The sequence below is a fragment of the Hibiscus syriacus genome, unplaced genomic scaffold (genome assembly GCF_006381635.1).
Source record: "Hibiscus syriacus cultivar Baekdansim isolate YM2019G1 unplaced genomic scaffold, ASM638163v2 tig00113724_pilon, whole genome shotgun sequence".
Lineage (NCBI taxonomy): Eukaryota > Viridiplantae > Streptophyta > Magnoliopsida > Malvales > Malvaceae > Hibiscus > Hibiscus syriacus.
Genome location: NW_024063470.1, coordinates 311,762 through 372,709, shown reverse-complemented (window position 1 = coordinate 372,709; position 60,948 = coordinate 311,762). Strand labels below are relative to the sequence as shown.

Sequence of the window (60,948 nt, the reverse complement as noted above, 5' to 3'; positions counted from 1 at the left end):
GTGATACATAGTGGTTTTGAATGTGTATTTCGAAAGCGTATATATATGAATGTGTTAATGATGAGTGGAACAAAATTACTATCAATGGATGAGTGAACAACTTTTTGTCCGTATAAGGTTGATTATGACAACCATTTCCGATAAGTGTTTTAAAGGGTATTTTGAAAGTGTATATGTGGGGAATATCTACATCATTTGATAACCACTCTATTGTACTTGGATTAAATGACTATTTGTTCTTAATGGGACCTTTGGATATGAAAGACATGCCTAGGAAAAAGTACTCTATGGTGTCGAAACGGTTTTTTCCCGGGTGAGATTTTGGAAACCACACCAATTTTTAATTATTCTCTTCAGATTAAATTTAAATTAAAAGTGAATGTGATTAAAAAAACCTCTCGTTTCGAAAATTTGGAAATTCCTTTATGATAAAAATACTGTTCGAGGAGTCGCCACCAATCTTTAATTAAGGTGTGATTGGGCACCCAAAAACGTTTTGTCATTTTAAATAAAAATTAATTTTAATTAAAACAACAAATTTAGGTTTGCGTTACCAGAAAATGAGTTCGAGAGTCTGTTACACGTGGGGAAGGATTAGCACCCCCACAGTGCCCTAAATCGGTACCTAGTCGATTAATTAATTGTCTTTGCAATAAAATGTACAAGTTCAAAATTAATTTGATTTATGATCCCCTAAAATAATATTTTTTGAAATTTTGGATGAAAGAATAATAATATTTAATTATTTCTTATCGAGAAGAAATGATCTATCATACCTTGAAGCAATCGATTCTTACTCCAATCGAAATAAAAAAAATATTAAAATTTCATTTTAAATTTCAAAATAATAACACCCAAAATAATTTTTAGAGATAAAATAATAATATTTAATTATTTATGATTGAACATTATTATTTTGAAAACCCTTAAAAACACATGCAAAAGTAAAAAAAAACCTATCAAACAATTGATTAATTTTTTATTTTTACCAATATTTAATGAGAACAAGGATATTCAATTAATTAAATATCAAGAGACGAGACCATAGATTCGATCTAACTGTCTTTTCTCGATAAATTTAATTAAAAGAATACGATCTTTTTCTCAATCCCCAAATTTTATAAGATGGATTCAATTTAATTGGTATCACTTGATGGGATAGACTTTCATTTTAAAATTATCAAAAGTAACTTTCTTATCCGTTAAGACAGTCACTTTACGACAATATTAAAATGCTAGAATATTACCCTTAGTCAATTTATGTAATAATATCGAGTTATGCACGTGAGGATATTATGCAAATTGTAACACTACTAATTAATAAAATGATACAAATAATGTCAAAGAAAATGTAAATATATAAAATAATGTTAACAAAATAAAAATAATCCACTTTGAGGTTAAATAAAAATATATTATAATAATATAACAAAAAAAATTAATGTTCACGGCGTTAACTTATTAAAACAAATGAAAACAAGATTTATATTTCTTAATTAATTTATATATATATATACAACAAAATAATTAACAAATTTACTTAATATAAATATAATTTACTAAAACTATTATGGAACCATTTAATTCATTTTTAAACTTTGTAATATCACCTTTACACCTAGATTGTCATAAAAATTAAAAAGAAACATAAGGGTTGAAAATAAATGGGCAGATAAACCACTACAACAAATCTTACCTACTTTATCACTATCATCAATCACAAATAAATCAACCATAACACGAGGAGAAATATTTGGTGAAGCTTAAAAATTAAAATCATAGATTAGATACAAATCAAGTTATAAAACATAAACTATCACATTCCATGTACTTAAATTGAAATAAACCTCTAAACATATATAAGACTTAAAAGAAACATGCAAAAATGTAAAGGTCAAATGTCTAAATTCAGCAAAAATTAAATACACTAACTTGGGACCAAAATTAAACGAGTATAAACTAAAGAGACAAAATTATAAACATGCAAACACTGATTTGATGACTTAAATGAATTATAAATAAATATACTATTACCCTAATATCAAATAACCCTGAAAATTATAACTAAAATGTAAATTTGGAAAATAACTAAATCAAGACAAATACCAATAGATAAATTCGAAATAAGCCCTTTCGAGTGACTAAAGTGCAAATTCGCGCTAAAACTTAAAGGATTAAAAAACTAATTTACCCTAAAGTTGCTATATATCTCTTAATTTAAAAAACCTAATACTAAACTTATTCTAAACTAAACCCATATCAGCCGCACAACCCCCTTTCTTATCCACTCTCTCCCTCATTTTTCTTGTTAACCAGAAACTTCAAACAACAATTATGGTGACTACCATGGCTACACCCCACGCCAAGCCTATCAAATGCATACAAACCCCAATTCCTATGAAGGTAAACATTCTAGTTTTTAGTTTTGCCTTTTAATCTCTCTTTATTTCATACTTGTTTTCATTTTAAAATAATAAAAAATGTCTAATATACCTTTGAGATGTTGAGTTCTTTTTTATGGTTTTCGAATGAGAATAAAAAAAATAAAATTCTTTCTCTTGATCTATGTATGGAACAAAAATAGGATGAAAATGTTTCTCTATTGATTTTGAGTGGAGGGGTAAATCCCTTACATTGCTTCTCTGTTTGTTTCCCTTGTTCGAATGGTCACCCCCTGTTTGAATCCTGTGAATTGCTTCTCTGTTTTCTTTCTCCCTCTCTCTCCCTCTTTGAAAAAAATCGAGCCCTCTGTCTTTATGCTTCCTCCCGGTGGTTATTCCACTGAGGTTTCTTTAATGGACGATTAGGTTTTAATTTTTTATTGTTTGTGGGATTTGGGTATATTTTATCTGATCTTATGAAGATGTTGCTGTTGACATATGCAGTGACGATCCATGGTGACTTTGGATGGCTTTACCCGTTGCTGGTGCTTCTCATGGGGGCTGGTGGAGATAATGCTTGTAGTGGAGCATGGTGGAAAAATGAGGTGTCTACAACTGCCCCTCTTTGCTCATTCTTGTGTCAACAAGAATAGGGCAAAGACGAAGAGACAATGCATTTTTCTCCCTGTCAACTTAATGGTTTGAAATATGATGATGGATCTGTTCCACTGCCACTCAGGGAATATCACATATGGGGATGTTGATCCGTTGAATCGAAGCAGACTTTTCCACTTACTTTAAAGGGAATATCAAATCTTGGAGAAGTTGATCCATTGAATCGAAGCAGACTTGTTCCACTTACTCTGAATGGAATATCAAATCTTGGAGAAATTGATCAATTGAATCGAAGCAGACTTGTTCCACTTACTCTGAAGGGAATATCAAATCTTGGAGAAGTTGGTCCATTGAATCGAAGCAGACTTGTTCCACTTACTCTGAAGGGAATATCAAATCTTGGAGAAGTTGATCCATTGAATCGAAGCAGACTTGTTCCACTTACTCTGAAGGGAATATCAAATCTTGGAGAAGTTGATCCATTGAATCGAAGCATACTTGTTCCACTTACTCTGAAGGGAATATCAAATCTTGGAGAAGTTGATCCATTGAATCGAAGTAGACTTGTTCCACTTACTCTGAAGGGAATATCAAATCTTGGAGAAGTTGATCCATTGAATCGAAGCAGACTTGTTCCACTTACTCTGAAGGGAATATCAAATCTTGGAGAAGTTGATCCATTGAATCGAAGCAGACTTGTTCCACTTACTCTGAAGGGAATATCAAATCTTGGAGAAGTTGATCCATTGAATCGAAGCAGACTTGTTCCACTTACTCTGAAGGGAATATCAAATCTTGGAGAAGTTGATCCATTGAATCGAAGCAGACTTGTTCCACTTACTTTGAAGGGAATATCAAATCTTGGAGAAGTTGATCCATTGAATTGAAGCAGACTTATTCCACTTACTCTGAAGGGAATATCAAATCTTGGAGAAGTTGATCCATTGAATCGAAGCAGACTTGTTCCACTTACTCTGAAGGGAATATCAAATCTTGGAGAAGTTGATTCATTGAATCGAAGCAGACTTGTTCCACTTACTCTGAAGGGAATATCAAATCTTGGAGAAGTTGATCCATTGAATTGGGATCGAACCTGAAAATTAAACATTAACATTTGTTAGTATGTGTTTAAGGATTCAAAAACATCATACCTGAAAGTCTTGGGATGATAATTTTTTTTTGAAAAGATTTTTCTTGTGGAAGCTTGTCTTGCCACGACAAAACATGAAAATTTGAATTGGTTATTTCTATGTTGGGTCTTTACATCTTTGTCTTTTTTAAGAGAACCTGCAAACACACATCATTATGCATTTTATGTCATGGTCCTATTTATGCCTAAAATGTGTGCAATGATGCATTTATTTTTAAGGTATTTTCTTTTCAAACGAGAATTTTATTTTGTTAACGGCCTTGTCCTTCAGTTTGATTTGGGCACGAAAAATCAATCAACATTCCATCTCAATCAATAACCCTGATTAGACACTCTTTGGTTGAGCTTGACTCTGATTCTCTTTACTCTTTGAACCCATGTGCTTCTCATGATCCGCTATTTAATCAGTGACAAAACCTCTTGGGTTATCCCACATTGTTGAGTATTCAAGTATATCCCAAGGCTTTAACTTCTTGTGGTATGACATTGCATAAGCCTTATGCTAAAACTATTTTCGGCTTCAGAATATCTGTATTTTCCAAAACTTTTTGTACAATAATGCACAATGACCTCATGTTTCCCGAGTTAATCTACATGTTTTTATTTTCAATAAGTATGCTTGCAACGTGGTTAAAAACATATTTTTATTTATAAATAAAGAGTTTTTGGATGAATACATGGCAAACTTTAACTGGAATAATAAAAAACACAGTAGGCGTCCTCAGACATCAATAATACGAATGCTTTTGAACTGGCACGCCGTAAAAAGATCTGAGTGTAGCTTCTGTCAAGGGGATATTGAGGATTGTGGTAATGCGTAAGGGTATGAAGTTCCCCCTGTACTGCCAAATTCCCTACTGTTGGATATCATAAGCCAGCGTTTGAGTCTTGTTTACTTTCTTGTTATCCAAGCTTTTAAATTTCCAACCCTAACCCATGACTATCATATCAAGCCTTCAAAACTAATTCAGAACCTCCACCATGCACGAATTCTGAATTTACACAATTCTCAAGCCAACCTTTACGGGTTTTCAACATGAAACCTTTTCTGGTTTCAAGACGCCCTTTACAGGTTTTCATCTTGAACCCTTCTTTTATTTTTCTTTTCTTTTTTCCTTATTTTTTCTTTCCTTTTTCCTTTTTTTCATTCATTTTTTCAGGCGAAATACTTCTTGACTGCATCAGTATTCACAGGGTTAGGTAAATCTGGTTCATCCATCTCGGTGAGGATCAAAGCTCCTCCAGAAAAGGTCTTCTTTACCACATAAGGTCCTTCCCAATTTGGCATCCATTTTCCTCGAAAGTCTTTCTAAATTGACAAAATCTTTCTTAGCACCAAGTCTCCTTCTTGAAACTCTCGTGAACGAACCTTTTTATTATGTGCCCTTATCATACGTTTCTGGTACATTTTCCCATGACAGATAGCTTTTAATCTTTTTTCCTCAATCAGGTTCAATTGATCATACCTAGCTTGCACCCATTCTGCTTCATCTAACTTAACCTCTGACAGCACTCGTAGTGACGGAATCTCAACCTCGATGGGTAACATAACCTCCATACCATAAACTAAAGAAAATGGAGTTGCCCCAGTAGACGTCCTCATTGAACTTCGATAGGCAAACAGAGCGAATGGTAACTTCTCATGCCAATCTCTATAAGTCTCAGTCATTTTCTGTATGAGCCTCTTGATGTTCTTATTGGCTGCCTCTACCGCTCCATTCATCTTTGGGCGATAAGTGATGGAATTATGATGTTTAATTTGGAATTGTTTACATACTGACTCCATCATCTTATTATTTAAATTCAAGGCATTGTCAGTGACAATCCTTTCTGGTAGCCCATACCGAAAAATAATTTCTCTCTTTAAGAACTTGTAAACTGTTGACTGAGTGACATTTGCATAGGATGCCGCTTCTACCCACTTAGTGAAATAGTCTATTGCCACAAATATGAAACGATGGCCATTAGAAGCTTTGGGTGAAATTTTCCCAATGACATCCATGCCCCACATAGAGAATGGCCACGGAGCAGTCATTACATGTAATGGATGAGGAGGGGTGTGGAGCTTATCTCCATAAATCTGGCATTTGTGACATTTTCTGGAGAAATTGATACAATCAGTTTCCAGAGTTGACCAATAATATCCAAATCTCATTATTTGTTTAGCCATTACATGTCCATTAGCATGGTTACCACATACTCCTTCATGCACCTCTTCAATGATTGTTCTGGCTTCTTTGGCATCCACACACCGTAACAAGACTTGATCATGACTTTTCTTGTACAAGACCTCACCATCAAGCACATATCCTGCTGCCATTCTTCGAATAGTTCTTTTGTCATTCTCAATGGCATGCTTAGGGTAGCTTTGATTTTTAATATATTGCAGGATATTGTAATACCAGGGATTTCCATCCTCTTCCTCTTCTATGCTATAGCAATGGGCTGGATACCCGTAAGCTTCCATCGTAATAGGCATCATGCTTGAATATTCATTGACTTTGAAAGCTACTGCCAAAGTGGCCAGAGCATCCGCCATTTGATTCTCTTCTCTGGGGAGATAATGAAATGTCACCCTCTCGAATTCTTTAATGAGCTCTAAGACCAACTTTCGGTATTCCACCAACTTCGTATCTTTTGTTTCCCATTCACCTCTGAGTTGATAAATTACCAGGGCTGAATCTCTGTATACTTCGAGTATTTTCACTTTACGCTCAATGGCAGCTTTCAGACCCAGAATACATGCTTCATATTCGGCCATGTTATTTGTGCAATCAAAATTCAATCGGCTGGTGAAAGGATACTGTTTTCCACAAGGTGAGACGAGAATTGCCCCAATCCCATGCCCTAAAGCATTAGAGGCACCATCAAAATTCATCTTCCACTGTTCATTAGTAAAGGAAACTGCATTCTCTGTTGAAATAACCATTAAATTTTCGTCTGGAAAATCGAAGTTCAGTGGTTCATACTCTTCAGAAACCCTACTTGCAATGAAATCGGCCACAACACTTCCTTTAACTGCTTTTTGGCTTACATATTGGATATCAAATTCCGACAATAAGATTTTCCAACAAGCCAATCTTCCAGATAAAGCAGGTACATCCATTAGATATTTCAGAGGATCAAGTTTAGATATGAGCCAAGTAGAGTGATACAACATATATTGTCTGAGCCTTCAGGTAGTCCAAACTAAAGCACAACACAACTTTTCTATTGGTGAGTACCTTGTCTCGGAATCAGTAAACTTTTTCCTGAGGTAGTAAATTGCTCTTTCTCTTTTCTCAGTTTGATCATGCTGCCCTAATACGCACCCCATTGAATTCTCAAAGATTGATAAGTAGAGGATTAATGGTTTGCCGGATATTGGTGGCATTAATATTGGAGCATTCGACAAATATCCTTTTATTGCTTTAAAAGCTCCCTGGCAATCATCATTCCATACCCCTGGGTTATTTTTACGGAGAAGGCGAAAAATGGGATCGCACTTCTCAGTTAATTGCGAAATAAATCGGGCAATGTAGTTTAATCTTCCCAGAAATTCTCGAACTTCTTTTTGTGTTTTTGGGGGTGGTAAATTCTGAATAGCTTTGACCTTGTCAGGATCTACTTCAATCTCTTTTTTGCTTACTACAAACCCCAAGAGTTTTCCCGATGTTACCCCGAAGGTACACTTGCTTGGATTGAGTTTTAACTGGCAGCTCCTTAATCTTTGGAAGAGTTTCCTCAGATTCTTGATGTGTTCTTCCTCCGTTTTAGCTTTAACAATCATATCATCGACATAGACCTCTATTTCCTTGTGCATCATGTCATGGAATAGTGTTACCATGGCCCTTTGATAAGTTGACCCTGTATTCTTTAGTCCGAACGACATCACCTTGTAATAGAACATACCCCACATGGTGACAAATATAGTTTTTTCCATATCATCTGGATGCATATTTATTTGATTGTAACCTGAAAACCCATCCATAAATGAAAATAGAAAGTTTCCAGCTGTATTGTCCATCAGGGTGTCTATGTGTGGCAGAGGGAAATTATCTTTTGGACTGGCCCGATTAAGATCTCTGTAGTCGACACACATACGAACTTTTCCATCTTTTTTTGGTACTGGAACAACATTCGCTACCCATTCCGGATACTTGGCTACTTTTAGGAACCCAGCATCAAATTGTTTCTTTACTTCTTCTTTAATTTTAAGTAACATTTCGGGTCGCATCCTTCTGAGCTTTTGTTGTACCGGTTTACATTCAGGCTTTATTGGAAATTTATGTACCACTAATTCAGTATCTAACCCTGGCATGTCCTCATACGACCAAGCGAACACATCTCTGTACTCTCGAAGTAACTGAATCAGACTTTGTCGTCCCTCAGCAGATATGATGATGCCAATCTTTATCTCCTTTTTATCCTCATCTGATCCTAGATTCAAGATCTCAATGGGCTCTTCATGAGGCAAAATTTGTTTATCTTCTCTTTCTACCATTTTTAATAGTTCAGAAGATATATGGCTTCCCTCATCACTATCATAACCTTCAATTTCCCCTTGACATATGGGCAACTCGAAATCTATCTTCAGGTCAGACTTATCAGCATTCATACTATTGATATCGGAGGTCCTGAAAGAATAACGAACGAGAGGATATATACATATACAAATACAGGAGAATCTATCCCATATCAAAATAGAATGAACTAATAATATATAAAAAATAAATAAATAAATAAATAAATAAAAGAATGGAAATGATGATATTTGCCATTTCGTGAATTAAGAGGAATGCATCATTTATTTAAAAAAAAAAACAGATAGATTAACCCCTTACAAGAGATCACCTATTGCCTCATGGTTTAAACAATAGGGAAAGTTTTTGTGCATTACTCTGAAATAGTTTTGTAAACTACAGGTAATTCTTCTGCAGTCCAGTTGTTTAGCACAAAGCCTGGTGGTGCGGGATAGATGCCTATAGCCCTTCCGTCTTCGATTCCTTCCTCTGATATCACATTTATGCCCAAATCCTTCAGGGTATTTTCAATAACAGACTTTTTTGATGATCGACTCCCCTGAAACATATGGCCCCCAGTTATGAAGGTGTCACGCAACAATGGGAAATTCATGGGTTCCCACTTAATATCTTCCCCGACTAACCTGGCTTTCCTCCTTTCCTGGCTCTTTTGAACATTTTTCAACTTTTCCTTTAAGGTCGGGTGATATCCCAGACCAAAACGGTATCGCTTAATAACAGGAAAAACTGGACTAATATTTCCCTGTAGGCGGCTTCCCAGCCCTCTTCCAACCTTGGCTCCTCTTCCCATAGTCATCTTCAGTTCCATTTTGGTACAATTGGATAGCCTAGCCTTCAGAATTTTCTTTCTTTCGGCAGCAAAGGTGGCATTAATGAATTCCAAGGCTCTGAAAGAGCACTCGACCGCATCTTCATCTATTTCGACATATGAAGCAGTAGTAGATATGGAAGCAATGATATCTTCCTCAGCATTAAGGCATACCAATCTCCCCTCAATTACAAATTTGAGTTTCTGATGCAAAGTGGATGGCACAACTCCTACCTGATGGATCCAAGGCCTTCCTAACAAGCAGTTATAGGAAGGCATTATATCCATTACAAGGAATTCGACCTCATAGGTTGATGGGCCAATGGTTAAAGGAATATCGATCTTCCCCAGCACCTCCTTCTTTGTTCCGTCAAAAGCTCGAATGATGCTTTGGCAATTTCTCATGTATGTACTATCAACCGACAGTTTTTTCAATGTCACTAATGGCATCACATTCAGGGCAGAGCCATTGTCGATTAGTACTCGCGATAACACATGTCCCTTGCACCTGATGGTAATGTGCAAGGCTTTAGGATTGCCCATCATTCCGGATGGGATCTCGTCATCAGAGAAAGAGATGAAATTATCCGCCTGAATATTTGCAACCAGTCGATCTATCTTTTCCTCTGGCACATCTTTCGGTACGAAAGTATGATTCAAAACTTTCAGCAATGCATTTCGATGTGCCTCAGAGCTTAATAGTAGAGACATGATCGAGATACGAGCTGTCAACTTGTGTAGTTGCTCGACGATGCTGTACTCACTATGCTTCAAAAATTTTAAAAACTCTACATCATCGTTCTCTGTTACTGGCTCATTGATTGTTGAGTCATCATCTTTCATCATTATCTCGACCCTTTTTCCTTTATCAGGGGCCACTCTTTTCTCAGGTTCACTGATTTGGTTAGGAGAATAACATCTTCCACTTCTGGTGAAGTGGCCTACCTCATCCACCTCTTTCTTAGCATCTTCTGAACTCTCAACATTCTCTATTTGGAATCCATACCTCCAAGGGACCTGCTTGTTGTCTTTATAAGGAAAAGACGACGGAGGCGTGATCATCACTTTTGGGATTAACCTTTCTATAGTCCGAGCTTTTGGTGTCATGACTAAAGGGTAGTTAGTATTGTAAACTCCCTTGGATGTGTCTTCAGAAGCGCAAATATCATTCTCTTTCTCTTTCGTAACCTCATGGTAAAATTCCATGTCATTACTATCCATCAACCTTTGAACCAAGGCCTTGAATTCGTCACAGTTTTGAATGGCATGATAATTACAACGGTGATAGGGGAAAGCATACTTATTCTCGTTAGCATTAAAGGTCAACCATCCTACTTTGACCATTTGCCCCCATACCCAATGCATGGGTGACTTCACTTTATTGACTTTGGTTATGACTTTATTCCCTTTTTCTTCAATAACAACATTAACCCCTGTTCCTGCATGGTTCGGTAGTGGGTTCTGAGCCACATTAGGCTGCTCACTATCACCGAAGTTGATAACATTTCTTTGTTTTAATCTATGCACCAACTTTTTGAAGGCTAGGCAGTTTTCAATTGAATGCCCTGATGCCCCCGCATGATACTCACATTGAGCACTGATGTCAAACCATTTTGGGTAAGGAGGTTGTATTGAAGAAGTGTGGTAAGGTGACACCACATGTTTTTCATACAAGATCTGGAATAATTCTTTATAGGTCATGGGGATAGGGTCAAATTGAACCCTTTCCCTTTCCTGTCTTGGTTCTTTCACTCCTTGTTGGACAGGATTTGATGCTGACGACACAGTGGCCGGTGGTCGAGATACTGTAATGTTATTCGAATCATATTTCTTCACATTACTAACCTCATTATCTTTTCTTCTCACTGGAGGGTTTTGGCTAGATTCTCCCCCGTCTAGCTTCCCGCTTTTGATCGCCATCTCGATCATTTCTCATGCATTAACTATGTCAGCAAAATTCTTGGACGGATTTTCAATGAGATGTCCAAATAATGGGACCCTCAGAGTATTTATAAAAAACATATTGGTTTCTTCCTCCTCTAATGGTGGATGAATTTGCACAGCCACATCTCTTCACCTTTGGGCATATTGCCTGAAGCTCTCGTTAGATCTTTTTTCCATACTCTGTAACAAAATTCGGTTCGGCCTCACATCTTTTACATGCTTATATTGCTCTAGAAAAGCCTTAGCCAAATCCTTCCAAGATTTAATTTGAGCTCGGCTTAGCTGATTGTACTAACGGATTACTGAGCCTGTCAGGCTCTCTTGAAAACAATGAATTAATAGCTGATCATTTCCCACATAGCCTGTCATTTTTCTGCAAAACATGGTAATGTGTGCAGAAGGACAACTGGTGCCATCAAATTTCTCGAAGTCTGGAACTTTGAACTTCGGTGGTAATACTAAATCAGGGACCAGACTTAGATCTCTGGCGTCAATTCCATATAAGCTAGCATCTTCTTTCATAGCTCGGAATTCATGCTTCATTTGTTCCCATTCTTTCTTAATCTCCTTATCATGTTCTTTTTTGTCTTCCTCAGCCATGTGATCTTTGGGTGCAAATCTCTCCACTATTCTCGGAGTTTCTTCAGGATGCCATTCCTTAACTGTGTTATAATTTACTTGATCATGAAACCACCTTTGTCCATAATGAAAACCTTTTAATGTGATGACCACTCATAAATCAACACCTTGATTATGTCATGAACACGCGATGCAAGCAAAAAGGAAAAACAACATATAAACTAGTTAGTACGAAAAATGACAATAAGATGACAAGAATTATTATATAAGCAAATAGATTAATAAGCTAATGCAAAATGAGAATGCGAATGTAAATGCAAATGCACAAGGCATTAATTCCAAAAGTGACCACTATAGAACAACCTTCATTTAGAGAACAAGATTTCATTACACCATGTAGTCAAAATACAATTGTGATTTTTCATTTCTTCATCTTCTTTGAGTTGTACTTTTCATAGAATATAACATTACATCCCAAAGTTGTCAGCGTATTTTATCACCTTTGATGACGTCGAATGTCCTTAAATTGAATCTTGAAATCTCCATTCTTACTTCCAATACGAAATGGTCTTTGTGTCTTTATGAAGGGTCTTCTCATCCTTGGTATTACTGCATCTATCTCCTGAGGGAACATCTTCGGCCTCCGCTCCTTTGAAAAAAAGTCTTCGATCAACTTCAAGCTTCATTCATCAGATGCCTTTCTTCATGGATCGGTCTTCAATCAGTTTCAGATTTCTTCATTCATCAGATGTCCATCTTCATGAATCACTTGAATGTTTCTGGATATCCCAATTTTTAGTACATGGTTAAGAATTTCTTGCCTCATTATGACCAGCCTTCTTATTAGTCAATCACTTACGAATTAACACCTCAGATGATATGAAGATGCAAATGCAATAAAATCACAATAAAATAGACACATGAAAAAATAGGCTAGTCCACATAAGATAAATAACAAAATAATAAGTATCGAAATTATTAAATAAAATCTACACTCACATGCTGACTACTCAATCGTGCTTAGTAGATCCTACCCAAACAGGATTTCTACCCACAAGCTTTGTTATAAAAAAAATCCTAATCGCATGATATCTAATTCGCATGCTGGTTTGAAAAATAAACCTAACCGCATGATTTCTAGTTCACATGCATTTATTCAAAAAATAAATGGCTCAAAAAACTTTTCCTTGTGTACTCTCCTCACAAGATCATATGATCTAGGTAAGGTTGTATATGGGTTCTAAGTTTACTACATGTTGGGTTCGGTTCTAAAGTAAGGGGTCCTCGAATTGTCCTTTACCGGTGCCCCCTTGGGCTACCGAACCCTCAATCCTGGCCCATCATAGGCTTTCGGATCGAGTTCAATTCGAGGGGACACACTTCCTTATGTCATTGCGGAGGTGAAAACCTCACGAGGATCATAAGGCGTGAGCCCAAAGAGCGTTTCACTATCCCACACGGAGGTGAAAACCACATGAGGGAGTAGTTACTTACTCTTACTTAAATAGGACGGAGCGGGGTTTTAGCTCATGTTATACAAATGCAGATGTGCAGTGTGTGAGGAAAAGTAAAAACAACACATAATCACAAGATACTCAAAAATAAATCCTCTTTAGACACATAATTAATCTGAAACCATTAACAAACAGATCAGTACAACTATTTATTGGTTAATCAAATTCTGAATAAACAATATTAAAACCAAATAGAGATCAAAAACCAAATTAGAACAAACTTTATTTTTTATTTGCAAAGACAATTAATTAATCAATTATCGGCCTGACTCTAAAAAAAAATCCCCAACGGAGTCGCCAAGCTGTCGAAACGGTTTTTTCCCGGGTGAGATTTTGGAAACCACACCAATTTTTAATTATTCTCTTCAGATTAAATTTAAATTAAAAGTGAATGTGATTAAAAAAACCTCTCGTTTCAAAAATTTGGAAATTCCTTTATGATAAAAATACTGTTCGAGGAGTCGCCACCAATCTTTAATTAAGGTGTGATTGGGCACCCAAAAACGTTGTCATTTTAAATAAAAATTAATTTTAATTAAAACAACAAATTTAGGTTTGCGTTACCAGAAAATGAGTTCGGGAGTCTGTTACACGTGGGGAAGGATTAGCACCCCCACAGTGCCCTAAATCGGTACCTAGTCGATTAATTAATTGTCTTTGCAATAAAATGTACAAGTTCAAAATTAATTTGATTTATGATCCCCTAAAATAATATTTTTCGAAATTTTGGATGAAAGAATAATAATATTTAATTATTTCTTATCGAGAAGAAATGATCTATCATACCTTGAAACAATCGATTCTTACTCCAATCGAAATAAAATAAATATTAAAATTTCATTTTAAATTTCAAAATAATAACACCCAAAATAATTTTTAGAGATAAAATAATAATATTTAATTATTTATGATTGAACATTATTATTTTGAAAACCCTTAAAAAAACATGCAAAAGTAAAAAAAAAACCTATCAAACAATTGATTAATTATTTATTTTTACCAATATTTAATGAGAACAAGGATATTCAATTAATTAAATATCAAGAGACGAGACCATAGATTCGATCTAACTGTCTTTTCTCGATGAATTTAATTAAAAGAATACGATCTTTTCCTTAATCCCCAAATTTTATAAGATGGATTCAATTTAATTGGTATCACTTGATGGGATAGACTTTCATTTTAAAATTATCAAAAGTAACTTTCTTATCCGTTAAGACAGACACTTTACGACAATATTAAAATGCTAGAATATTACCCTTAGTCAACTTATATAATAATATCGAGTTATGCGCGTGAGGATATCATGCAAATTGTAACACTACTAATTAATAAAATGATACAAATAATGTCAAAGAAAATGTAAATATATAAAATAATGTTAACAAAATAAAAATAATCCACTTTGAGGTTAAATAAAAATCTATTACAAAAATATAACAAAAAAAATTAATGTTCACGACGTTAACTTATTAAAACAAATGAAAACAAGATTTATATTTCTTAATTAATTTATATATATATACAACAAAATAATTAACAAATTTACTTAATATAAATATAATTTACTAAAACTATTATGGAACCATTTAATTCATTTTTAAACTTTGTAATATCACCTTTACACCTAGATTTTCATAAAAAATAAAAAGAAACATAAGGGTTGAAAATAAATGGGTAGATAAACCACTACAACAAATCTTACCTACTTTATCACTATCATCAATCACAAATAAATCAACCATAACACGAGGAGAAAGATTTGGTGAAGCTTAAAAATTAAATTCATAGATTAGATACAAATCAAGTTATAAAACATAAACTATCACATTCCATGTACTTAAATTGAAATAAACCTCTAAACATATATAAGACTTAAAAGAAACATGCAAAAATGTAAAGGTCAAATGTCTAAATTCAGCAAAAATTAAATACACTAACTTGGGACCAAAATTAAACGAGTATAAACTAAAGAGACAAAATTATAAACATGCAAACATTGATTTGATGACTTAAATGAATTATAAATAAATATATTATTACCCTAATATCAAATAACCCTGAAAATTATAACTAAAATATAAATTTGGAAAATAACTAAATCAAGACAAATACCAATAGATAAATTCGAAATAAGCCCTTTCGAGTGACTAAAGTGCAAATTCGCGCTAAAACTTAGAGGATTAAAAAACTAATTTACCCTAAAGTTGCTATATATTTCTTAATTTAAAAAAACCTAATACTAAACTTATTCTAAACTAAACCTATATCAGCCGCACAACCCCCTTTCTTATCCACTCTCTCCCTCATTTTTCTTGTTAACCAGAAACTTCAAACAACAATTATGGTGACTACCATGGCTACACCCCACGCCAAGCCTATCAAAAGCATGCAAGCCCCAATTCCTACGAAGGTAAACACTCTAGTTTTTAGTTTTGCCTTTTAATCTCTCTTTATTTCATACTTGTTTTCATTTTAAAATAATAAAAAATGTCTAATATACCTTTGAGATGTTGAGTTCTTTTTTATGGTTTTCGAATGAGAATAAAAAAAATAAAATGCTTTCTCTTGATCTATGTATGGAACAAAAATAGGATGAAAATGTTTCTCTATTGATTTTGAATGGAGGGGTAAATCCCTTACATTGCTTCTCTGTTTGTTTCCCTTGTTCGAATGGTCACCCCCTGTTTGAATCCTGTGAATTGCTTCTCTGTTTTCTTTCTCCCTCTTTGAAAAAAATCGAGCCCTCTGTCTTTATGCTTCCTCCCGGTGGTTATTCCACTGAGGTTTCTTTAATGGACGATTAGGTTTTTATTTTTTATTGTTTGTGGGATTTGGGTATATTTTGTCTGATCTTATGAAGATGTTGCTGTTGACATATGCAGTGATGATCCATGGTGACTTTGGATGGCTTTACCCGTTGCTGGTGCTTCTCATGGGGGCTGGTGGAGATAATGCTTGTAGTGGAGCATGGTGGAAAAATGAGGTGTCTACATATGGTTTTCTATATATATATGTGAACAAAGGATTATACAGGGTAAGGTTGGTGCATTAAGTAATGCTTCGAGAATATTAAGGGTAAGGTTGCTTTGTTGAGTTTACTCTGAAAGTTGTGGTTTTATACCTAAGTGATTCCATAAATAAAAGGGAGTTGTATGAAGTTTGTTTATCCAATGAGTGAGTTGTGTTTTGAACAAAATGTCATTTACCTTAAATAGAAACTATGCGTAATGTGTGATTTGCCGAAAAGGTAATTGTGCATGTGTTCATGTGATTTGTTGCAAGATATATGATGAAAAACATGTGTATAATTTGGATTTCATGTGCATTTATGGTGCATTAAATAAGCATTGAGTTATGACATGATGACATGATTATCGTGGTAAAAGAAAATGAGGAGCGAATGCATATAGGAGCTTTCCTCTAGCTTTAAAGCAAGCATCTCTTAGATTTCTAGTTATTCACTGGGATTTTAGCTCATACATGTTGTTTAATACTTTTTAAAAGGATTAGTAGCAGAGTCGGAGGCGAGGGGCAAGCATTCGATGTGATTGAGCAAGGTAATATTAAATAAAGTGTACATGGTTTCATTTTATAAAATGGTTTTGCGAGAACCATTGGGGATTTAGATGAATTTTGAATTTTTAAACTTGTAATAAATGTGAAATGTTAACTGGATTCTTATAATTTGAGGAAGCATGATGTTGGATTGATTTTGTGTTTGAAAATGTTGAATTCACATGAATGTGTAGTTTGAATGTCAAGTTGGTCAAATGTTGAATCATGCCTTAAGGAAGTGTTTGGTGTGCTTAGATAAGTGCCATTAAGTGTACTAAATATGTTAGACTCATAGGATGCATGAAATTACCCAAAATACATAATTGGACAAGGTGACTTGTGCCAAAAGTGAACTTTTATGCAATATTTGACTTTTGATGCTAGATCCTTGTATGATGTTTTGACTTGTGTTATAAAGCATGCTACAAGAGTATTCTGTCATGTATGATGTGGTATGAAGGTGTCCAAGCCTATATCTTGTCCCTAGGATTGATTATAAGAAATTTTGATGGCTTATTTATGCATGTTCTTGACAATTATGCACTTTTCCAGAAAAAGGACCGATTCTTTAGGGGAAATGATCGATCCTTTTCCAAAATGGATCGATCACTTGCTCAAATAGATCGATCCCAAACCTACTATTTTGCAAAGGATCGATCGTCCATGAAAAAGTATCCATCCCTTTATCGTTTGTTCAATGAAAAATGGCAAAAATTCATTCATTAAAGGTCTTAAATGTCTCTAAGTCTTAGTTTGACCCTATAAAGTTTATATATGTTTAAAATGGTCCAAAAAGTGAATATCTAATTAATATGGAAATGTATGTTCAACTAGGCCTCATTTTGGTACTCGGTTAATATGAAAATTTGCATGCCACTTACTAATGACTAATAATGAATATTGGTAAACTTAATTGGCATTTCTAGTTTGAATTAGTTGATGATGTGAAAAGATTGATTTACCCCTATTTAGTTAATTGTATTAAATTTGTAATTCATTGATTGTTGTGTGCCATTGAATTTAATATTTATTATTTGCTACCATGTGTAGCATGAAGTATGTTTAAATTTTAAATGCTTCTGCATAATATGCATGTTTAGAGTTTTTGTTTTGTCCAACAAGTTTGAAATCTAATGTACGCTCTGGTATCTGGGTTATTCTGCGTGACCGAGTATTGGGTGTTACATTAATAGTGATAGGTGTAATATCATTTTTATATCAAATAAAAATGTTGTCATAAATTAAAAAATATGACCATAAATTAAAATTTTTAACTTTATAATTCACATTAGTGGTGATAAGAATTGTATTTATTTTATGTACCGTTTCAAAATAGTGGTGGTAAAAATTGTGTTCACTTCATATATCATTTCATATTAAAAATGATAGGTGAAAGGTAAATTTCCTACCAATTAAAGTTGTAGTCATGAATTAAAGAAAAAGTTATGAGCATAAATTAAAGTTATGATAATAATTGTATTCATTTCATATATCGTTTCAAATTAATGATGGTAACAATTGTATTCACTTTCTATATCATTTCATATTAATGGTGATAATAATTGTATTTATTTCATATATCATTTCAAATTAATGATGGTAACAATTGTATTCACTTTATATATCATTTCACATTAATAGTGATAGGTGAAAGGTTGATTTCCTACCAATTAAAGTTGTGGTCATAAATTAAAGAAATAATTATGACCATAAATTAAAGTTATGAGTGATTTTTTTAAGTTTATAATTTCCTTTAATAGTAATAAGTATTGTATTCACTTCATATATCATTTCACATTAATTATGGTAAGTGTAATGTCACTTTCCTATCAATTAAAGTTGTGATAGTAAATTAAAAAAAAGTTATGACCATAAATTAAAGTTATGAGTGAATTTTATTTAACTTTATGATTCACATTAATGGTGATGAGAATTATATTCACTTCATATATCATTTCACATTAATGGTGATAGGTGTAATGTCATTTTCCTGCCATTAAAGTTGTTGTCATAAATTAAAAAAAAAGTTATGAACATAAATTAAAATTATGGGTGAATTTTCTTTATGATTCACATTAATGATGTTAAGAATTGTATTCATTTCATATATCATTTCAAATTAATAGTTGTAATAAGTGTGCTCACTTCATATATTATTTCATGTTAAAAGTGATAGGTGAAATGTTGATTTCCTAACAATTAAATTTGTAATCATAAATTAAAGAAAAAAGTAATGACCATAAATTAAAGTTATGAGTGATGTGATCACCATTTTTCAACCATCCCTATTACTACAATTATTATTGTTGCTATTGTTATTATTATTACAATTAACAAACCCAAATCCAAAAACAATTAAATCAATCTATTTTACAAAGCCCAAGTTTAGAGGTCGAACAACCAAAGAAACCCTAGTCATCTCTAAGCCATATGGCCCGCTAGTCCTCAACCATTAGATCTAACACTTGATCTAACGATATGAATCAATTCGTGATTAGGGTAACAAACCCTAGTTGCCTATTACTACCATTATTATTGTTGTTGTTATTATTATTACAATTAACAAACCCAAGTCCAAAAACAATTAAATCAATATATTTTACAAATCCCAAGTTTAGAGGTCCAACAACCAATGAAACCATAGTCTATCTCTAAGCCATACACGTCGTCAGTCCTCAACCGTTAGATCTAACACTTAATCTAACGGTATGGATCAATTTGTGATTAGGGTAACAAACCCTAGTTGCCTCAGTCGCCACACACCCAATCGTTGGATCTGTTTAGATCTAATGACTTAGATTTAAAGATGTTTAGGGTTTCACCCTAATGCCTTGAATCTCATGTCGTCTCTTTGCTCATAGTCATTGGATCAAATCTGATCTAATAGTTCTGGATGCACCACCCATGACTATTCACTTCACAAGGTTTACTACCATTATCGCTGTTAGATTTGTCGTCGGTCGCCATGAAAGCAAACAAGAAAAACCTCAAGGTAAAATATTTACCTCGTCATTGTGATGATGTCACCACCACTCGATTCAGGCCTTATTCATGGTGTTGTCCCCCTCGGTCAGAGAACCAAAACAAAAAAAGAAAAACAAGCAAAATTTAGACATGCAATCCAAAAACACATCAAAGAGGAAACTTTGTTCTATTTAAAAGAGAAAGGGAGAGAAAACGAAAAAAAAAGAAAAAAAAACCATATTCGTGGATGTTACCAAAAGAAACTAAAAAACAGAGAAAAAAAATAACAAAAACACAACCAACAAAATAAAAAAATAGAAATAAAATATATAAGAGAGAGAGGAAAGTGACTTGTCATCGTTTAATTTTCACTAGAGAGAAGAAGGGTCACTAGAAATCAAAGAAACCAAAATGATTTCCTTAGTTTCACAGCGTCTAAGGCACTTGTAGGCCAATCGGAGCTTGGATCAACACTGAGGGTGAGAAAACGCTTCGAACGGTGATTGTCTCTCATTTCTCTGATATCGACGGATGACAAATGATGTCAATCACTGGCGAACAACGATCGGTGTCGATCAGTAGCTGACATGGCGAGGACACACCGGAGTATGGAGAATAAGAAAACCAGTGAGGATTTAGGTTTTCAGAGAACTCTCGAGTTTTTTTTTGTGGTGCCAATGATAGAAAATGAAGTTTAGGGTTTCATAACCCATAAAGAGGCTTATATACCTTCATCAAAATGCTACCGTTTTGGCACTATAGAGACTTGTATGTTTTTTAGGAGTGGGTAATATAACTTATAGTCCTCCCTTATTTGTAAATCTCTTGATTAGTCACTAAATGAATAGTTTAATTTCTGACTTCGAGCCTTTGTTTGTTCCTCATTTTATTTTAGTTTGTTTACTACTTTTTATTTTGGTTAAATATCTAATATGGGTTGTTAATTTAAGATTTGTTATATTTTAGTCCTACTTGTTTGTCACATGTTCAAAGTTTCTCTATTTATGTTTTAAAATCCTTTTAACTTAGTTTCATAATTGTTTTAGTCCTTGTCTTATTTAACCTGACTTTTTGGTCCTTGTACTTATATATATATATGTGTATGTATGTATGTATGTATGTATGTATATATATATATGTATGTATGTATGTATGTATGTATGGTTTCTTTATTGATTTATTTGTTTCATTTCTAGCCTTTATTTTTAATATATGTATATATTTATTTTATAAATTTTGACTCTTATATTTTTATATACATATTTTATATTTTTTAGAATTAATATTTTTAAAAATTATTATAAAAATACTCATTTTATTTGATAATAATATATTTATGTTTTACTCGTATAAATTGTCAAGAACATATTTTGTAGAATGGGAATGAAAAGTGCAACCTGTTACATGTAGTACGATTCAATACGACATTTGAACAAAAATCAAACTTGAAATAATTTGGTATATTTTGATGAAAAAAGAATGAAATAATATTTAAATCATTAGTTCATTATTTTATGATAATGTATTTGTTTGTTTTAGCATGTTGTTTAATTGAATTTAAATTTATATTTGATTCATTGTTTAATATGACATTATAATAATAAAGGGTCTCGTATTGAGAAGAGATATATGGGAAAACCTTCCTATTGGAGGACAAGCAAATCATGTGATTTCTTCTTAGAAAGAAGAATGTCACTTTAACAAATAAACTCGAAATAAATTTGTCAATGTTTGATAAAAAGATCACATTTTAAATTTCAACTTGAGTCTAACAAATTCCACTGTTACGACAATGTATAAGCGATCATGTACCAATTTTGGGCGTTGTGGGGGTGCTAATCATTCGCTACACGTAACCGACTCACGTGCCCTTAAAAATGAATCTTTGGTTAACGCATACTAGTTTTTGTCTTTATAAATATTTCTCTTAAAATTATTTTAAAAGAGGCTTTTAGGTTTTCAACCTACCTAACCCAAATATTGATGGCGACTCCCATCATCATTTCATAAAATTCGATACTAAATTTTCTATCTTGTTATAAAAAATGGTGTTGACAACTTGGTGACCCCCTGGGGATAAATTAGAGAGTTAGGCCATTAGTCGCTTATACGTTGCTTTAGTGGTGGAATTGTGGATTCGAGTCCAAAATTATTTTATGATCGTTTTCATTGAATATTGGTTGATTTATTTTTCATTTTTTATGTAAATAGTTATATTGATGTTTGACTTCATAGTTGTAGCTTCATTGATTTTTCATATCGAAAGTGCTTTCATCTTTATTTTGTCCGTGTTAAAGGTGTGAGTTCCTGCTCACACACATCATTTGTTTGCAAGACATAAGCTCTATACTCGAGCTCCATCTTAATTAAGTAAGGTGAACATTATACTTTTGTGGTGAATTTATTTCCCGTATGAGCTATAATTACTAACCTCTAAGATACACATCTTGTACCTCTGTGGGAATTTATTTCCTCGTATGGGTATAAGGAGGTGTATCTCCTCAAATTGAACTCGTTTCGTTTGAAGCCTGTAATAGGTGAGGATCGAGAGTTTAGCATCCCAAGGAGGAACCAACATCAAGGATAATTCGAGTACCCTTTCCCTGTAGAGCCGAAACAATGCATATAATGAACCATAGATTGGTCACCCTAGGCAAAGCCCTACTGAACCTCTGTTCATCAGTAGGTACCGAAATAGTTGTTCACAAAGGAGGAACGGTTCTAAACCTTTAAACTTTGCTTTAAATTCATAGAACAAATTTATTTTTGAATGAAAGCATGTGATGTAACAACCCGAAAATTTTAAAATAATATTTAATTGGGAATTGAGGTTTTAATTGTGAAAATTGGTAAATTTTTGGAGACTAAATTGAAAGATTTTAAAACTTGTAGCTTGTTTTATAGTTAAAGAAAATTCAAGGACCAAGCCCTGAATTTGCCCAAGAAAAGTAGGTAAGTTTGGTGTATATTATGGGAGTTGGTTTCTGGAAATCAGAAACCAATTCCTCCCAAATTCCCTCTTCCAACCTCAACTTCCGACGACGATCCCGATGCCGTCCGAATTCCGATCGCCGTTTTGAAAGTACCATCGTGTTTGTTATCGAGTCAGGAACAATCCCCTTAAATTAATTGAAGCGAAACGCTGCCAAACGCTGTGAATTTCAAGTCAAAGCATCGACGTTTTTTTAGCTCAATCGCCTAGAAAATCATAAATTCATCGCCGATCGTTGCTCCGTTTACGACACATCCCGCACCATCGTGTTCCTTGTGCCGTTCCGAGTCCGCCAGTGTCATCCTCTGTCTCCGTCGACGGCGGCGCGTGGGGAGGTGAAGCGGTTAAAGTTTCCGATATGATGAAATTGAGCTCTCCGCCGTTCAAAAATTTGAAACGATCTTTTTAAGTATCTCGAAATCGCTCAAAATAATTTTTAGAAATTTTTCCGTGATTTTTAGAGCCTCGGTAGAGGTCCCACGCGCCACACTCGCCTTCGCAGGGCGAGTGCATAACTGGAAAACCGGTTTAACCGGTTTTGAACAGTTTGACCGGTTCGAACCAGTCTGAACCGGTCCGACCCGACCCAACCGTTGACAGGTGATATTCTGGGAATTAATTCGATTTTGGTGCTATTCTAGGAATTAATTTGAAATGGGTGCTATTTTGGTTATTTTTTTTGAAAAGGGTGCTATTTTGGTTATTATTTTAAAAATGGTGCTATTTATGTAAAATGTTTGACAGCTTGTTGACCTCCTTTGACCAGAACTTTGACCGGCTTTGATCGGCTATTAAACGATCGTTAATCTTTTCTGAAAATACCTATCCTGACAGTTTTCGACGTCCTGAATCTGTTTTTGGGGTCCGTTTCACCAAATTCGAACCCGAAAGTCTCCAAATCGTCAGTCAAACCCGTTGACTTTGATTTTGACCAAGAATTCGAAATTTCGAAAGACCATACTTTATGTTTTTCGACGTCCTGAATTTGATTCCGAAGTTCGTTTTGCCAAATTTTGACCCAAAATTCCCAAATCGAGTATGTGAACCCAAAAAGGCTAAGTATCTTAATATTTTGATTATTTTTAAGAGTTTTGGTTAAGGAATTGATTCAATAAAATATTTTATGAAGGTACTCGTGTTTCACCTGAGCAATGATCAGTTAGGTCCGGTGTTGTTCGTTCGTCAGATCAGTCCGAACCGCGTATTGCAAGAATTACCCGTAGGTTTCCGTATATTTTTAAATAAAGATTAAGATTATTTATAGTAGAATTCCAATATGGATTTTTCTAATTCGTAGGATCTAGCACTGGAGCAGAGCGTGATCGACAGACCCAGTAATAGGCTTCCCTATCTGATTTCTCATACTGTTACAGGTGTGTTTCCTGACGGTGTTATTTTACTGTTTTAAACTATCATATAAATAGTTTACCTGATTGTTGACCTGGATTCAAATATGATACTTGACATGGATTCTGATTTGTTACCTGACCTGAATTATGTTTTAATTTTTGAAAATATATATATATATCCGTTATGAGCGAAACATGATTTATTTTGGGGGTAATATTGGAGGAAGTATACCTAAAGGCTCCTCTGCTGTGTGCTCAGGACCTTATTTACCGCCTCCTCTGCTGTGTGCTCAGGGCCTTACTGGACTTGTTGGCGGGTGTATGGTTCTGGGGAACCTACACATTTTGGACTTGTTGGATGGGGGTAGTGTTCATATTTTTTAAAAAAATGTTTGATAACTGATTTTTACTAGAATATTTTACTCGTATATTTTATACACTGTTTGGAGCACACTGAGCTTTTTAGCTCATTCTATAGTTTTTACCATTTTTCAGATAACAACAGACCGTGAACTAGCAGATTTGGCATCAGGGGAAATCTAGTACTTATTTTGTACGAACATATATTTCTATATGTTTTTTAGTTATGTTTGGTGACATGTATTTGATATCGTTTTGGACATATCTGTATTATTAATATTTTGTTCTGTACTATATTTAATGTTCTATAAGTTATATAAAAAAAAACCTCTGAATGGGATATGTGACCACTTAGGTTTGAGTCTAACTTACAGACCGGGTCTGGGGGGTTACATTTGGTGGTATCAAAGCTTTTGGTTTTAAACACTCGGACTGTATATGGGTCTTAAACTTTAGATTTAAAAAAAACGTGTCACCTTATGTTATGATTTAAAGTTTTCTCGAGATCCCTGATGCTAATTTGACATATGTTTCAAATTCTTCTTGTAGAGCCTTATAGATCCAACGATGAGTGCTGCTAGAGGTCGTAGGACAGGACGTGGACGTGGTCGAGGGCGAGTCACTCGACCTTCTGTTACGATTGATGATCCGATGTCTCCATGTGATCCTCCTATTCCACAAGTAGATCCGACTCTTTCTCATGATGATCAGTTTACTCCTGTGAGAGACCCTCCTGTCACTGAAGATGAGGATTCTGAGATGAATGAAGACGCCATTAATAGAGCTATCTTCCGCATGTTTCAGAGAACTGCTAAAGCCCCTAGTAACATGACTGAAGTGGAGATTTCAAATTCTTTGGTCGCTGCTGGTGTAATTCCATTCGAGGGTATTACTGGTAGACCTCCGACAGACGCTGAGTATTGGCTGGAGGACACATAGATGATTATGGATAAGATGGATCTGAGGCCAGAGCAGAAGCTGAAAGGAGCCCTAACTATGTTAAAGAAAGAGAGCTTCAGGTGGTGGCAATCAATTTCTGGTAGTATTATGAGAAACCAGTTAACATGGGATCTTTTCAAGACACGTTTTCAGAGTCGCTATATCGGAGAGAGATATCTGTAGGAACGACACCATGAGTTTCAGAATCTTGAGCAGGGTAATATGACTGTCATGGACTACGAGCTTGAGTTCATCCGATTGAGTCGCTATGCCCCTGGACTTGTTAACACTGAGGCAGATCGATGCTTGAGGTTCGAGAATGGACTCAGGTATGAGATCAGGAGTCGAGATAGCCAAGACTGCTGAGGAAATAGAGCGATTGGGTATGGAGCACAAGAGAGATAGTGATCGAGCCCAAAATCGATTCAAGAGGCCTTCTGGTTCTGTTGATTCTTCTGCACATCCTAACAAGAGAGGCATGGGTGATTTCTTTCAGAGAGGCGGTGCAAGTGTCAGACCAGTTGCTTCTGGTTCTTCAATTGTACATTCTTCTAGACATGGTGGATCATCTGGGTTACAACCTTTGAAGATATGTGATTACTGTGGAAAACATCATATTGGAGAACACAGAATGAAATTGGGCACATGTTATAAGTGTGGTTCTGGTGACCATTTTTTGAGGGACGTTTCAGAGCGAGATCGTTCATTTCAGACACCATCTCGTACTCCCGCTAGTTCTCATAGTACAGTTCAGACTCCAGCACGGGGTCGTACTCAGGAGAGAGCACATGGATCGGCTAGTAGAGGCCGAGCATCTCAGAGTAGGGGTCCAATCAGATCTGAGGCCAGACAACCTGCATTGGTTTACACTGCTAGACTTCGACAAGATCATGATGGGCCTAATGTGACTACAGGTACTGTTACTATTCATTCAGTTCCATACTTTGCATTGTTTGATAGTGGCTCTACAAATTCTTATGTATCGTATTCCGTTTCTGAGGGTCTAAATATTCATGTTGAGTATACTGAGCAATCAGTGATAGTTCAAAGTCCCTTAGGCAAATCCATCGTGTTGGATCGTATTTTTAGAGAGTGCCCTATAGAGAGTAATGAGGAGATTTTTCTGGCTGACCTGATGGAGTTACCCTTTAAAGAGTTCGATTTGATTCTCCTCGTAGATTAGTTGGATAAACATCGAGTAAATATTGATTTTGAGACTAAGAGAGCTGTTCTGAAGACCCCAGATAATCGAAAGATTATAATGATCGGGGAACGACATGGATTTCTGACGAATGTTGTGTCTGCCTTGGTAGCGGAGAAGATGATCAGGAAGGGTTCCGAGGCGTTTCTTGCTTATATTTTAGACACTAGGAGATCTCAATCAGATATTGAAGGCATCCGAATTGTCAAGGATTTTCCCGATGTGTTTCCCGAGGAGTTGCCTAGATTACCTCCAGATAGAGAAGCCGAGTTTGAGATTGAAGTCTATTATGGTTCCACCCCGATTTCAATGGCTCCTTATCGTATGGCCCCAAAGGAGCTTAAGGAACTAAAAGTTCAACTTCAGGAGTTGTTGGACAGGGGATTTATCCGACCCAGTGTATCACCGTGGGGAGCCCCAATTCTCTTTGTCAAGAAGAAAGATGGGACATTGAGACTCTGTATTGATTATAAGAAAATGAACAAGCTCACAGTTAAAAACAAATATCCTCTGCCCAGAATCGATGATCTATTTCACCAATTTCGAGGGGCTTCTATCTTTTCAAAGATAGACTTGAGATCTGGTTATTATCAACTCAAAGTGAAAGATTCGGATATTTTGAAGACTACTTTCCGTACTCGATATGAGCACTATGAGTTTTTAGTGATGTCATTTGGGTTAACTAATGCCCCTGCTGTTTTTATGGATCTGATGCATAGGGTGTTTCGACCTTATTTGGTCCAGTTTGTAGTTGTATTCATTGATGATATACTGGTGTATTCTAGAAGTGGAGCAGAACATGAGGAGCATTTAAGGATTATTCTATAGACTCTAAGGGAGAATAAGCTATACGCTAAGTTGAGCAAGTGTGAGTTCTAGCTCAGCGAAGTGATTTTTCTTGGACATATCGTCTCTACTGATAACATTCAGGTGGATCCGAGCAAAGTGGAGGCTATTCTGAACTGAAAGCAACCTAGGAACGTCTTTGAGATCCGTAGTTTCTTGGGCTTTGCTGGGTACTACCGTCGTTTCGTTGAGGGGTTCTCCCTTATTGCAGCTCCTCTGATGAAACTATTGAGGAAAGATGTTCCATTGGTCTGGTCTGAGGACCAACAAGCTAACTTTGAGAAAATGAAGACTGTTCTAACTCAAGCCCCAGTGTTGATTCAGCCTGAATCTGGGAGTGATGCTTCTTATTCTGGATTAGGATATGTTTTGATGCAAGATAGGAAAGTTGTTGCTTATGCGTCACGTTAGTTAAGGCCGTATAAGTGTAACTATCCTACTCACGATCTAGAATTAGCTGCTGTGGTTTTTGCTTTAAAGATCTGGAGACACTACCTCTATGGAGAAAAATGTTATATCTATACTGATCATAAGAGTATGAAGTATCTGCTTACTCAGAAAGAATTGAATTTGAGACAGCGTCGCTGGTTGGAGCTTTTAAAGGACTATGATTTTGAGATAGAATATCATCCAGGGAAGGCTAATGTAGTGGCAGACGCCTTGAGCCGTAAGGCAATATCAGATCTCAGAGCCTTATTTGCCAACCTGAGCTTATTTGATGATAATAGTCTGTTAGCAGAGTTACAAGTTAAACCTACTTTGGCCGAGGAGATTAAGGCCAAACAGCTCCTTGATAGCTCGTTGCTTCCCATTATTGAATTAGTTAAGCAAGGATCGAGTTAAGAGTATATTGTGGATCAGGATGGTATTTTATGTTTTCACGGTCGTTACTGCGTCCCTAAAGATGATGAGTTGAGACGGATTATTCTTCAGGAGGCTCATAATAGTCCTTATGCTATGCATCCTGGTGGGGACAAAATGTACAATAATCTCAAAGAGCGCTACTTTTGGACTGGTATGAAGAAGAATATTTCAGATTTTGTGGCGAGGTGTTTGACTTGTCAGCAGGTTAAGGCAGAGCACCAGCATCCATCTGGATTGTTAAAGTCAATTAAGATTCCTGAGTGGAAATGGGAGCGTATTACGATAGACTTCGTTACTGGTCTTCCTCTAACTCATTCCAAAAAGGATTCTATCTGGGTGATTATTGATCGACTCACCAAGTCAGCGCACTTTATCCCTATTCGGGTTAATTATTCTCTGGATAAACTGGCAAAGTTGTACATTTCTGAGATCGTTAGACTTCATGGTGTTCCGTTGTCTATCATATCTGATCGAGATACGAGATTCACTTCCAGGTTCTGGAAAGCTTTGCACGAGGCTCTGGGTACTCGTTTGAATTTCAATACAACTTTTCATCCTCAAACTGATGGACAGTCTGAGCAAGTGATTCAGGTGTTGGAGGATATGTTACGAGGTTGTGTGATTGATTTCCGTGGTAGTTGGGAAGATTTCTTGCCATTAGCTGAGTTTGCTTACAATAGTAGTTATCAGGCGAGTATTCGCATGGCACCGTATGAGGCTCTATATGGACGTAGATGTCGTACTCCTATATGTTGGACAGAGTTGCATGATAGAAAAACTTTGGGTCCATACTTGGTTCGAGAGACTGAAGATACTGTCAGACTGATCCGTGATCGCTTAAGAGAGGCATTTGATAGGCAGAAGTCATACGCAGATAAGCGACGTAAGGATATCGAGTTTGAGGTTGGAGATCAGGTTTTTTCTCAAGGTATCTCCATGGAAGAAAGTATTAAGATTTGGACGTAAGGGTAAACTGAGTACGCGATTTATTGGGCCGTATCGTATTCTGAAGAAAGTTGGACCTGTTGCTTATCAGCTTGAGTTGCCTTCTCAGCTCAGTCGTATTCATGATGTTTTTCATGTATCTATGTTGAGGCGATACCGTCCAGATCCAGATCACATCATTCAGGTTGATGAGGTAGAGCTGAGACTTGATTTGTCATATGAGGAGGAACCTGTTCAGGTTTTAGAAAGGGATGAGCGAGTTCTTCGGAATAGGCGAATTCCAATGGTCAAAAGTTCAGTGGAGTAATCGTAGCCCCTCAGAAGCTACTTGGGAGACATTGGAGTCAATGGAGGTTCAATTTCCTCATATGTTTTCATAAGGTAAATTTCGAGGACGAAATTTCTTGTAGAGGGGGAGAATTGTAACAACCCGAAAATTTCAAAATAATATTTAATTGGGAATTGAGGTTTTAATTATGAAAATTGGTAAATTTTGGGGGACTAAATTGAAAGATTTTAAAACTTGTAGCTTGTTTTAGAGTTAAAGAAAATTCAATGACCAAGCCCTGAATTTGCCCAAGAAAAGTAGGTAAGTTTGGTGTATATTACGGGAGTTGGTTTTTGGAAATCAGAAACCAATTCCTCCCAAATTCCCTCTCCCAACCTTAGCTTCCGACGACGATCCCGACGCCGTCCGAATTCCGATCTCCGTTTTGAAAGTACCATCCTGTTCGTTATCAAGTCAAGAACAATCCCTTTAAATTAATTGAAGCAAAACGCTGCCAAACGCCGTGAATTTCAAGTCAAAGCATCGACGTTTTTTTTTAGCTCAATCGACCAGAAAATCATAAATTCATCGCCGATTGTTGCTCCGTTTACGACAGCTCCCGCACCATCGTGTTCTTTGTGCCGTTCCGAGTCCGTCGGTGTCATCCTCTATCTCCGTCGACGGCGGCGCGTGGGGATGTGAAGCGGTTAAAGTTTCCGATTTGATGAAATCGAGCTCTCCGCCGTTCAAAAATTTGAACCGATCTTTGTAAGTATCTCGAAATCGCTCAAAATAATTTTTAGAAAATTTTCCGTAATTTTTAGAGCCCCGGAGGAGGTTCCACGTGCCACACGCGCCGCCGTAGGGCGAGTGCATAACTGGAAAACCGGTTTTGACTTGTTTGACCGGTTCGAACCGGTTTGATCGGTCTGAACCGGTCCGACCTGACCGTTGACCCGACCCGACCCGACCGTTGATCGATGATATTCTGGGAATTAATTCGATTTTTGTGCTATTTTGGGAATTAATTCAAAATGGGTGTTATTTTGGTAATTTTTTGAAAAGGGTGCTATTTTGGTTATTATTTTAAAAAGGGTGCTATTTATGTAAAATGTTTGATAGCTTGTTGACCTCCTTTGACCAGAACTTTGATCGACATTGACCGGCTATTAAACGATCATTAATCTTTTTCGAAAATACCTATCCTGATAGTTTTCGACGTCCCGAATCCGTTTTTGTGGTCTGTTTCACCAAATTCGAACCCGAAAGTCTCCAAATCGTCAGTCAAACCCGTTGACTTTGATTTTGACCAAGAATTCGAAATTTCAGAAGGTCATACTTTATGTTTTTCGACGTCTTGAATTTGATTCCGAAGTCCGTTTTGCCAAATTATGACCCAAAATTCCCAAATCGAGCATGTGAACCCAAAAAGGCTTAGTATCTTAATATTTTGATTATTTTTAAGAGTTTTGGTTAAGGAATTGATTCAATAAAATATTTTATGAAGGTACTCGTGTTTCACCTGAGCAAGGATCAGTTATGTCCGGTGTTGTTCGTTCGTCAGATCAGTCCGAACCGCATATTACAAGAATTACCCGTAGGTTTCCGTATATTTTTAAATAAAGATTAAGATTATTTATAGTAGAATTCCAATATGGATTTTTCTAATTCGTAGGATCTAGCGCTGCAGCAGAGCGTGATCAACAGACCCAGTAATAGGCTTCCCTATCTGATTTCTCAGACTGTTACAGGTGTGTTTCCTGACGGTGTTATATTACTATTTTAAACTATCATATAAATAGTTTACCTGATTGCTGACCTGGATTCAAATATGATACTTGACCTGAATTTTTATATGATACTTGACATGGATTCTGATTTGTTACCTGACCTGAATTATGTTTTAATTTTTGAAAATATATATATATCCGTTATGAGCGAAACATGATTTATTTGGAGGGTAATATTGGAGGAATTATACCTGGAGGCTCCTCTGTTGTGTGCTCAGGACCTTATTTACCGCCTCCTCTTCTGTGTGCTCAGGGCCTTACTGGACTTGTTGGCGGGTGTATGGTTCTGGGGAACCTACACATTTTGGACTTGTTGGATGGGGGTAGTGTTCATATTTAAAAAAAATATATGTTTGATAACTGATTTTTACTAGAATATTTTACTCGTATGTTTTATACACTGTTTGGAGTACACTGAACTTTTTAGCTCATTCTATAGTTTTTACCTTTTTTCAGATAACAGCAGACCGTGAACTAGCAGATTTGGCATCAGGGGAAATCTACTACTTATTTTGTACGAACATATATTTCTATATGTTTTTCAATTATGTTTGGTGACATGTATTTGATATCGTTTTAGACATATCTGTATTATTAATATTTTGTTCTGTACTATATTTAATGTTCTATAAGTTATATATAAAAAAAAACCTCTGAATGGGATATGTGACCACTTCGGTTTGAGTCTAACTTACAGACCGGGTCTGGGGGGTTACATTTGGTGGTATCAGAGCTTTCAGTTTTAAACACTCGGACTGTATATGAGTCCTAAACTTTAGATTTAAAAAAAACGTGTCACCTTATGTTATGATTTAAAGTTTTCTCGAGATCCCTGATGCTAATCTGACATATGTTTCAAATTCTTCCTGTAGAGCCTTATAGATCCAACGATGAGTGCTGCTAGAGGTCGTAGGACAGGACGTGGACGTGGTCGAGGGCGAGTCACTCGACCTTCTGTTACGATTGACGATCTGATGTCTCCACGTGATCCTCCTGTTCCACAAGTAGATCCGACTCTTTCTCATGATGATCAATTTACTCCTGTGAGAGACCCTCTTGTCACTGAAGATGAGGATTCTGAGATGAATGAAGACGCCATTAATAGAGCTATCTTCCTCATGTTTCAGAGAGCTGCTAGAGCCCCTAGTAACATGACTGCACTGGAGATTTCAAATTCTTTGGTCGCTGCTGGTGTAATTCCATTCGAGGGTATTACTGGTGGACCTTCGACAGACGTTGAGTATTGGCTGGAGGACACAGAGAGGATTATGGATGAGATGGATCTGAGGCCAGAGCAGAAGCTGAAAGAAGCCCTAACTATGTTGAACAAAGAGAGCTTCAGGTGGTGGCAATCAATTTCTGGTAGTATTCTGAGAAACCAGTTAACATGGGATCTTTTCAAGACAAATTTTTAGAGTTGCTATGTCGGAGAGAGATATCTGCAGGAACGACGCCATGAGTTTCAGAATCTGGAGCAGGGTAATATGACTGTCATGGACCACAAGGTTGAGTTCATCCGATTGAGTCGCTATGCCCCTGGACTTGTTAACACTGAGGCAGATCGATGCTTGAGATTCGAGAATGGACTCAGGTATGAGATCAAGAGTCGAGTCGCTACCCATCGGGAGAGAAATTTTGACGCCTTGGTTGAGATAGCCAAGACTGCTGAGGAAATAGAACGATTGGGTATGGAGCACAAGAGAGATAGTGATCGAGCCCAAAATCGATTCGAGAGGCCTTCTGGTTCTGTTGATTCTTCTGCACATCCTAACAAGAGAGGCAGAGGTGATTTCTTTCAGAGAGGCGGTGTAAGTGTCAGACCAGTTGCTTTTGGTTCTTCAATTGTACATTCTTCTAGACATGGTGGATCATCTGGGTTACAACCTTTGAAGATATGTGATTACTGTGGAAAACATCATATTGGAGAATGCAGAATAAAATTGGGCACATGTTATAAGTGTGGTTCTGGTGACCATTTTTTGAGGGACTGTCCAGAGCGAGATCGTTCATTTTAGACACCAGCTCGTACTCCCGCTAGTTCTCATAGTACAGTTCAGACTCCAGCACGGGGTCGTACTCAGGAGAGAGCACATGGATCGGCTAGTAGAGGCCGAGCATCTCAGAGTAGGGGTCCAATCAGATATGAGGCCAGACAACCTGCATTGGTTTACACTGCTAAACTTCGACAAGATCGTGATGGGCCTAATGTGACTGCAGGTACTGTTACTATTCATTCAGTTCCATACTTTGCATTGTTTGATAGTGGCTCTACAAATTCCTATGTATCGCATTTCGTTTCTGAGTGTCTAAATATTCTTGTTGAGTATAATGAGCATTCAGTTATAGTTCAAAGTCCCTTAGGCAAATCCATCGTGTTGGATCGTATTTTTAGAGAGTGCCCTATAGAGAGTAATGAGGAGATTTTTCTGGCTGACCTGATGGAGTTACCCTTTAAAGAGTTTGATTTGATTCTCGGCGTAGATCAGTTGGACAAACATCGAGTAAATATTGATTTTGAGACTAAGAGAGCTGTTCTGAAGACCCCAGATAATCGAAAGATTGTAATGATCGGGGAACGACATGGATTTCTGACGAATGTTGTGTCTGCCTTGGTAGCGAAGAAGATGATCAGGAAGGGTTCCGAGGCGTTTCATGCTTATATTTTGGACACTAGGAGATCTCAATCAGATATTGAAGGCATTCGAATTGTCAAGGATTTTCTCGATGTGTTTCCCGAGGAGTTGCATGGATTACCTCCAGATAGAGAAGCCGAGTTTGAGATTGAAGTCTATTCTGGTTCCACCCCGATTTCAATGGCTCCTTATCGTATGGCCCCAAAGGAGCTTAAGGAACTAAAAGTTCAACTTCAGGAGTTGTTGGACAGGGGATTTATCCGACCCAATGTATCACCGTGGGGAGCCCCAGTTCTCTTTGTCAATAAGAAAGATGGGACATTAAGACTCTGTATTGATTATAGGAAACTGAACAAGCTCACGGTTAAAAACAAATATCCTCTGCCCAGAATCGATGATATATTTGACCAATTTCGAGGGGCTTCTATCTTTTCAAAGATAGACTTGAGATCTGGTTATTATCAACTCAAAGTGAAAGATTCGGATATTCCGAAGACTGCTTTCCGTACTCGATATGGGCACTATGAGTTTTTAGTGATGTCATTCGGGTTAACTAATGCCCCTGCTGTTTTTATGGATCTGATGCATAGGGTGTTTCAACCTTATTTAGACCAGTTTGTAGTTGTATTCATTGATGACATACTGGTGTATTCTAGAAGTGAAGCAGAACATGAGGAGCATTTAAGGATTGTTCTACAGACTCTAAGGGAGAATAAGCTATACGCTAAGTTGAGCAAGTGTGAGTTCTGGCTCAGCGAAGTGACTTTTCTTGGACATATCGTCTCTGCTGATGGCATTCAGGTGGATCCGAGCAAAGTGGAGGCTATTCTGAACTGGAAGCAACCTAGGAACGTCTCTGAGATCCGCAGTTTCTTGGGCTTAGCTGGTTACTACCGTCGTTTCGTTGAGGGGTTCTGCCTTATTGCAGCTCATCTGACGAAACTATTGAGGAAAGATGTTCCATTTGTCTGGTCTGAGGACCAACAAGCTAGCTTTGAGAAAATGAAGACTGTTCTAACTCAAGCCCCAGTGTTGATTCAGCCTGAATCTGGGAAGTATTTTTATGTCTACAGTGATGCTTCATATTCTGGATTAGGATGTGTTTTGATGCAAGATAGGAAAGTTGTTGCTTATGCGTCACGTCAGTTAAGGCCGCATGAGCATAACTATCCTACTCACGATCTAGAATTAGCTGCTGTGGTTTTTGCTTTAAAGATCTGGAGACACTACCTCTACGGAGAAAAATGTTATATATATACTGATCATAAGAGTCTGAAGTATCTGCTTACTCAGAAAGAATTGAATTTGAGACAGCGTCGCTGGTTGGAGCTTTTAAAGGACTATGATTTTGAGATAGAATATCATCCAGGGAAGGCTAATGTAGTGGCAGACGCCTTGAGCCGTAAGGCGATATCAGATCTCAGATCTCAGAGCCTTATTTGCCAACCTGAGCTTATTTGATGATAATAGTCTGTTAGCAGAGTTACAAGTTAAACCTACTTTGGCCGAGTAAGATTAAGGTCAAAAAGCTCCTTGATAGCTTGTTGCTTCCCATTATTGAATTAGTTAAGCAGGGATCGAGTTTGGAGTATACTGTGGATCAGGATGGTATTTTGTGTATTCACGGTCGTTACTGCATCCCTAAAGATGATGAGTTGAGACAGATTATTCTTCAGGAGGCTCATAATAGTCCTTATGATATGCATCTTGGTGGGGACAAAATGTACAATAATCTCAAAGAGTGCTACTTTTGGACTGATATGAAGAAGAATATTTCAGATTTTGTGGCGAGGTGTTTGACTTGTCAGCAGGTTAAGGCAGAGCACCAGCATCCGTCTGGATTGTTACAGTCAATTAAGATTCCTGAGTGGAAATGGGAGCGTATTGCGATGAACTTCGTTACTGGTCTTCCTCTAACTCCTTCCAAAAAGGATTCTATCTGGGTGATTGTTGATCGATTCACCAAGTCAGCGTACTTTATCCCTATTCGGGTTAATTATTCTCTGGATAAACTGGCTAAGTTGTACATTTCTGAGATCGTTAGACTTCATGGTGTTCCGTTGTCTATCATATCTGATCGAGATCCGAGATTCACTTCCAGGTTCTGGAAAGCTTTGCACGAGGCTCTGGGTACTCGTTTGAATTTCAGTACAACTTTTCATCCTCAAACTGATGGACAGTCTGAGCGAGTGATTCAGGTGTTGGAGGATATGTTACGAGGTTGTGTGATTGATTTCCGTGGTAGTTGGGAAGATTTCTTGCCATTAGCTGAGTTTGCTTACAATAATAGTTATCAGGCGAGTATTCGCATGGCACCGTATGAGGCTCTATATGGACGTTGATGTCATACTCCTATATGTTGGACAGAGTTGCATGATAGAAAAACTTTGGGTCCAGACTTGGTTCGAGAGACTGAAGATACTGTCAGACTGATCCGTGATTGCTTAAGAGAGGCATTTGATAGGCAGAAGTCAAACGCAAATAAGTGATGTAAGGATATCGAGTTTGAGGTTGGAGATCAGGTTTTTCTCAAGGTATATCCATGGAAGAAAGTATTGAGATTTGGACGTAAGGGTAAACTGAGTCCGCGATTTATTGGGTCGTATCGTATTCTGAAGAAAGTTGGACCTGTTGCTTATCAGCTTTAGTTGCCTTCTCAGCTCAGTCGTATTCATGATGTTTTTCATGTATCTATGTTGAGGCGATACCGTCCAGATCTAGATCACATCATTCAGGTTGATGAGGTAGAGCTGAGACCTGATTTGTCATATGAGGAGGAACTTGTTCAGGTTTTAGAAAGGGATGAGCGAGTTCTTCGGAATAGGCGTATTCCAATGGTCAAAGTTCAGTGGAGTAATCGTAGCCCCTCAGAAGCTACTCGGGAGACATTGGAGTCAATGGAGGTTCAATTTCCTCATCTGTTTTCATAAGGTAAATTTTGAGGACGAAATTTCTTGTAGAGGGGGAGAATTGTAACAACCCGAAATTTTCAAAATAATATTTAATTGGGAATTGAGGTTTTAATTGTGAAAATTGGTAAATTTTTGGGGACTAAATTGAAAGATTTTAAAACTTGTAGCTTATTTTATAGTTAAAGAAAATTCAAGGACCAAGCCCTGAATTTGCCCAAGAAAAGTAGGTAAGTTTGGTGTATATTACGGGAGTTGGTTTCTGGAAATCAGAAACCAATTCCTCCCAAATTCCCTCTCCCAACCTCAACTTCCGACGACGATCCCGACGCCGTCTGAATTCCGATCGCCGTTTTGAAAGTACCATCGTGTTCGTTATCGAGTCAGGAACAATCCCCTTAAATTAATTGAAGCGAAACGCTGCCAAACGCCGTGAATTTTAAGTCAAAGCATCGACCTTTTTTTTAGCTTAATCGTTTAGAAAATCATAAATTCATCGCCGATCGTTGCTCCATTTACGACACCTCCCGCACCATCGTGTTCCTTATGCCGTTCCGAGTCCGCCGGTGTCATCCTCTGTCTCCGTCGACGGCGGCGCATGGGGAGGTGAAGCGGTTAAAGTTTCTGATTTGATGAAATCGAGCTCTCCGCCGTTAAAAAATTTGAACCGATCTTTGTAAGTATCTCGAAATCGCTCAAAATAATTTTTAGAAAATTTTCCGTAATTTTTAGAGCCCCGGAGGAGGTCCCACGCGCCACACGTGCCGCCGCAGGGCGAGTGCATAACTGGAAAACCGGTTTAACCGGTTTTGACTTGTTTGACCAGTTCGAACCAGTTTGACCGGTCTGAATCGGTCCGACCGTTGACTCGACCCGACCCGACCGTTGACCGTTGACCGGTGATATTCTGGGAATTAATTCGATTTTGGTGCTATTCTGGGAATTAATTCAAAATGGGTGCTATTTTGGTAATTTTTTTTGAAAAGGCTGCTATTTTGGTTATTATTTTAAAAAGGGTGCTATTTATATAAAATGTTTGACAGCTTGTTGACCTCCTTTGACCAGAACTTTGACCGGCATTGACCGGCAATTAAACGATCGTTAATCTTTTCCGAAAATATCTATCTTGACAGTTTTCGACGTCTCGAATCCGTTTTTGTGGTCCGTTTCACCAAATTTGAACGTGAAAGTCTCCAAATCGTCAGTCAAACCCGTTGACTTTGATTTTGACCAATAATTCGAAATTTCGGAAGGTCATACTTTATGTTTTTCAAAGTCCTGAATATGATTCCGAAGTCCGTTTTGCCAAATTTTGACCCGAAATTCCCAAATCGAGCATGTGAACCCAAAATGGCTTAGTATCTTAATATTTTGATTATTTTTAAGAGTTTTGGTTAAGGAATTGATTCAATAAAATATTTTATGAAGGTACTCGTGTTTCACCTGAGCAAGGATCAGTTAGGTCCGGTGTTGTTTGTTCGTCAGATCAGTCCGAATCGCGTATTACAAGAATTACCCGTAGGTTTCCGTATATTTTTAAATAAAGATTAAGATTATTTATAGTAGAATTCCAATATGGATTTTTCTAATTCGTAGGATCTAGCGCTGCAGCAGAGCGTGATCGACAGACCCAGTAATAGGCTTCCCTATCTGATTTCTCAGACTGTTACAGGTGTGTTTCCTGACGGTGTTATTTTACTATTTTAAACTATCATATAAATAGTTTACCTGATTGTTGACCTGGATTCAAATATGATACTTGACCTGAATTTTTATATGATACTTGACATGGATTTTGATTTGTTACCTGACTTGAATTATGTTTTAATTTTTGAAAAAATATATATATCCGTTATGAGCGAAATATGATTTATTTGGGGGGTAATATTGAAGGAAGTATACCTGGAGGCTCCTCTGTTGTGTGCTCAGGACCTTATTTACCGGCTCCTCTGCTGTGTGCTCAGGGCCTTACTGGACTTGTTGGCGGGTGTATGGTTTTGGGGAACCTACACATTTTGGACTTGTTGGATGGGGGTAGTGTTCATATTTTAAAAAAAATATATGTTTGATAACTGATTTTTACTAGAATATTTTACTCGTATGTTTTATACACTGTTTGGAGCAAACTGAGCTTTTTAGCTCATTCTATAGTTTTTACCCTTTTCAGATAACAGCAGATCGTGAACTAACAGATTTGGCATCAGGGGAAATCTACTACTTATTTTGTACGAACATATATTTCTATATGTTTTTCAGTTATGTTTGGTGACATGTATTTGATATCGTTTTGGACATATCTGTATTATTAATATTTTGTTCTGTACTATATTTAATATTCTATAAGTTATATATATAAAAAAAACCTCTGAATGGGATATGTGACCACTTAGGTTTGAGTCTAACTTACAGACCGGGTCTGGGGGGTTACATGTGAACTAGATACCATGCGGTTAGGATTGATTTCTTGAATAAAGCATGTCAGGTAGAAAGCATGTATGGGTAGCACCTATTTCAATAAACAATGTTGGGTAGCTGTTAAATTCATCTCTTAATATAATTTTTTTAATTTTATCAATTACCTTACCTATTCTAACTCATTTCCTCTTATTTTTATGTTATTTTTTCCTTTTTACATCATATCAACATGACATAATGTAAAGATATTAATTCACAATTGAATATCTATGTGAAATTATTTCAAAGAGATAAAAAAGTTTTTAATCAATTAGTCGTATGCACATACATACATCGATGGCTAGGAGAAGCTAAAAAAGAATAAGGAGGAAACTCTCTTGAAGAATCAAGCATCAGAGTGGATAGATAGAATGTCATTCGAGATTTGAGAGCATCACAAGGGCATTATCCGAGATAGGCCATATACTGAATAGGCCCCTACATAAGTTCAAGATGTCATAAAGCATTCGAAGGACATAATTTTCAGGGACGAAGATCCGAGCTTAAACATCGACTTAATTTAGATATGACATTCAATCAAAAACATGTCTGTAAAATAGACTATTTGTTAAAGTGAAGACTTTAGTCTCTAATGGAAATTTTTCTATGATATTCATCGTTGAGATCAACACCATTTTGCATTTACATTTGCACTTCACATTTGCATTCACATCCTTACATCTTTATGTTTGCATCTATATAAAAAATCATTTACTAAAGAATTATAACATTCATGTGTTCAATAAAACATTTGAATAATAAGCCAAGATTTTCGATTGTAATGATCCTGACCCTACTAGTAGCAAGAATACTTCATGCCCACACAATACAAAGAAGATGATTAAGGAAATAGAGGACATACAAAAGAAAGTTGAACAAGAACAAAAGGATATGCAAGAGGACATAAGAAATAGGTTGGCTAAGATCGAGATTGACATTGCAAACTTCAACTTGATATGCTGAAGAAGATATAGGATATATTCAAGAAACACATGACTGTTGAGAATGTTCCTGCTAAAATCCCTATATCGTTTAGCCAAAATCCCACACATCCTTCAGATTTTACACTCATTCGCATTGTTGTGGATACCCCTGTACACCAGGAATCTTAACCTCAAGCTTTCTTCGCCGTTAAAAACCTGCCACAATATAGGGCTGTAACTTCGCTCCACACTAACTATCCTATTGAATTTAGGATGAAGTTAAGAGAGTTTTATGCTGACAATGAGGTCCCTGATCTAAAGTTGGCTGGGAAGGAAAAACTCACTCAGCAAGTGAAGAATTTGGAAGAGAGGATAAAATTTTGGAAATGGTTGAGTCATTTTATGGGCTTGACGCCAAAGAGTTAAGTCTGGTCGCCAACTTGGTTCTTCCACTGAAGTTCCAAGCTTCTAACTTTGAGAAGTATGATGAGAGAACTTGCCTTTTATCCCACATCACTATGTTCTGTAGGAGAATGGTTGGCTAGATAGAGAATGAGAAGTTGTTGATCTATTGTTTTTAAGATATTTTGATTGGTCCCACTTCCAGATGGTATAAACAGCTAAGTCGTATTCAAATATGTTCCTGGAAAGATTTAGCTCATGCCTTATTAGGTCAATACAAGAATATGAATAATATAGCCCTTGATCGAACAATGCTACAAAATATGGAGATAAAGCATAATGAGAGCATTCAACAGTACACAATATGATGAAGGACGTTGCATTCTAAGTGCATCTACTAGTGACTGAAAGGGAGTTCACCATCATGTTCATCAATACATTAAATTCTCCCTATATCGATCACATGATAGGAGTTGCCACTAGGAGTTTCTCTGACATCGTCATGTGTGGATAAATGATCAAAAGTGCTATCAAGCATGGTAAGACAAGGGGCAATGACAGTGCTGATATCGAGAGGTTAATACAATGGGATATTATTCAACTAATCATGGGACCAGATACCATAGGGTGGCCCGAGAAAAGACTTCTATTAGTCTAATTCTAATTACATATGAGGAATTGCTCCCAACCCTAGTTGGGAAAAACCTGGTGACTCTAGTGCAATCTAAGCCAAAGGACTGTGGGGAACTAAAGCGTAAGGTCCAAAATTTGATTAATTTAGGGGCATGTACATTTGATAAGTAATGGGGCATTCTAAAGTGAATTAAAAAGAATTTATTGCATCCACTAGGAGTCTTCATTGCATTTGCAAGTTTATTTCTTGTTTGATTTTTTTTCTTTTAAAAAGTGCAAGTTGCTTGACTTTCAAACATATTAAATAAAATGTTGCATTATGAGGTTATGAACAATGAGCAAAGTTTAATCATGAAATTCTTTAGATATCAACTAAATCAAAAGCTCTTTAAATAATTAAGGTTATAAATCTTTAGCAAGTGACTGGACTAAACCTTGGTAAAACAATGACCTTTGATTCTACTCTAGAAGATACACCAGAACACTATACCTTTCTCTTGCAGGAAGATAGCCTTGTCCTCTCATGAAGAGATAATCAAAAGGTTTGGTGTTCATGTCTGTATAGGAACGGACGAAATATGGCATCTACTGTGTGTGATATTACAAGACCAATTTGAACACACATCTGTTGAGGACGTTCAATGATGATTCTAATCTTCATATATGGATTAGTGGAGTAGAGAAATTTAGTTTAGGTCAATTGCTTGGAAATTAAACTCTAAAGATGAGATTTTCTGACCTTCAACGACACCTAGACTATAACAAGTTCTTCTTGATGAGCTTAAGAAATTGAATTCGTATGCCCAGGAAGTTAATATAATTATTTATATACAATAAAGTTGAGCAATTCCTATAAAGAAATTTGTTAAAAGCTAGCCAAATAAAGGTGAATAATATATATGTATATATACAATAAAGCGGAGCTATTCCTCTAAAGCAATTGGTTAAAAACCTTGGCTTTATGGATAGACTTTTTCATCTAGCCGAACAAAGGAAAATTAAATTAAATTTAATAAATAAGGAGTTTCGATGAAGATGGACTAAGGGAGTTGAGGAAGACTTGTTATAGTCAATTTCACACAAGCACTCAGAAATTTTGTTTTTAGGCAGATATTTCTGCACTACCATTGCTAAAGGATTCTACGAGGCTTGAACAAATTGAAGATTTCAGAGAACCGAAATAAAAGGGCTCAAAGAGGTCTAACATTTGATTATGTAGTTGCATCATTTTGTTTGCATCCGATTAAAATGTCAAGCCAAGAAAGAGGGTCATGTCACAATGTTCACATGGACAATGAAAAGAAGGAAAACCCAATGATTCAAACCTTAAAAAATAGGAAACAACCTGAAACCAACCATCAAACCTGGAACTTGTCAAAGGCTTATAACTTTAAAATTTAAAAAGCAATTGATTCTTTTGATATTCAATGAACTAATGTTTTGTGATTTGTTTCAATTGTGACCATGAATTAAGGGGCACCATTTTTTTAATAAATTTTTTTCATTCTTTGGAATTCTAAAGTAGAAGAAATGAAAAAAAATCAAACATGATAATTTATCGAGAATGAAGGTGGTTCTTGAAGTTGATAAGGATTTTTCTGCCTTAAATAAAGGAGTGAGACAACAAATAAAAGCCAAAGCAAGAAATAAGCGATGCATGAGCAATGAAGACATTCTCCGATTTTAGAAGAAATAAAGAATGAAAGATCAAGAAGTTCAAGAATGAATTTTATCACATTTCTTTGTGATTTTGTTAGCATTAACATTCGATCAAGAAGCAAACAATCACCTTAATAAGAAAGGGCATGACTTATTTTGAGATTTTCTGATATCTCAATTAATAACAAATATTCAAGGTATTTCTGTTTTAAGAACTGGTCATTTCTTGATTGTCCATCTAATTATGAGACCTCATAAAAGAAAGAAACCCTTAAACTATTAGATCATAAAAATAAGGATGAAAAACATTTTGTGACACTTCTATTTGTCCCAAGTTGATAACAAGTGATTGTCGATAAATGGTACAAGAATGAGATCATTCAAGGTTTATGTTTTGACACTCAAATAAAGAAGAGACATGAAAATACTCAACACTGGGGCATTTCCAAAAAAACCCTGATCATATTGAGATAGTAAGATTCAGATAAAAAAAATCAAAGATGAGCTTTGCCGCTTGTGATAGAAATGGTAAAATATGAAGACAAAAAGAGATTACATTGAGAAATAAGTCATTCATGCTTCATTTGGTACAATAATCCTAAGAAACAACATTGAGCAATTGAGTCAGGGATAGAAGGGGCGTCCAGACCATACATCTGACCATAGCAAGAATTCAAGAGAGAAAATGTTTCTTCCAAAATTTTAAGACATAAGAAAGGGGCATGAGGAACAATTTATCACAAGATGAAGATTCAACAAAGACAATGACTCAACAAAGAAAACAAAGCAATGATTTACAAGACAGTAAAGCTTGCAACACTAAAATGACAACATGCATGTTTAGGCATTTGCATAATAGGAGCATACACATTTATTCTTTTGAATATTTAATAGTAATTCAAGAAGTCAACCAATAATTCATTTCATAGTTTCGTGCAAAAGAAGAGGATTTTAGTAAAGATTCAATCGACATTTTCACCATTCAAAGAAGTGGATTTCAGCAAAGAATTAAGAACCTTCGGGTTACTTTAATTATATATTAATGACATATGATAATCTTTTTACATGTTTAAAATTCTTCAAGGAGATGATAGACCAAACATTTCTAATGGAAGGGTTTATAATGATAACAAGTCGTATGATGAGGGAGAAAAAGATCATAATGAGAATAACTTATTCAACCTTGGTTCATCCATCACAGAAGGGGGGTAGATCAATATTTCCAACGGAAAGGTTCATAATGAGAAGAACTAGTCTGATAACGGAGACTAAATTCCTAATGAGAAGAACTTATTCAACTTGGATCATCCATCACAAAAGGAGGTGTGTAATAACCCGAAAATTTCAAAATAATATTTAATTGAAATTTGAGTTTTTAATTGTGAAAATTGATAAATTTTGGAGACTAAATTGAAAGATTTTAAAACTTATAGTTTGTTTTAGAGTTAAAGAAAATTCAGGGACCCAGCCCTGAATTTACCCAAGAAAAGTTGGTGAGGTTTGGTATTATATACGACAATTGCTCCTAAATTTCCTTCCCCCAACGTCAACTTTCGACAACGATCCCGACGCCATCCGAATTTCGATCGCCGTTTTGAAACCATCATTGTGTTCGTTATCGAGTCAGGAACAATTCCCTTAAATTAATTGAGGTGAAACGCTGCCAAACGCCGTGAATTTCAAGTCAAAGCCTCGACATTGTTTTAGCACAATCGCCTAGAAAATCCTAAATTCATCGTCGATCGTTGCTCCGTTTTCAACACCTCCCGTACCATCGTGTTCCTTGTGCAGTTCCGAGTCCACCGGTGTCCTCCTTTTCTCCGCCGGCGGCGACGTGTGTGGAGGTGAAGTGGTCAAAATTTTTCGATTTGTTGAAAACGAGCTCTCCGTCATTCAAAAATTTAAACCGAGCTTTGTAAGTATCTCGAAATCGCTCAAAATAATTTTAGGAATTTTTCTGTGAATTTTACGCTGCTAGAAATGATCCCACGCACCGCCACTGCGCGTGGGGAAGCTTAAAATGACCGGTTTGACCCAACCCGACCAGTTGACTGTTGACCAGGTGACATTTTGGTAATTATTTGGGAAATGGTGCTATTCTGGTAATTATTTTGAAAAGGTGTTATTTTTGTATTTTTTTTTATAAAAAAGTGATAATTTCGTAAAATTTTTAAAAAGAGTGATATTTTAGTAATTATTTTGAAAATGATGCTATTTTGATAATTAATTTTAAAAAGGTGTTATTTTCGTAATGTTAAAAAATGTTAATTTCTTAAAACGGTTGACCACCTTTAATCGGCCATTAAACGGTCGTTAATCTTTTCCGAGAATACCTATCCTGACATTTTTTTATGTCCTGAATCCGTTTTTGGGGTCCGTTTCACTAAATTCGAAACCGAAAGTCTTCAAATTGTCAGTCAAACCCGTTGAATTTGATTTTGACCAAGAATTCATAATTTCGGAAGGTCATACTTTATGTTTTTCGACGTTCTGAATCTGATTCTGAAGTTCGTTTTGCCAAATTCTGACCCGAAATCCCCGAATCGAGCATGTGAACCCAAAAGGCTTAGTATTTTAATATTTTGATTTTTTATTTGAGTTTTTGTTAAGGAATTGATTCAATAAAATATTTTATGAAGGTACTCGTGTTTCACCTGAGCGTGGATTAGTTAGGTCTGGAGTTGTTCGTTCGTCAGATCAACCTGAATCGCGTACTACAAGAATTACCTGTAGGTTTCCGTATATTATTTAAATAAAGATTATTTATATTAGGATTCCAATATGGATTTTTCCAATTCGTAGGATCTAGCGCTGCCACAGAGCGTGATCGACAAACCCAGTAATAGGCTTCCCTATCTGATTTCTCAGACTGTTACAGGTGTGTTTACTGACGGTGTTATCTTACTGTTTTAAACTATACCATAAATAGTTTATTTGATTTTTGACGTGGATTTTGATATGGTACTCGACCTGGATTTTTATATGATACTTGACATGGAATCTAATCTGCTACTTGACTTGAATTATATTTTAATGTTTGATATAAATATTCGTTATGAACGGAAAATGTTTTATTGGGGGGTAATGTTGGAGGAAGTATACATGAAGGCTCCTCGGCTGTGTGCTCAGGGCCTTACTTATCGGCTTCTTGGCTGTGTGCTCAGGGCCTTACAGGACGTGACGGGGTGTATGGTTCCGGGGAACCTACACATTTGGTACGTGACGGATGGGGGTAGTGTTTATATTTTAAAATAAAACAAACATGTTTGATAAATTGATTTTACTGGAATATTTTATTCGTATATTTTCAATACACTGTTTGGAGCACACTGGACTTTTAGCTCATTCTATAGTTTTTACCCTTTTTCAGATAACAACAGACCGTAATCTAGCAGATTTGGCATCAGGGGAGATCAACTACTTATTTTGTACGAACATATATTTCTACATGTTTTTCAGTTGTATCTGGTGACATGTATTTTCTATCATTTTGGATATATCTGTATTACTAATATTTTATTCGGTATTATATCTAATGTATTATAAGTTGTTTTAAAAAAAACTCTGAATGGGATATGTGACCACTTAGGTTTGGGTCTAACTTACAGACCGGGTCGGAGGGTTACATTTGGTGGTATCAAAGCTTTCGGTTTTAAACACTCGGACTGTATATGGGTCCTAAACTTTGAATTTTTAAGAAATTTTGAAGAAAAAAAAAGGTCACCTTATTTTATGATTTAAAGTACTCTCGAGATCCCTGATACTAATCTGACATATGTTTTAAACTCTTTCTGTAGAGCCTTATAGATCCAACGATGAGTGTTGCTAGAGGTCGTAGGATAGGACGTGGTCGTGGTCGAGGGTGAGTCGCTCGACCTTCTGTTACGATCGACGATCCGATATCTCCACGTGATCCTCCTGTTCCGTAAGTAGATCCGAACCTTTCTCATGATGACCAATTTACTCATGTGAGAGATCCTCTCGTCACTGGAGATGAGGATACTGACATGAACGAAGATGCCATTAATAGAGTTATATTCCGCATGTTTCAGAGAGCTGCCAGAGCCCCTAGTAATATGAATGTGGTTGAGATTTCAAATTCTCTAGTTACTGCTGGTGTAGTTCCATTCGAGGGTATTACTGGTGGACCTCCGACACACGCTTAGTATTGGCTGGAGGACACAGATATGATTATGGATGACATGGACCTCAGACCTGAGCAAAAGTTAAAGGGGGGCCTAACTATGTTAAAGAAAGAAAGCTTCAGATGGTGGCAATCCATTTCTGGTAGTATTCCGATGAACCAATTAACATGGGATCTTTTGAAGACGCGCTTCCGGAGTCACTACATCGGAGAGAGATACCTGCAGGAGCGACGTCAGGAGTTTCAGAATCTGGAGCAGGGTAGCATGTCTGTTATGGACTACGAGATTGAGTTCATCCGATTGAGCTGTTATGCTCCTAGGCTTGTGGACACTGAGACAGATTGATGCTTGAGGTTCGAGAATAGACTCAGGTATTAGATCAAGAGTCGAGTCGCTACCCACCGAGAGAGGAATTTTGATGCATTGGTTGAGATAGCCAAAACTGCTGAGGAAATATAGTGTTTGGGTATGGAGCACAAGAGAGATAGTGATCAAACCCAAACCCGATTCAGGAGGCCTTCTGGTTCTGTTGATTCTTCTATACATCCTAGCAAGAGAAGCAGGGGTGATTCCTTTCAGAGAGGCGGTGCGAGTGTCAGACCTGTTGAATCTGGTTCTTCAGTTGTACATTCTTCTAGACATGGTGGATCATCTGGGTTGCAACCTTTGAAGATATGTGATTACTGTGGAAAACATCACCTTGGGGAATGTAGGAAGAAATTGGGCACTTGTTATAAATGTGGGTCTGGTGACCATTATTTGAAGGATTGTCCAGAGATACCTCATTCTGTTCAGACACCAGCTCGTACTCCCGCTCGTACTCAGTATACTATTCAGACTCCTGCGGGTGGTCGTACTCATGAGAGATCATCTGGATCGACTAGTAGAGGTCGTGTATCTCAGAATAGGGGTCCAGTAAAAATCTGAGGCCAGACAGCCTGCATTGGTTTACACTGCTAGACTTCGACAGGATCGCGATGGGCCTAATGTGATTGCAGATACTATTACTATTCATTCAGTTCACTATTTTGCATTGTTTGATAATGGTTCTACAAATTCCTATGTATCGCATTCCATTTCTGAGGGTCTAAATATTCATGTTGAGAATACTGAGCATTCGGTGATAGTTCAAAGTCCCTTAGGCAAGTCCATCATGTTGGATCGTATTTTTTAGAGAGTGCCCTATAGAGATCAATGGGGAGATTTTTCTAGCTGACCTGATGGAGTTACCTTTGGAAGAGTTTGATTTGATTCTCGGCGTAGATTGGTTGGACAAACATCGAGTAAATATTGATTTTGAGACCAAGAGAGCTGTTCTGAAAACCCCAGATAATCAAAAGATTGTAATGATCGGAGAACGCCGTGGATTTCTGACGAATGTTGTGTCTGCTTTGGTAGCTGAGAAGATGATCAGGAAAGGTTCCGAGGCATTTCTTTCTTATATATTGGATACTAGGAGTTCTCAATCTGATATTGAAGGCATCCAGATTGTCAAAGAATTTCCCGATGTTTTTCCCGGGGAGTTACCTGGATTACCTCTGGATAGAGAAGTCGAGTTTGAGATTAAAGTCTATTCTGATTCTACTCTGGTTTCAATGGCTCCTTATCGTATGGCCCCAAAGGAGCTTAAAGAACTGAAAGTCCAACTCCAGGAGTTGTTGGACAGGGGATTTATCCGACCTAGTGTATCACCGTGGGGAGCCCCAGTTCTTTTTGTCAAGAAGAAAGATGGGACATTGAGACTCTGTATTGATTATAGGAAACTGAACAAGCTCACGGTTAAAAACAAATATCCTCTTCCCAGGATCGATAATCTATTTGACCAATTTCGAGGGGCTTCTATCTTTTCAAAAATAGACTTGAGGTATGGTTATTATAACCTCAAAGTGAAAGACTCGAATATTCCGAAGACTGCTTTCCGTACTCGGTATGGGCATTATGAGTTTTTAGTGATGTCATTCGGGTTAACAAATGCCCCTGCTGCTTTTATGGATCTGATACATAGGGTGTTTCGATCTTATTTGGACCAGTTTGTAGTTGTATTCATTGATGACATACTGGTGTATTCTAGAAGTGAAGCAGAACATGAGAAGTATTTAAGAATTGTTCTACAGACTCTAAGAGAGAATAAGCTATACGCTAAGTTGAGCAAGTGTGAATTCTGGCTCAGCGAAGTGACTTTTCTTGGATATATCGTTTCTGCTAATGGTATTCAGGTGGATCCAAGCAAAGTGGAGGCTATTTTGAACTGGAAGCAACCCAGGAACATTTCTGAGATCCGTAGTTTCTTGGGTTAGCTGGTTACTACCATCGTTTCGTAGAGGGGTTCTCCCTTATTGCAGCTCCTCTGACGAAACTATTGAGGAAAGATGTTCCATTTGTCTGGTCTGAGGACTAACAAGCTAGCTTTGAGAAACTGAAGATTGTTCTAACTCAAGCCCCAGTGTTGATTCAGCCTGAATCAGGGAAAGATTTTTCTGTCTACAGTGATGATTCTCACTCTAGATTAGGATGTGTTTTGATGCAAGATGGGAAGGTTGTCGCTTATGCGTCACGTAAATTAATGCCGCACGAGCGTAACTATCCTACTCACGATCTGGAGTTAGTTGCCGTAGTTTTTGCTTTATAGATCTGGAGACACTATCTCTGCGGAGAAAAGTGTTATATATGTATTGATCATAAGAGTCTGAAGTATCTGCTTACCCATAAAGAATTGAATTTGAGAAAGCGTCGCTGGTTGGAACTTCTAAAGGACTATGATTTCGAGATAGAATATCATCCAGGGAAGGCTAATGTAGTGGCAGACGCCTTGAGTCATAAGGCGATATCAGATCTCAGAGCCTTATTCGCCAAATTGAGTTTATTTGATGATAGCAGTCTGTTAGCAGAGTTATAGGTTAAACCTACTTTGGCCGAGGATATTAAGCCCAAACAGCTCCTTGATATCTCATTTCTTCCCATTATTGAACAAGTTAAGCATGGATCGAGTTCGGAGTATACTGTGGATCAGGATGGTATTTTGTGTTTTCACGGTCGTTACTGCGTCCCTAAAAATGATGAGTTAAGACGGGTTATTCTTCAGGAGGCTCATAGTAGTCCTTATGATATGCATCCTGGCGGGGACAAAATGTACAATAATCTCAAAGAACGCTACTTTTGGACTGGTATAAAGAAAAATATTTTAGATTTTGTGGCGAGGTGTTTGACTTGTCAGCAGGTTAAGGCAGAGCACCAGCATCCATCTAGATTATTACAGTCAATTAAGATTCCTGAGTGGAAATGGGAGCGCATTACGATGGACTTTATTACTGGTCTTTCTCTGACTCCTTCCAAAAAGGATTCTATCTGGGTGATTGTTGATCGACTCACCAAGTCAGCGCACTTTATCCCTATTCGGGATAATTATTCTCTGGACAAACTAGCTAAGTTGTACATTTATGAGATAGTTAGACTTCATGGTGTTCCGTTGTCTATCATATCTGATCGAGATCCGAGATTCACTTCCAGGTTCTGGAAAGCTTTGCACGAGGCTCTGGGTACTCGTTTGAATTTCAATACATCTTTTCATCCTCAGACTGATGGACAGTCTGAGCGAGTAATTCAGGTGTTGGAGGATATGTTACGGGGTTGTGTGATTGATTTCCATGGTAGTTGGGAAGATTTATTGCCATTAGCTGAGTTTTCTTACAATAATAGTTACCAGACAAGTATTCGCATGGCACTGTACGAGGCTCTGTATGAACGTAGATGTCGTACTCCTATATGTTGGACAGAGTTGCATGATAGAAAAATTTTGGGTCCAGATTTGGTAAAAGAGACTGAAGATACTGTCAGATTGATCCGCGATCGCTTAAAAGAGACATTCGATAGGCATAAATCATACGCAGATAAGCGACATAAGGATATCTAGTTTGAGGTTGGAGATTAGGTTTTTCTCAAGGTATCCCTATGGAAGAAGGTATTGAGATTTGGACGTAAGGGAAAACTGAGTCCGTGATTTATTTGGTCGTATCGTATTTTAAAGAAAGTTGGACCTGTTGCTTATCAGCTTGAGTTGTCTCCTCAGCTCAATCGTATTCATGATGTTTTTCATGTGTCTATGTTGAGGCGATACCGTCCAGATCCGGATCACATCATCAGGTTAATGAGGTAGAGCTGAGACCTGATTTGTCATATGAGGAAGAGCCTATTCAGGTTTTAGAGAGGGATGAGCGAGTTCTTCGGAATAGGCGTATTCCAATGGTCAAAGTTTAGTGGAGTAATTGTATCCCCTCAGAAGCTACTTGAGAGACTTTGGAGTCAATGGAGGCTCAATTTCCTCATCTATTTTCATAAGGTAAATTTCGAGGACGAAATTTCTTGTAGAGGGGGAGAATTATAACAACCCGGAAATTTCAAAATAATATTTAATTGAAATTTGAGTTTTTAATTGTGAAAATTGATAAATTTTGGGGACTAAATTGAAAGATTTTAAAACTTGTAGCTTGTTTTAGAGTTAAAGAAAATTCAGGGACCAAGCCCTGAATTTACTTAAGAAAAGTTGGTGAGGTTTGGTATTATATACGGCATTTGGTTTCTGAAAAATCAGAAACCAATTGCTCCTAAATTGCCCCTAAATTTCCTTCCCCCAACGTCAACTTCCGACAACGATCCCGACACCATTCGAATTCTGATCGTCATTTTGAAACCACCATCATGTTCGTTATCGAGTCAGGAACAATTCCCTTAAATTAATTGAGGTGAAACGCTGTCAAACGCCGTGAATTTCAAGTCAAAGCCTATACGTTTTTTAGCACAACCGCCTAGAAAATCCTAAATTCATCGTCGATCGTTTCTCCGTTTTTGACACCTCCCATAGCATCGTGTTCCTTGTTCTGTTCCGAGTCCACCGATGTCCTCCTTTTCTCCGGCGACGACGGGGCGTGTGGAGGAGAAGAGGTCAAAGTTTCCGATTTGTTGAAAACGAGCTCTCCGCCGTTCAAAAATTTGAACCGAGCTTTTTAAGTATCTCGAAATCGCTCAAAATAATTTTAGGAATTTTTCAGTGAATTTTACGCTGCCAGAAACGATCCCACGTGCCGCCACTGCGCGTGGGAAAGCTCAAAATGACCGGTTTGAACGGTTTTTTCAATGTTTGACCGATTTTGACCCGACCCGTTGACTGACCCGTTGACCGTTGATATTTTGAAAAGGTGCTATTTTGGGAAATGGTACTATTCTGGTAATTATTTTGAAAAGGGTGTTATTTTTGTATTTTTTTTAAAAGGTGACAATTTCGTAAAATTTTTAAAAAGAGTGATATTTTTGTAATTATTTTGAAAATGATGCTATTTTGATAATTAATTTTAAAATGGTGTTATTTTCGTAATGTTAAAAAAAATGTTAATTTCTTAAAATAGTTGACCACCTTTGACCAAAACTTTGACCGGCCGTTAATATTTTCCGAGAATATCTATTCTGACATTTTTTGACATCCCAAATTCGTTTTTGGGGTCCGTTTCACCAAATTCGAAACCAAAAGTCTCCAAATCGTCAGTCAAACTCGTTGACTTTGATTTTGACCAAGAATTCAGAATTTCGGAAGGTCATACTTTATGTTTTTCGACGTTCTGAATCTGATTCTGAAGTCCGTTTTGCCAAATTCTGACCCAAAATCCCCGAATCGAGCATGTGAACCCAAAAGGCTTAATATTTTAATATTTTGATTTTTTTATTTGAGTTTTTGTTAAGGAATTGATTTAATAAAGTATTTTATGAAGGCACTCGTGTTTTACCTGAGCGTGGATCAGTTAGGTCTGGAATTGTTCGTTCGTCAGATCAACCTGAATCGCGTACTACAAGAATTACCCATAGGTTTCCGTATATTATTTAAATAAAGATTATTTATATTAGGATTCCAATATGGGTTTTTCCAATTCATAGGATCTAGCGCTGCCGCAGAGCGTGATCGACAAACCCAGTAATAGGCTTCCCTATCTGATTTCTCAGACTGTTACAGGTGTGTTTACTAACGGTGTTATCTTACTGTTTTAAACTATCCCATAAATAGTTTATTTGATTTTTGACGTGGATTTTGATATGGTACTCGACCTAGATTTTTATATGATACTTGACATGGAATTTGATCTGCTACTTGACTTGAATTATGTTTTAATGTTTGATATAAATATTCGTTATGAACGGAAAATGTTTTATTGGGGGGGTAATGTTGGAGGAAGTATACCTAAAGGCTCATCGGCTGTGTGCTCAGGGCCTTTCTTACCGAGTCCTCGGCTATGTGCTCAGGGCCTTACTGGACGTGACGGGGTGTATGGTTCCGGGGAACCTACACATTTGGTACGTGACGGATGGGGGTAGTGTTTATATTTTAAAATAAAACAAACATGTTTGATAAAACTGATTTTACTGGAATATTTTATTCGTATGTTTTTAATACACTGTTTGGAGCACACTGGGCTTTTTAGCTCATTCTATGGTTTTTACCCTTTTTTAGATAATAGCAGACCGTAAGCTAGTAGATTTGACATCAGGGGAGATCAACTACTTATTTTGTACGAACATATATCTCTACATGTTTTTCCGTTGTATCTGGTGACATGTATTTGCTATCGTTTTGGATATATCTGTATTATTAATATTTTGTTTTGTATTATATCTAATGTATTATAAGTTGTTTTTAAAAAAACTCTGAATGGGATATGTGACCACTTAGGTTTGGGTCTAACTTACAGACCGGGTCGGAGGGTTACAAGGTGGATCAACATTTTGAATAAATATGTTCATAATGAGAAGAACTCGTTCAGTGAGGGAGAAGAAGTTCCTAATGAGAAGAACTTATTCAACTTGGCTCATCCATCACATAAGGAGTTAGATCAACACCAATACTACGCTTGATTCCATCACATAAGGAGATGGATTAGCATCACCCTTGACTCACCCATCATAGAAGAAAGTGGGTTAGAATTTTTGAGAGAAAAAGTTCATAATGAGAAGAACTTGTTTAACCGTGACTTATTCATAATAGAAGTAGGTGGATTGACATTCCCAACAAAGAGTTCGTAATGATAAGATTTCGTAGCTCAAAAAACAGTGGTCACACCAAAAAATGGTTTTTTATGTCTTTTCTCTATTCTAGTTCTACCGCAATAAGCAAAGAGGGGCAGCTGTTATCACCATTTTTCAACCCGCCTTATTATTACCATTGTTGTTGTTGTTGTTATTATTAATATTATTACAATAAACAAACCAAAGTCCAAAAATAATTAAATCAGTCTATTTTACAAAGGCCAAGTTTAGATGCCCAACAACCAAAGAAACCCTAACCATCTCTAAGCCATCCGCACCGCCAGTCCTCAGCCATTATATCTAACACTTGATCTAATGGTATGGATCAATTCGTGATTAGAGTAACAAAACCTAGTTACCTCAACCGCCGTACACCCAACTGTTGGATCTATTTAGATCCAACGACCTAGATTTGAAGATGATTACGGTTTCACCTTAATTCCTTGAAGCTTGCGTCGCCGCTTTACTCATAATCGTTGGATCAGATCTGATCCAACGGTCCCAGATGCACTACCCATGACTCTTCACTTCTCAAGTTTTTCTACCGTCACATCCGTCAGATTTTTCACCCGTCACCATGAAAGTAAACAAGAAAAGCCTTAGGGTAAAATATTTACCCCGTCCTTGTGATAATGTCACCACCACTCTGTTCAGGCCTTATTCCCGGTGTTGTCCCCCTCGGTTAGACCACCAAAGCAAAAAGAAAAAACAAACAAACAAAAGTTAGACATGCAACACAAAAAAATCAAAGGGGAAACTTTGTTTGATCTAAAAGAGAAAGGGAGAGAAAACGAAAAAAGAAGCGCGACTATTACCAAACGAAACAAAACAAAAAAACTGAGAAAAACAATAAAAAAAACGCAACCAACAAAATCAAAAAACAAGAGAAAGAAAATATAAAAGAGAGAGGGGAGAGACTTTTCATCGTTTAATCTTCACCGGAGAGAAGAAAGGTCATGGGAAATTGAAGAATATGAAAGGGTTTCCTTAGATTCACGGCGTCGGAGGAACTTGTAGGCCAATTGGAGCTCGGATCAACACTCAGGGTGAGAAAATACTTCGAGCGATGATCGTCTCTCATTTCTCTGACTCCAATGAATGACGGTCGGTGCCGATCAATAACGACTGACGTGACGAGGACTCACTGGAGTCTGAAGAACAAGAAGACCGACGAAGCTTTGGGCTTTCAGAGAACTTTCCCAGTTTTTTTTGTAATACCAACGAGAGAAAATGAAGTTTAGGGTTTCATAACCCAGAAAAAGGCTTATATACCTTCATCAAATCACTGTCGTTTTGGCACTATAGAGACCCGCACGTTTTTTAACAATGGGGTAATATCACTTCCAGTCCTCCTTGATTTATAAATATCTTGATTTAGTAACAAAATAAATAGTTTAATTCCTTACTTCAAGCCCTTTTTTGCGCCTCATTTTATTTTAGTCACCATTTGTTTATTGCTTTTTATTTTGGTTAAATATATAATATGGGTTGCTAATTTAAGATTTGTTGCATTTTAGTCCTACTTATTTGTCACATATTCGAAGTTGCTCTATTTTTGTTTTAAATCCTTTTAACTCATAACTATTTTAGTCCCTATCTTATTTAACTTGACTTTTTTGTCCTTGTACTTATATATGTGTATATGAATATTTTCTTTATTGATTTATTTGTTTCATTTCTAGCCTTTATTTTTAATATATATATATATATTTATTTATATTTTGACTCTATATATTTATATACATATTTTATATTTTTTAGAATTAATAGTTTTTAAAATTATTATAAAAATATTCATTTTATTTGATAATATATTTATTTTTTGTACTCGTATCAATTTCAAGAACGTATTTTGTATAATGGGCATGAAAAGTACAACCTGTTAGAGGTAGCACAATTCAATACGACATTCGAACGAAATTAGAACGAAAATCGAACTTGAAATAATTGGGTACATTTTGATAAAAAGGATGAAATAGTATTTAAACCATAGTTAATATTTATGACAATGTGTTTGTTTGTTTTAGCATGTTGTTTAATTTAATTTAAATTTATATTCGATTCATTGTTTAATGTGACGTAATAATAAGAAGGGGTCATTCTCGTATAAAAAAGAGATAGATGGGAAAGTCTTCCCATTGGAGGACGAGGAAATCTCATGATTTTTTCTTAGAATTGGGAATGTCACTTTAACAAATAAATTCAAAATAAATTAGTTAATATTCTGTAAAAAGATCACATTTTAAATTTCAACTTGAGTCTACAAATTTCACTATTACGACAACGTATAAACGATCAGGTATCAATTTTGGGCATTATGAGGGTGTTAATCCTTTCCCACACGTAATCGACTCTCGAGCCCTTAAAAATGAATCTTTGGTTAAAATAGACTAGTTGTTGTCTTTAAAAAGATTTTTATTAAAATTGTTTTAAAAGACACTTTTAGATATTCGAACTACCTAACTCAAAGGTCGATAGCGACTCTCATAATCATTTCATAAAATTCAATACAAAATTTTTTATCTTGTTATAAAAAATTGTGTTGATAAGAGAATTTTCTCTAACTTCATGATTCATATTAATGATAATATGAATTGTATTCTTTTCATGTATCATTTCATATTAATGATGGTAACAATTATATTCACTTCATATATCATTTCACATCAAAAATGGTAAGTTAAATGTTAATTTCTTACTCATTAAAGTTATGGGCATAAATTAAAGAAAAAGTTATGATCATAAATTAAAAATATGAGTGAATTTTCTTTATTTTTATGATTCACATTAATGTTGATAAGAATTGTATTCATTTCATATAACATTTCAAATTAATGATGATGATAATTGTATTCACTTCATATACATTAATGGTGGTTGGTGTATGGTTGTTTTTCTACTAATTAAAGTATTGGTCATAAACTAAAGAAAAAGTTATGACCATAAATTAACATTAGGAGTGAATTTCCTCTAACTTTATGATTCACATTAGTGATGATAAGAATTGTATTCACTTATATATTATTTCACATCAATGGTAGTAGGTGAAAAAGGTCACTCTCTTACCAATTAAAGTGATGGCCATAAACTAAAAGAAAATTCTAATCACAAATTAAAACTTCTTTTTTATTATTAATTTATTGTATTTACAAGTGGTAACATTTATTTTAAAGACTTCCAATCATTTAACAATGAATGTTTAAATACCTTGCAGTCGCTGATGCTCAAATTCAAAACCTCTAAAAACAACAACAATTCTTTTAATCACTAAAATTACATGGTCGTGCATAAATGAAAAGCTATTGATGCAAGAATTACAAAAAATATGTATAAACCAATGAGGACCCTTGTTACAAATATAAGTTCACGAAGTTATATCACTAAGTGATGTGTTTGAGTGTTTAGAAGACTTTGATATTTTAATTTTTTATAGGTTTAAGGGCTACTTTTTCCCTTGTAATATATCTAATTTATAATTTTTATCTGTATATTATTTTTGCATCAATTTAACATTCAAAGTTATTTAATTGTAACATCTTATACCTTAAATATAACTTAAACCCCTAAATCTTAAACTATAAACTATAAATTATAATCCTTAACCTCAAAATCCTAACCTAAAATCCTAAATAATAGTAAATATTTTAAATATTGATACAATTGACAAACTTCGAAGGTTAAATTGATGATAAAATATCATAGAGATAAAAATGATAAATTTGATATATTAAGGGACAATAATGACATTTAAGCCTATTTTTTATACAACAAAATCTGACAAGTTCAATGATGTGACTACAATATCTCAATTCTTATATTTAGTTAAGATCATAATTAGAAATATTTATTTTTAATTTTTTCGGTGTTTTCATGTTTGAACACATATTTTTGCGTACATATTTATCTTATTTCACATAAGGAAATTAAATTTATTTTTCTATATTATTTGAATAAGAGAATATGAAAGATATGCAATAAAAAGTATAAAATGAGAGAAAATTAAAAAAAATGTAAAATTGAGGATTGAATTTTTTTTTTCATATTTAGCTAGATAAACAATGTTTTTTATAATTAATAATGAAATTTCTTTATTTTAAATTTTATAATATCTACGCGGGCTAGACCAAAGCGACGAGCAGTTGTCGAGTTTGGCCAAACATGGAAAGACAATGACCAATGCACAGGTGGCTGCTACACCACTCCGAGTTGATACTTCGCCCAAGATATGGGGAAGAGGTTCATGAGTATCGGGCGCACCGACCATTCACACGATCACGTCCTTTCGACTACCATGTCCGACTAGCCCCACCAGTGATGGGGGGCTAACCTGTGCTAGCGCTAGGCGCTGCCTCACCCTCGTGGGGTGCCAAGGCCCACACCCCCCGGGGGGTGGGAGGGGGTGCCAGGTCACTACCCCCTAAAGAGCTAAAAAAACTTAGGCAAAATGCTACCAGTAGACCGCAACTAATGTCCGTAGTTTCCCACTATTCATCGAGGCCATCCATCGATTTAAACTCTCGGGGCACTAGTGCTTTTCGAATTATCCATTTCCACGGGGGAGGGGCGTTTTCCATCGTTCGGGCCTTATCGAAGCTCCGATTATGTCTTGTCAGAGCGTCGTCGGAGCACCACCGGGAACCTTGCCGGTGGTGGGGGGCTCCGGTGGTCGGTATGGGGCCGTGGGTAGCGTCGGGTCATGTTGCAGTCACAACCCCAGGGGACCCTGTCGGGGTCTCAAGAACCATCCCCCCTAAAGAGCTAAAAAAACTTAGGCAAAATGCTACCAGTAGACATTGAAATGTATGAAATGCGGACACTTCCTTCCCCACGCACCAGGGGGCCGTGCGCCTCGCCCGACGCTGTGTGATGCTCCCGCACCCTGTGCTCAGTTTCGCTGGATAGTAGACAGGGACAGTGGAAATCTCGTTAATCCATTTATGCGCGTCACTAATTAGATGACGAGGCATTTGGCTACCTTAAGAGAGTCATAGTTACTCTCGCCGTTTACCCGCGCTTAGTTGAATTTCTTCACTTTGACATTCATAGAGCATGAAAAATAACTATTTTTCTTAATGATTTAATTTTAGGTATAATAATAAAAAATGTCTATAACATTTGATTAAAGTTATTTTGAGCCCGAGTTTTTAAGTACTTTGGCATTATTGTTTTTTTTAAGATAAAAAGGTTTACTCATGAATGGATATTGTAAGTAAACAAACTGTTAACACTCTAAAAAAATAGATAATTTTATCTTTAAATAAAATATAAGGGGACAAATTACTTAAAAATATGGTAAACTATATAAATGGTCGTCGAACGTTTAGAGCGCTTGCATTTTGATCACCCAATTTTTAAAACTTGCAATACATTCATTGAACTTTTACTTCATTTCAAAAAGGTCTATGACGTTATCTCTCGCTAGTTTCTTCTTCTTCTTTTGGCCTCGCCTTCACTATGTGATTTGTAAGCTGTTGCAAGAGTATTTCAGGCTAATCCAGTGGGCAATCTTGTTGGGGTTTTGAAAGAACCATTGTGACTTGGTCTAATAGAAATTGTGCTTGCGTTCATCATCCCCTTGCTGCCGATCTTTTCGCCTTGGTTCGCAAAGTTGTAGATATACCTACAACTATAGAGTTACTGCTGGAAAGTCGATGCGTTTTAGCCGTCACCTTTTCCATTGTTCACGTTCTACTTACGAATTATGGTGCCACTGAAATTCAAGAGAATATACCCGATTACAATGTGTATTTTAAGGGGCTTAGCATCATCGGTGGAATGACACTGTTCCCTTTTGTAGTTGAGGTAACTTTCATATTCTGAAAACGACTTATAATGTGACTTTCATGTATACATATATTATTTGAACTTTGAATAGGGAGCGATTATGAGACCGTTGATCACGACAGTCTTGATTTCTTTGAAAGATCTATATGGCGAATTTTTCTCAAAAAAAAAACTAAGAAAAAAAGATTAGTAAAAGAAGTGAAGAACACTATCTACTTCAACAGGTTTGCTTCTTTCAGAGAAAGGTTATGTACATTAGCACTACTGGTTTCGAATAATTTCACATTACAATTCTTTGCAAGCCATTATAATAATTGTTAGTTACACTGGCAGTAGGAAATTGATAATTTTTCCTCGAGAAACAAATGATAATTGTTATGTCTTCTCCGTTCATCCATGTGTTTGGCAATTTGTTTAAAAATTGAAAAATAAATGGAAAATGCAGACCTACTAGGCTACTCTGGTGAAGAAGAGTTATGTTGTGGCTATGTTCCCATGAATCATCTTTATATCGGTGATATATTCCTTATCAATATCAAGAATATCAATGTAAACTGAGCGGATATGTTGAAGGTAAAGTCGCTCGAAGAAAAAGAAGGAGAAGGGTTAACATGAGGTAATTTGTCACGTCAGAAGAAGAAGAAGAAGAAGAAGAAGGTTTAACATGAGGTAACGTGCCACGTCAGATAAAACTAACGAGAGGTAACATAAGAGACCTTACTGAAAACAAATTAAATATTTGATGACTGTA

The 60,948-nt window shown here is 36.3% G+C and overlaps 1 protein-coding gene across 1 annotated transcript; it reads right to left on the bottom strand.

Annotated features, from left to right (window-relative positions):
• Positions 1 to 6,927: 6,927 nt before the first annotated feature.
• On the bottom strand, positions 6,928 to 11,397 carry LOC120187217. Its single transcript, XM_039190988.1, has 3 exons — positions 9,769 to 11,397; positions 9,049 to 9,711; positions 6,928 to 6,993 (listed from the first exon to the last, which is right to left on the bottom strand). Exons 1-3 carry the CDS (start codon positions 11,395 to 11,397, stop codon positions 6,928 to 6,930), a joined length of 2,358 nt encoding a protein of 785 aa, XP_039046919.1.
• Between the last annotated feature and the right edge of the window lie 49,551 nt (positions 11,398 to 60,948).

Excerpts from the sequence above, each read along its gene's own strand:
- LOC120187217 (XM_039190988.1), bottom strand. The coding sequence starts at position 11,397 with ATGGCGATCAAAAGCGGGAAGCTAGACGGGGGAGAATCTAGCCAAAAC. Across the intron at positions 9,712-9,768 it reads CCTATGAGGTCGAATTCCTT|GTAGGAGTTGTGCCATCCAC; the intron begins GTAATGGATATA and ends TGGATCCATCAG. Across the intron at positions 6,994-9,048 it reads GGACTGCAGAAGAATTACCT|GGCATGGGATTGGGGCAATT; the intron begins GTAGTTTACAAA and ends CTAATGCTTTAG.